At 34.9% G+C, this 72,089-nt stretch overlaps 5 protein-coding genes, 1 long non-coding RNA gene and 2 pseudogenes across 7 annotated transcripts in view; 5 read left to right on the top strand and 3 right to left on the bottom strand.

The window, feature by feature from the left end:
* Positions 1-9,878: 9,878 nt before the first annotated feature.
* On the bottom strand, positions 9,879-11,594 carry LOC143550812 (3-ketoacyl-CoA synthase 4 pseudogene; annotated as a pseudogene).
* Positions 11,595-21,885: 10,291 nt separating this feature from the next.
* LOC143550811 (protein RADIALIS-like 1 pseudogene) lies at positions 21,886-22,522 on the bottom strand (annotated as a pseudogene). Its single transcript, XR_013138389.1, has 2 exons — positions 22,194-22,522; positions 21,886-22,090 (listed from the first exon to the last, which is right to left on the bottom strand). The product of XR_013138389.1 is annotated as a protein RADIALIS-like 1 pseudogene (transcript).
* A 7,563-nt stretch (positions 22,523-30,085) lies between these two features.
* LOC143550838 (glycine-rich RNA-binding protein GRP1A-like) lies at positions 30,086-31,145 on the bottom strand. Its single transcript, XM_077041421.1, has 2 exons — positions 30,938-31,145; positions 30,086-30,659 (listed from the first exon to the last, which is right to left on the bottom strand). Exons 1-2 carry the CDS (start codon positions 31,049-31,051, stop codon positions 30,303-30,305), a joined length of 471 nt encoding a protein of 156 aa, XP_076897536.1. The 5' UTR covers positions 31,052-31,145; the 3' UTR covers positions 30,086-30,302.
* Positions 31,146-39,947: 8,802 nt separating this feature from the next.
* On the top strand, positions 39,948-43,921 carry LOC143550796 (uncharacterized). The gene is made up of 6 exons (XM_077041387.1): positions 39,948-40,186; positions 41,726-41,858; positions 41,956-42,038; positions 42,152-42,347; positions 43,708-43,776; positions 43,832-43,921. Exons 1-6 carry the CDS (start codon positions 39,948-39,950, stop codon positions 43,919-43,921), a joined length of 810 nt encoding a protein of 269 aa, XP_076897502.1.
* Positions 43,922-44,054: 133 nt separating this feature from the next.
* On the top strand, positions 44,055-49,340 carry LOC143550795 (TMV resistance protein N-like). The gene is made up of 3 exons (XM_077041386.1): positions 44,055-45,242; positions 47,717-48,007; positions 48,117-49,340. Exons 1-3 carry the CDS (start codon positions 44,106-44,108, stop codon positions 49,338-49,340), a joined length of 2,652 nt encoding a protein of 883 aa, XP_076897501.1. The 5' UTR covers positions 44,055-44,105.
* Positions 49,341-50,775: 1,435 nt separating this feature from the next.
* LOC143550810 (uncharacterized) lies at positions 50,776-51,573 on the top strand. Its single transcript, XR_013138388.1, has 2 exons — positions 50,776-50,890; positions 51,375-51,573. It is a non-coding gene; the product is annotated as an uncharacterized LOC143550810 (long non-coding RNA).
* Positions 51,574-70,939: 19,366 nt separating this feature from the next.
* LOC143550794 (uncharacterized) lies at positions 70,940-71,641 on the top strand. Its single transcript, XM_077041384.1, has one exon. It carries the CDS (start codon positions 70,940-70,942, stop codon positions 71,639-71,641), a length of 702 nt encoding a protein of 233 aa, XP_076897499.1.
* A 159-nt stretch (positions 71,642-71,800) lies between these two features.
* Positions 71,801-72,089, top strand: part of LOC143550835 (putative receptor-like serine/threonine-protein kinase At4g34500) — a 4,609-nt gene continuing 4,320 nt past the window's right edge. The window contains exon 1 of the mRNA XM_077041417.1: positions 71,801-72,089. This exon is cut by the window's right edge and continues 597 nt beyond it. Coding sequence (XP_076897532.1) covers positions 72,064-72,089 — 26 coding nt within the window. The 5' untranslated portion in view covers positions 71,801-72,063.

Genomic DNA, 72,089 nt, shown 5'->3' with positions numbered 1-72,089 from the left:
TTGATGTTTCTTTATGTGTCATAGTCTTCACTATTTGTTTGTCAATGGACTGAAACAAATAGTTTTGAGCCTTCAGATCCTTCAGGCGCATAGTATCCAGCGTTGCTTGCTGTGTTGCTGTGAGTTGTACCCCTTCGCGAGGTTCTTCATAACCGGGCTCGATCACAACCCAATATTCCTTTGATTTCAGCAAAGTCTTCATCAGCAAACTCCAGTGGTTGTAGTCTCCGTCAAACTTGGGAACACTTGGTACTTGAAAGTTTGAGTTTTCAGCCGCCATTTCTCTTAGGTTCGCTCTGATACCACTTGATCGGTATCACACACACTTTGCTACAATTTTCTGATACTTTCATTAAACTTCAAACTGCTAGTTATAGCTTACAAAGAAAAACAACTGCAACCTACGTGTACCCACAAACCAGGACACGTTTACCACTAACAAAACAACCTAAAGACTTGGTAAACTAGACTTGATCAACAAGCCATAACAGACTCAACCTTAAAATACGATAACTGAAATATAGACCTATTAATAAGCCCATGCAGACACAAACAAAACAAGTGGGCCATAGCCCATTATTACACACAAGACCCAAACACTAAGTAGAAACCCATTACACAAAAATCACATTTTAGTGTTAACTAACACACTTACACACACATACAAAATGTATGACCACACAGTAATCAGATCCAATATTGCCCCTTAGGGAATGATAATCACCCACATAAGAGCAATCACATTTAATCTCAAATCATCAAAGGTCCAATTTAGGTGGTTAGGTGTCGGGTCGCACAACTTTATGTATGTTGTCTAGCAAGGAGTATTACCATTTGATTTTATCATCATATTCATCAAAAATATACCTAAGGGATTAATTCTAATTAAAGAATTGACATGTTATTACTTTGTATGATGTAACTTGGAACAATTTGTAAATTACACGTAATTATAACAAAAGCCAGTTCGTTGTATATCATACATTTTCTTGACAAACGTATTACCTTGTATATATTCAACATAAGTAATCATATGAGATTTGTCTAATTACACATAAACTATAACATTATAATATTAGTATATCTAATTACACATGAACTACTATGTTGAAAATATATTTTAAAAAAATCATGTTACCATATTTCCAACCATGAATGTATGCAGCAGATCCAATGCCAGTTATTTCTTTATTCCTCTCAACTCATGTTATTTATAAAATATAAATCGTTAATAGTTTGCTATTATGTGTCATAGCTATGATAAGAGATTTTTATGTTGAAAAATACATTTAATACACATTATGTCACTTCATGTTTTAGTTTTATATTTAGGAGTTAATTTCATTTTAGTACATGTGGTTTGTCTAACTATACAACGTTAATATCGTTATTTGAATTTTTCACAACTAGCTACTCCATGTTTCAAAAACTGGCTATTTTAGTATTTTTTTTCTAACCTAGTTTAATTTGTCCGTTAAGTCAAGGGCATAATGATAACTTAAGTTATTTTATTTATTTTCATTTTTCTATTAAACTCCTAATAATAAACTCAACAAGTTGGTTCCTTAAATACGTTTTGTCATGTATCTAATAATAAATACTATTGAGTCTATGATCAAAAATAACAAACATAAAAAGAGAGAAAAACAAAAAAAAGAAAAAGAAACTTCACTGTTTTTAATTTGATTTATTTATAGAGAATCTGAAATGATAAAAATTTTAAGAATGGAGTATTATGTCAAACAAAAATATTAAAGAAGTATGTTTAGCCTAACCCAATATTACATAACCTCATCTTTTAGACACGCAAACACAATTAAAGGGCATGGATGAGCAAATGGTACCGAGTACTAGTACTAGTACCAAATTTTTAAGAAAATCAGGATTGGGTATCGGTATGGTACGTAGCTTATCCCTACTTAAGGGTAGATAATAGAGGAGTGCTGATCAAATAAAAAGTACGCTTTAATATAAAAACCAATAGGTTGGCGGTCCATTGGTCAAGGCAACGCCTTTAAAATATTTTGGGTTAAGAGGGCTTGAAAGGTCTTGAGTTTAAGTCTCACAAACAACAAAAGAAATTTAATTTATGATTGATTTGCAAATTATCAACGACATAGATATTTAAAAGAGAAAATTCATAGTTGCGTTATTTTATATAATTTCTTATATGCAACTGACTTTTATATACTTTTTTATGCTCAAAGGCAGAAAAATATATCGTAAACTTAACAATTTTATTCTCTTTTGAGTTTAAAATTCCGTGCCAAATAATTGTTGTAGTATGCTGTTTTCACCAAACAAAGGACATAATGGTGAAGGTGTGTTGATTCTTCAGTTATCTAAAGCTGCTTCAAAGCCACTGTAGTTTGGTGGTTTATGCAGGAGACATCTCATTGACTTGACATTTAAAAACCCATTTTGATTACCAAGCTATCTGCATTCATACATAGAAACCGTGATTTTCACATATTGCAACAAAACTTTAAACTCTATTAAATCCCATGTCTCTTTCTCGTACTTAATTATATCCCTCTTCCAGCTCCACTTGAATTCCACCATAGGTCCATTTTTCTTTTTCTTTCACTCACTTTGCAAAGTTTATTTGTTTATAATTTGAAAAGAGACAGGTATTTTTGCGTTACCGGTTTCGTTCCTACCCAGTAATCAATCAAAAAGCATGAGGTCATACACTTTCCCACCTCACTTGTCTCACCCGGCTTTATCAGCCTAAAAGTATGATAAATAGATGGTACCTTCTTTTTTTGAGTGATACGTTGCGAAAATATTGTTTATTTAAAACAATATTATATTGATTTAGATAGTACTTTATAAAATAAGAGACTTAAATACCCTTAATATGAAAACTGTTTAATATTTCTTTTAAAATTTACACATGGATTTCAAAATTGTCTAAGCCATCGTATTTGTCTATTGCCCGGGAGTCATTTGTCCATCTAAAGTCTATTCTTCCAATCATTCTACTCCTCATAACCTAACAATGGTTTTAAAAATACATCAACACAACATTGGTGAATGACGTTCTTGTAGACAAAATAATTTTATAAATATTTGAACATTTATACACATAATTTAATAGTTCTAAATCCCAATAGGAATATGCAATCCTAAAATTGTTATCTACCATTTGATCATGGCTCCCTCAATTCTTTTAAGTATACGTATAACCGGGCTTCTATATAACATTACAATTGAGTTTCTCTATAGCATTGTAATACATTAATTCTAGATCAAAGTTAATGTGTTCTAGTATCCTCGGTGTTTTTCAAATAAACTCCATGTGTCAAAATAATTTAAAGATTTATTTATCCTTTTTATAAGATAAAACGACATTTCAAACTTTTTGAAAAATTTCCCGACCTTTTGAAAGAGTTTAAAAAGGTAAACTTATTCACCTTCACCTTGTATAATATTACTATGAATTGACAGTCTTTTATGACAACCGTTTACGTTCTTTGACCTATTGATAAACCACTTGTTTGTATCAAATATCTAGATTATCGTAGGACCAAGCTCCGTGCCTTCACATGATTTGGTTTTCCAATTTCAAAACTTATTTAAAAACGACTCATTTAACGGGTTCGAAATCTCATAAGTATTAAAATGTTACTTTTTAGCTTTTAGAAAGGTTGTCACAATTACTAGATGGTTCATAAAATATCCATTGCCTATTTATAGAATTCACTGTAATAAATAAAACAAAAATAATAAGTCTATCACTCGACTCATTCAATCATTCTGAAATATAAAAATTCGTATACCAAGTTTGGTTTTGAAAAAGGATGTTTTGGGACTGAGCTCCATGCATGATTAGGTACTCTAGTGTTTCATTACTATATATAGAAACAATATCGATTTTATAAAGCCCTCATCCTTCCACCATATTAAAATTTGTCAAAATAATCTTATAACCACATAGTGACATCATATACAAATATATTCTGAAAAATTTGCACATTATTTATCTAAGAGATGTACACGTAACGTACACGAAATGATTAATAAGGTCATGAGTCATTGCGTTTGTTGGTGTATTAGGAACATCAGACGTATGATTTTTTTCTAATAGAAATGCAAACGTAACTTTTGTCAAATGTTTTGAAACAAGCTGCGGAAAATATGAAGAAATCTATGCCAAGTAATTTATGGATTCATATTGTTGACTCAAGTTCTCCTTTGTTCTTCATTAATGACGATAATATTTTTATAAGAGTGCACGGAGTGGGCTCGGGATGTGTTGGGGTGCGTTTGGTACCAAGTACCAACGAAAAAAAAACTCTGTCGGTCTAGGTACTGAACAAATTGTTCCCGATTGGGGTGGCCATGCCGAACACCCTGAAGTTAAGCAACGATCATATAGCCGTTGTGCACTTTAAAAAGAAAAATAATTAATCATTATTCTATTTTCCTTGTGTATATACCCAACCCAGATTAACATTATTTTAACCAAATACACCCTCTCTTTCTAAATCTCATCCTTTCTATCTCGAAGTTTAATTTTCACAAAACAAATAGCACTTAGAATAACATAAAGAATAAGGACCGATGACGAAGAAGTAGTCTTAGTAGCGGCTTGGATGAATGTCTCGGAAAACAACCCAGTTGTAAACAAAATTTTGGTAAAGCCAATTGCACGATACGCCAATCAATTTAAAGTGGAGGGATTTGAAATCCAAGGTTATCAAATTCTACCAACTCTACAATCATGCACTTGACGGACGAAAATTATTAAAAATAATAATAATGAAAAATTATGTATTAAAACTTTTAACTTAATATTTTGATATTCCTTTTATTTGTTTATTCTTATTCTTTTAATAATACCTTTTTTTTACGTTTGCATGTTGGGCTCAGAGTTGTTGTTCTTTGGTGGGCCTCATGCCCAATTCATTTTCAATTATTTACAAGCCCAAGGATAGTAGACAAATGCTTACGGCCGCTTCCTTTTTTGTGAACTCTCTCGGTTGAAGCTTTTGATTGGGTTTATCTTAAAACAAGCTTGGGCCACGTTTTCTAGCATAATTACTTAGTAATGGACAGTAAAACTTGGTGTGATATTAACTTGAAGGACCGAGTGATTATTACAAAAAGTATGAGGGTGGTACGAAAGATCCCAAGAGAGATATGGGAGGAGATCTACGGTTCAAGGGTTAATCTAGTTTTCTATCAATCAAAAGTTTATTTTATATTTATCATAGGAGCATAGCAACGCTAGACATCTACATTTCACAAATCGTCACATCAGATTCCAAACTTTTCTCAAAAACTCTCACTTTCTTTCACAACATCAAAGTTTCAAAACCTCATTAAAAAAATATTAAAACAATATATATACTGTGTGTATATGTATGAGAGACAGAGAGAATGGGGCCATCACTTCGTCAATGTACGTATCTGCCTTTGAAGACTTCATTTTGTGGACTATGCTTTGCAATGGTGAAAGTTTGTTGTTTTTGGTTTGCCCTCTCACGACATCATCTGGACCTTGGGTTTTGGAGCCTTTTGTAGATTTTCTAATGTTTGAGATAAGGATTGTTTATTATTTTATTTAATAATTAACTGTTTCATAGTTTGTGTATGATTAAGATTGTGGGTGTTATATAAACCAATCAATAACTTTCATTTAATTTGTATTTCATTATTGTTTATTCTTAATAAAAAGGAGTCGCATAAGGTGTTTGCAAATTCGGGTTCTGGTTTCTTGATTTACTTGATCGAATAAATTCAATATGGACGGTGGACACATGCCCACGCTAATGTCATAGTAAACCCGACAACCCACCACTGCTTGGATCGAGCTTTTAATGAGTTGATCTCAATTATCTCACAGACGTCTTGACTTGTTTACACCCCTTAATCGGACAAAACAATTTGTGAAACACCCCCACCCACCTCCTCAATGTTGAAACAAGGAAGAAGAGAAAATACTCTCTATGAGGAATAAGAATTTATAGATGAAAATAGTAACCAAATTCGAAAATTGCTTTGAATAATTTCTCAATCTCTTCCAAGTCTCACTTGATTGACATGCTATCAAGGGTTTGTTTCGATGTATTAATTTAAACCTACTTACATCAAAATAACAACAAACACGATTTTGATTGTGCAATCTACGGTAATTACCATATAGATATAAGGGTCCTTTGTTACGCATTTGTAAGTTGTACGCTACAATGAACTAATTATTAACTCGGGTTTAAGTACGCATTAATGGTTGATGTGGGTGTAGAATAATGTCTCTCCATTTTTATACAAAGACAGCAATGGCGTTGTAGCAATTGATCCTAGCATGTGACAAACACAACATTTTAGATAATGTGGCAATCAATTCTAGCCAGAGGAATGCATGTGATAATCTTTATACATGTGTTATTCGCTATGTCGTACATTTAATTTATTGAGAAAATTATTAGAAAATTAGGTCGGATTTTGTTATGGTGTTATTGTATATATTTTTCGACAATCAATAATGACATTTGGGGTTTTTTTTACATGATGTATGATTTCCTAAGTAATATTAGACATTTCTTCGAAGCAAATCAAGACACGTAATATGCATATAGCATAAAATAATCATTTTATTCGTAAGTCGCAATAGTAAGCAAATTTTGTAACTGCTCATGGTAATTTCCTTATTATTCTAAATCTCACTTTATTCATGTGTTTTCGAGGGTTAGGTTCAACATATTGACTTCGATATACTTGAAATAAGAGCAAACTGGATTTCAATTGTCTAATTAACCGTAGTTACTATATAGATATAAAACTCGCTTTGTTACGCGTTAGTAAGTTGTACGTTGCTACTAATTAATGATCAACTTGGTGGTTTAAGAAGTATTAATTGTTGATGTGAGTCTAGATGTCTCACCACTTATACAAAAAGACAACAATGGCATTGTGGCAATTTATTCAAACCAGAGGATACGAGTGACTAACACGACATTTAGACAACCAATTAATGTTACATGTGATGATCAAGCCTTAAGACAGCCACTATGAATTTATATCAGATTTTGACATTTTGTTCTAGTGTTACCCCTAGATCTTTTATTGCAATTTCAATTTATTTATGGAATGTGAGTTTTTCTTTTCTTTTTTACGTAATGTAAGATTTCCTTAGTAATGTTCTTATACACTTCGTCAAATAAAGCTATACATTGATCGATTCGTGGGTGACTTGTCAGTGACAACTGGCAAGTGTCCTACTAAGATTTTTTATTTTTTTTTTGTTTCTAGCCCGAAAATATCACCTACCTGGTAATCTCAATATGTATACGTGGCACATTTGTTTAAACTAACTAGCATATATTATGTATATAGTTTGACTCATCGTACCATAATATATGATTTGAGGTATAAGTAAAAATGTTTGTTAAGTTATCTTTCTAATTATTATATATAGAAGTGTGTTCCAGTACAAATAAAATTAACGTGCTAAACATAAAAATAACTAGAGTAATTATAATTTTGAAGTAGAGAAATTGTGATGTAAAAAATAAAATAATGTAATAATTATTACTCTAGTTCAAAAGTTGTAGAATAATAATTCTATTGATAACATAATTAGTCTAATTATTTGTACACTACTCATGATAAAGTCAATCATAATATAAGCTATAAAGCATATATTATACCACATAAACTTATTTATCAAAAATCACTGCTTATATTAAAAAAAATGAACTTAAAGTCACCAACATAACGTTAATGAAATAAAGTACGACATATCCACCAAGAACTGTTTGTTCAAACCTAGAAAAGAAACAAAACAATCGAAAGTTGACTCTAAATACAAACGAGATGCTTATATATTGATCTTCCCCACGAAGCAAGTTTGTTAATTAGGAGAGTACCGGAAATGATGGTAATTAAAGAGAGAAGTAGATTGACGAGGAAGTGCGATTTCAAATTTAAGAATGATTTATAAAACTAACCAGTCATACTATACACACTTAAGTCATTCGGCTAGGGGAACCCGGTTTAAGAACTGAATGATGAAGCCGACGACATAATGACTTGCCAAACGGAGGGTACCCTAGTTGGCGAGTGGCGCCCCTAACACCCAAATTTTTTTTATAAATCTACTTATGTGATAGCGGTTCTCTCACAAAATTATACCTTTATGTAAGGAATGATCACCGAAATAATTTTTCAATAAATTTTAATTAAAACACTAAACTTTTTCTTTGAACAAAGCCATCCAAGATTTGGATATTTCAAGATTATATGTTATGAGATGGGTAAAAGGGTTAATTTGAAAGCGAATTGAGACACGTAAGCGATAATGTAGCAAATGGGTTTTCACCTTTCACACTAACTTAAGAGCGTTATGGAAGATGTGAGTGAAAAGGGTAAAGTTATTATCATGAGAAGTGAGTTGGAGACGCGTTATTATTTTAATAACTAATTGAATATTAATAAAAAAAATAATAATTTAAAAAAAACACAATAAAAATGCATCACTCGTTACTGGTATAGCGATGAAGAGGGCATCACCCTTTCACTCAGACCAGGTGTAGTGGCACGTTGTGCCTAGCGTTTTGGGTGAAAATGCAGGGGGTACACCGCCCCCCTGCGTTATGTTGATTTTTTTTTGTGTGTTTTAGATACAACGCGGATATGGAGGCTTTATAACTCTGGAAACACCGCCCCCCCCCCCTTCAAGTTATGGAGGCTTTATACTCTGGAAACACCTGCCCCCCTCCAAGTTATGACTACACTTGTTTTTTGTACAAAACCATAACTCTGACTGGGCGCCACGTGGCGCATAACCCCTGGATGTGGAGCTTTACGACTACACATGGTCTCACATGGTGTTTGGCGGAGGGGTGATTCCACGTGTGTTTGACGCCTTGACGTATTTTTAGTTAAGGGTTCACATGGTATTCCTCGTATAGTAATTTTAGCATTAAAGTATAAGGTTTAATAATTTAAGTTTTTAAGTATTTATAAAATTAAGTGCTTTTAAAGAAAGTTTTAATAACTATCTTTTTCAAGAATCGAATAATAAAAGTTTCATAATTTTCTTAAAACTAACTTTTTATATATTTTATAAATTTAAGTCTAAATATTTTGTTCTAAAAATTTAATAAAAGTTAGGCCAAGTAGAATGAAGATAATCAAGTGAATCAATGTCTCTTAGTGATCCAAACTTAAAAAAATAAGTTTTTAAATTGTCTAAAACTAAGTTTTAAAAAAATTCAGTCTTTAAACTAGACGAAACTTTTATAGTATTTTTTAAAGTCTTTATTTTTTATAAAATAAGTTGGTTCAGTATTCACATAATCTAAAAGGAAATTGTTTTCTTTTTCTAAACTTCATGCAAGATTCATTCACCTTGTAATGGGGAAAAGACGTTTGCCAAATGGGTTTTAGGGTTAAAAATGTTAGGTAGGAACACCACCGCAACTTTCTCCATCATTCATGATAGGATCATTTATGGATCACTTTTAGTTTCACGAAGCCCCATCAGATGAGAGGAAAATAAGAAGCAAGGAGGGTTGATTTGTTGGGAAACGTCCGCAAATGGGGGGGGGGGGTTAAATGATGAAGCTAGAACACCGTCGCAAGTGGTTTGGATTCACACCGGTTGGGATAAGGTGATTACATCCCATTGAGTAGTTTCGTGTATTTAAGATTCACATTTAAACATCACATCCCCTGAATGACGTGACTGATGATTTCCCTTTTTGGACCCTTATTAGATGAACTTTCGTGTGAAAATTTGACTCAGTGAGTTGTCGTAGTTCTCTTACCGCCTTGTCGTGTTGGATTGGAAAGGAACGACAGGCTCATTTCAAGGACACTCAATTTCATGTTGTGATTTTCCCCATCTTATAACCTTATGATTGGAAACATGCTCAAACACACATCGAAATAGAGCAAATAACGTAAACTAAAATACAAAAGTAAACAATAGACCAGTTATTTTACTCTCAAAAGAGAATGCGTCAATACATGAATGCATAACTACATGAAATCTTTTCACGTACTTTATCGTCACATAAACAAAAGGTTTAATAAACTACCACCACAACTAATAAACACATCTAAAATTTTATTTCAACAGGGTACCTATCAATACAATCACCCCAAGGATTATGACCCGCGGGTTTAACCGCCCGAACCACCTCCCAAACCGCACTATTACACTTCAACCCGCTCCCAAACGCAATTTGCCAAACCCGATTCCCTTTCCTCATCCTCCCTTTCGCCTCGGTATAAGCCAACTCATACCAAATCGAACTCGACGACGTGTTCCCAAACCGGTGCAACGTCATCCGCGACGGCTCAACATGCCGTTCGGTCAACTGCAAATTCCTTCTCCATCTCATCAATAACAGCCCGACCACCCGCGTGGATACAAAAATGATCAAACGCGAGTTTAAAATCGGGTAAGTACGGTTTAATCTTCGGGTTAATCACCTTTCTCGCAACGAGATTAATAAAAAACAAAATCTGTTCACTAATCGGAAGCACTAACGGACCTAACGCTGTGATGTTTGACTTCAACGCCCCGGCGACTACCGTCATTAAATCTTTCGAAAGAGCCACGCCGGTGTTACCTCCGGCGTCTTGCTCTTGATACACGCATTAAACGCGGTGTCGTTGAAGCCGTAGTGTGTACGGACAACGTGTAGGAGTTTGTACTTTGAGCGCCCGAGATCCATTGATTTGTTTGATAATAATATTGCCGCGCCACCGACTCTGAATAGACAGTTTGGTATTAACATTGACTTTTTATTACCGAAGTACCAGTTTTGTGTAATGTTTTCGGTACTAATGACTACTGCATAAGTATTACGGTGAACTTGTAACATGTCTTTAGCTAAATCAACGGCGATTACACCCGCGCTGCATCCCATACCGGATAAGTTAAATGCTTTAATATTTGTTCTAAGCTTGTATTTGTTAACGATCATGGAGGATAACGAAGGTGTTGGATTAAACAAGCTACAATTCACCACCAATATTCCGATATCTTTCGGGTTAATATTCGTCGATGTGAAGAGATTATCCAGCGCTCCAAACATCACTTGTTCCGCTTCTTCTCTTGCTGCCTCCATCGACGGCACTGCGGGTATCGCGTGCAGTGCCGCGGGGAGGTACGTTTCCTCTCCAAGCCCGGAGCGTTCGAGAATCTTGCGTTGGAAGTCCAACGAGGATTCGTCGAACGCTCCGTGAAGTTTGGAGTGGTCCATGAATACTTGGTATGGGACTTTGAGTTGGTTTGGTGGACGGTAGCATGAAAAGTCAACTAGGTAAACAGGTCGGGGTCGGGTGGTTAGGTAGGTGGTGAACCCGATGATGGTTATGATAATAACGCCCGTGACAGTGATGAGGTGGTATTGGAGTTGGTTGTAGAGGTTGTAAACGTCGTTAGTGTTCAGTTGAGTGGCGTGGACCCCGGTGATGGTTATGAGAGGGAGGAGGCAAAGGGTTAAAAAATGTGATATTAAGTAATGGTAGCCTAATTTAACGTACTTTAGATTGATATTTGATTTAAAATCAGGAAGTGGTGGCGGTTTTTTGATCTCCATCGTGGTGGTGGAAGGGTGGGCGGTGGCGGCCATACGGCGGAGATGAAAAAGAGTTTGATGGAAGTAAAAGATTATAGCATGGAAGGCTTAAAAAGAGGTTTGATATGTAGGTACTTTACTTCATATTTGTGTCACCAAACATATAGTATTTCAGTATTAAATCATATGTGTGGCCAGATGGGTAAAAGGATTTAAGCACACAATGAGCCAACTTTTTATTATTTTATACTTTTTTTTTTAAATAGTATTTATGTGTTGGAAACGATCTGTTATAAACTTTTTAGATAACATGTTAGTTGGCTTTTAGTCATTTTTGCAAATTAAAAGAATCATTTTACAACTAAAAGGAATATTTTCATTTATTTTCTAGATAGTGAAAATAAATAAAATAGGTAGAATCCACTTGTGACAATAAATAAAATAGATGATCCATGTTCTTTTACATAAAGTAATTTATTCTCATCCATGCTTTATTGCTTTTAGAATAGAATTTAGTCCTTTTACATAAATTTTTCATACATATTTTATTTTAGTCAAACTACAAAGGTAGGTACCTCAGATTTAATTCACCTTTGAATTTTCAGCTGTGTTTGGTTTGAAGCCATAAAGTAAAGAGCATCAAACAGATAAAAAGTTAATGTCCGTCGATACTAAGTCAACTCTATACGTTTTACTACTACAGAAATTAAACCTATAAATTTACTAACGATATATTAAAGTTTTAATTTGTTCTGATTATGTAAATAATGATTTTTTTCATCAGGTAATTTTTAGTGAAGTCGTGTCTATATGTGAGCATCTTCTGTCATTCGCAGTTGTCCACTTGTCCACACTGCTGGACAGATCAATGTCTCTTTCTTTCTTTTTTTTCTCCACCAACAAAGCTTCATATCGGATTTCGGCAGAAGATAGATGGCCCATTGGAGAAGTTAACTGATCACATCCATCAACTATACTAATAAAAGAAAATAATTCTGGACACATGGCATTTTAAGATTAATTCTCATTATTAAATTCCCTTTAAAATCACTTCTCTTCTATTGATGGAAAAGAAAAGAAAAAAAAAATCTATGTTCTAAATACAATATTGATTATAAATTCAGCATATTGTATTAATTGGTCAATCTCCATTATTTAATTATTAATGTCATAAATTATATATTATAAACATACTTAATACAAAAAAATATTAATATAATAATTACGTGTCACAAATATATTTTCTTTAAAATTGAAAGAGTTTATGTTTAAAGAGTACATTAATATTTAATTTTTTGAGACATCTTCATATCGAATAAAACTATAATAATTCTTTTACAAATATACAGTCTTAAAAATCATAAACAAATTTTCTATTTTTTATATTTATTATAAGACAATTGTAATAGTTGAACAACTGCATTATAAGGACAACATGAAAGCTATTAAAAAAGGAAAATTTGGTGTTTTTTTGTCTATGGCCATGTATGGAATGTATAACATTTTTGTGAAAAACATTAGCTACATCTTTCACATCGAAAGACCTCATTGGTTTAAATGTTGTTTCCAGTGGCATTGTTTCATCATTGTATATCGATGGTAAAACAACTCATTCTCGATTTAAAACTCAAATATATTTGATGATATTAAACGACTATATTTGTAGTATATTTTTTTACATAATATAAAGAGACTTAATTATTATTTTTATTATTATTAAATTATTCATTGCAATTTATACATTAATTTATCACGTGTAATACACGGGTTTCTAAAGCTAGTTATATATATAACATAAAAGTTATAAGCTATTTACATATTATCATTTATGTATATTATAGTAACAAAATTTTGAAAATTAAGCATATAATAACAAAATTTAGATGGATGTAAAAAAGAAGCAACAAAAAACCAATGTCTCATATAGTCATTACTCATTGTAGAAACTAAAAGATCACTTGTTTATCACTAGTAAATTAACCAGCCGTCTCTGAAAATCCATAGAAAAAAATCGCATGTAAATAAAAACGTCATCGAAAAATATATGGTAGTTAAAAGTTATAACTATGAAAACTTTGTCATTAATCCTTTTTTTCACAACACATAAACATGTATTCAGTTTTAGTAAGTTTAGTCTAGATTTTCTTTATTTGGGATAAACTAATTTAAATTATTATAATAATAAGTATTTGTTCCGCAATACGTCATGGAACCCACCAATTATCTAGAAGAAGATTTAACTATTACTGAATAATAAGTATTTTCATATTACTTATTACCTTTTCTTTTTAAGTATTTAAAATGCTTACTTGTTTATTAACATGTGTATTCCACTTATACGGAAATATACGTTTAGACGGAATTATTATAGACCGAACAAAATAAATAAAATAAATTTTGATGATATATCAGTTTAATTAATTAAGATTATTGGATTTAGCTACATCGGTGTAAATGTGTAATTATAATAATCATTAACAAACAATAAAGATATTATTATATTTCATGTAGATTCACTTTGATATAAACCATGTTCAAGATCGATGCATTTTTAATAAACAATGTAAGTGCGTATTACATTGCAATAAATGCAACACTCACATAAACACATGTACATACGCATAAACTATTATTGTCAATGATAAAATTATCATCAGTTAAAAAACTAATATCGTGTTTAGTGTCAAGTACCAAAAGTGTTACCACTTGATAAAGTTAATAGGTGTACAAAAAAGGTAACATCTATAGAAAAATAAATAATGATGAACTAAAAAAGAATAAACATGTTGTAACGGTGAAAAACATAATTTATGAAGGAAACTTCAATCTAAACAAACATAAAAATATTCTCGTTGCTACGTATACTTGGAATTATATAAAAATATATAAAAACGTGATATAAATACACTCAATAGGAAACTACTAGAGACAAATTCCCTAATTGTTATACAGTGTAATAGATTATACGTATAAAAATGTGATTTCGTGATTTAATACTTGTTAGCTAAGGGTGAAGGGTGTCCCCTCTCCTTGTCATTCTTTGCAATTCTTATCACGAAACTCTCTTTCATCATATTCACTATCACATCAGATTTTTTCTATTCATCTTTTACGTTCCAAAACCACATAAGTATACATCTTTTTTTTTTGTCTCATTCATCTTTAAACCATGTTTCAACAATTTAATTCAGAAAAAAGCTTTTTGATAATGATAAAATATATTTCACCTTTTATTAATAATAAATAATAATTATTAAATCTTCGGAACAATCGCAACCTTGATCGTGATAGCCTGATAGGGATGAATATTTTCCGGTACCCGGCATGAGCGTCCAGTGTTCCCGTCAATGTCTGGCTAACACTTAATCCATCCAACTGTTTTGTTTTGTTTTTTTCTTTATTATTATTTTTTTACTATATTTTTTTGTGAAACCATGAGATAAAATACAAGTAAATGTGAAAATAAATTACTTAGCACGTTTTAGCTTTATGCACATGGGGTGTTTGCATATTCAATTATTCACGGCCTTTCAATAAATGGTTGATAACTTGATTGTATTCCAATCTAAACATTAATTACTAGGGAAAAGTCTTTATTTTATGTCTTCTAAATTATTGTAGCAAAACTCATTTTCATGGTAATGGGCCGCAAATTGCATTTTGGTGTTGATTAGAACTCAGAAGGATGCAAATCAAGTTACCTCTATTTTTTTTTAACCTTTGCACTTGACCAGACACAAGAACCCCACCCCACCCCACCCCACCCCACCCCACCCCACATACACACAATCTGCAGATAAATAGATACCAACAGAACATGTGGAATATAAATTTGAGAAAATAATAATGATCATAATAATAATAATAAATCCAAAAATCTTGCTGCCGCAACTTTAGTGTCGAGGATGAACGGAGTTGCATATGTGGGAATAATGTGACAATTGATTGAAGCAGACAGAACGGCAATTTGTGGCGATGAAAATGGAAAAGGTATGAATTGCATTGACAACCAATTAAAAATGTCTGTTCAAGAATATAATATTATTTCAGGCAAAAGTTGTGAAATTTATATATTCTTAAAACAATCCCCTAGTTGTGTGACCTAATAGTAGGAGGATTGGGTTATTCAATTAAAACTCAAGTTTAAATCTTACTTATGTCACTTTTGGTAGATATTGACAACGAAATATTTGAGATAGACTTCATCCAGCCGTGTGTTAGGTTAGAGAGTTCTGCTCTTGTGGTGACACAACGACTGTCAAGTGGCAGCCGACAGTATGGTTTCTCGGGGAACGCCCAAGCCAAACTCTCAAAGCCAACGTGAGCCCGGTTAAAACAACATAGTTTGGCTAGAGTTGTTGGCTCTCCAAATTTAAAGAGTGCGAGCCTAAATACAATAAAGTCGACGGTTCTAAAAAATAAAAACAAATAATATAAATATTCTTAAAACAAGTTATGAAATTATATATTCCTTCATTAAAATTTCCAACCTGTTAAAACATAGTGAAAATGTTGTTTATAATATTATAAATAAATAAGTCTAACCCGTCAATTCGAATAATGAAAATCTCGAAATTACTAACTCAATAATTAATTAATCTTATATAATGGATTGTTTATCACTCTTTCTGGTTTTGTAAAATTGAGGTCTTCATCCACTGACCCGCTCATATGGTCATCCGTCCATGAACTGTATGTCTATAACAATAACTTCCCTCTCAACAAATTACACGTTAATTTTTAGGGTTTCCAATGTAAGTCATATTAGGGGTGAGCAATAACCGAATCGTTAACCAAAACCGAACCGAAAACCGACAAAACAGAACCGATACCGAAAACCGAACCGAACTCTTTATTTTTTAGTATTTTCAATTTTTTTCCCCTCTATTTCATGTATTATATGTATTAATAGTTTAATACTATCATTTTCATGCATTTATATCATCTCCATTTCATGCACTAATATCTCAATTTCATATATTTATATATTCATTTTAAGTAGTCATGCATTCATTTCTTGTATTTTAAGCAAAATTTTAGCCAAAGTTTGATATGAGTTATTAACCAAAATTAACCGAACTGAACCGATAACCGACTGGTTAGGTTGGGTTAATGCTAATAACCGAACCAAACCGAACCGTTCACACCCCTATGTCATATTAAATCATTTATAGGCAAAGACTTAAAAGGGAGGTTTGAGTTTCCATAAAAAAATGGTTGATGATTAAACTATGAGGTTTTCTTCTAAAGATGGAATACAAATGATCAGATAATCCAAATAACTATTCAACTTTTTTATAACTAATGAGCTTCAGCTCAACTAGCATTGAAGGGAAGTGAAGGTTTGAGTCGAAGGTCTCAAGTTCGAATCCGATCACAATCGCGTTTTATTGCAGTGGGTATTTGAACGACGAGTTTTTCCCGGAACCAAAGATGTGGGCCCGGGCTACTTAACGCCGTCTGCGATCGCGAGCATACAGTGTCGCACCGTCACTTTTTACCATCGGGGCTACCCTGAGTAGCCGGGCTTTTATTCGTGAGAGTAGTTAAAAAAATCATTTACATGAAATATATTAGATAATGGGCCCGGCCCATCTCGGACCGATCACGCCACGTAGCTAAATTGAAACGCTGTCGTATAGAGGGCATGCTTCACCTTTTCGTGAACCAAAAGAAAAAACCTAACAAAACTGAAGACCGGGTTCATAGTACCAAACGTTGATTTAATTTTCTTGAATAAGGCGTGTAATTATCTAATCTCTCCTAACATATGAAGTAATTTGGTGTTTTCGGATCATATATTTGTAGGATTTCTAGAATTTGAAGTCAATTTTAATTTTTATTATTTTATATAACACAAACCGAGGCTACATCTGGATAATGATTAAGCGAGCAACAAGCTGCACCGCTATCCCCTTTTGAATCGCAAAGCCTATTCTACTAAATATTAATCCTTGGTTCCTCGGGCTCTGCGAGTTACTGTGGACCACCTTCTGTAGCTCAATCGATTAAAATAAGCTTGTTTAATAAACGAAATCAATCGATTCGATCTTAAAAGAGCTCAAGCCGGAGCCAATTATAAAAATAAGCTTGTTTAATAAACAAGTCCGAGATTCACTTATCTTGGATTGTTAGTCAAGGTTGAGCTAGCTTGCAAGCCTAAACGAACCTATTATTTATTTATATAACCAACCTATTATTTATTTATATAACCTTTACTTGTATATTTATACATATATAAGTAAATTATAATAAAGATAACTTAAAATATATTATACTATATATAAGCATTATAACTAATAGATTTATAATGATAACTGACAATGTATATGAATTCACCAATAAATAATAAACTAGAACAAAGCTCGAGCTTGAAAAGCAACTCACGAGTCGAACTTGAGCATTAGAAAAAGAGCTTGAAACGAGTTGGGCTCAAGCGTTCCTTGATTAAAATGTGCCTAGCTCAAGCCTAGTCGAGTTTGGGCTCAGCTCGTTTACACCTTTAGGATTCCAGAATGCATATGTTTAGCATCACCCTTTTAGGTTTCATAAGTCATAGAGTAGAATTTATAAATAACAGTGAATATGTATACAAATTGAAGTTTTGTACACCCTTTTTACATGAATTTTGTGTCTTTTTTTTTGGTGTATAGAAATTAAGGCAAAAACTGTGCATTTAGCATAAAGCCAACAATGGCAGCCGAAAAAAGTCAAGAATCTGTTCCTTCTGCTTCTGCTCCAGTCATGACTTCATGTAGAAGGAAGAAATCAGAAGATGCAATTTTCTTGCAGGATGTGAAAGATCACATTGACGAGTTCATACATGCTTCCATGGCCGAACATAAAACATGCTTCCAAAAGACCATTTCTAAGGTTTGTTCCTCAAATAAACCCTATGTTCAATGCTTAACTTGGTTTAAAATATCACGAGGCTCGTCTATGTACCACCAAATAAACTTTACTTACAACAATGTTTCATGTTTGCCCCCCCCCCCCCCCCCCTTATGTGTTTTGCTTAGCACCTTTTAAAACTAAGATGCTTAATATTTATACAATGATGTGTATTGTAGATGTTTGGAATGTCTAAGGTTGTTGTACAAAAGAGTGCTGATAACAAGGGAGTTGAGAGTTCATTGCCCCTACAAAGGGTGGTTTCTGATTAGCGAATTAGCGTAAGTTGTTGCAGCATGCACTTCGACCTGATGATTTTGTCACACATGTTTTATTAAAGGCTATGCGTAATAGTGATGTTCATATGGTATGATGTATGTGAGGGGATTTTGGACTAGTACCTGTTTCTACAGTTCGCAGTGAGTGACAACTTGTGGGAAGTTATGAGATTCTTGATTGACTTCATACAAACCTTGAACTCAAAAACTTGTATTTAACCTGTATTTACTGTTAACTATCAAAATTTATGCCAATCGCCTCTTGGCTTAGTGGCACATGGTGTTTATCTCCATCAAATTAGTGCTCGCACGAGTCCCACAAAGTGAAAATCAGGTGGATTTTACTATTTTAGGAGAAGATTTTGAGGGGGTGGCTGAGCAGGTGGGTGTGCGTTTGGCGTTCAAAAGTGGACAATATCTGGAAGTAATACTAGTTCTTGCAACTCCTCTATTTGTTTGAATCTGAAAGTGATAGCATGATTCGGTAATATTATTTAGAACACTACCTGCTATATAACCTGCAATAATATAAAAAGGAACGGGAGTGGGATTTTAAATAATTTCTGTTGGTGTGTTTAAAAGTATCATAAAATTAATAAACCTATACGGTTTTTTCATTTGAAAATTTCTTTTAATCTATGTCGTTTGTGGAACTTGAACCCAAGACCTCCCCCTCTCTCAAACCAGCTTTTAAAAGGCTTTGCCTCTAGTCCAAAAGTTCTACAAAACATTTTTGTAAGCCAACAGTGGGCTTGTGCTTAACTTTGGTGGACTTGCAACCAATTATTTGGATTTCTGTCCCAATAAATTTTTCATCATCAACCGGGTCTGACTCCTTTAACCTTTTTCGGATCTCATTTTGGACCAACGACCAATGTTTCGGATAGTTGCAAGTTAGTCAAACGATCCACATAACACCAAAATGGACATTGCTAGAGATGCAACACCGTATCTAGGTATGCAACGAGTGATTGTTGGCAATAATATGGCTCTAAGCATCTCTCATATCGGTTATCATGTGATTTCCATATCAACCCACACCTTATTGATCATCCATCCCAAAGTTTTTTCTCCTACTCTCGTTTGTCTATTCAGACTTGGATAGGTTATACCGGATATCGCACACTTGATAGGTAGCACCATATATACTCTTGTCACAATGCTATGCTACCATCAACTCGCATTTGCTTTGGCACTCCCTTCTTCGACATCCATCTCATTGTGCCTTTTCTCACATTTTGATAATGGTGGTAATCTTTTAAGTAAACCTTTGACAAAACAATGTATGCCTGCAGTAATTCCAAATCTAGTATGTTATCTTTGATTCGTAGCACTATTATTTTGCATATACACTGTAACATAATTTGGGGATCCTCTCCACCATTTCGGTTATAAGTATTTTACTACTTTGGTTTCAATTGCTTTGCTTAGCTATAACCCTTAACACATTGCTCTAAGACACTCACTTCTTTGCTCCACCGTCAAATACGTCCACTTAATTAGATGGTGCTCTTGAATTAATCCAAGATAAAATGCGTCTCTGTGTTTTTTATTCTTGTGTTACTTGTAAGATCTCTTGCCTACACACCCCAACAAACAGAGTAAAATCGCCACCTTGCGTTTCTTTCTTTCGATCATGTTCCAATAGGAGGATTTCATCGCCGTTACTTGAGTTAGTTTTTGCTTAATGCGGTCGCGCAAACATAAGCCTTTGAAGATAGTTTGTTTTTTATAATAAGCCATGAAAAATGCTTTTAAGGTCTTAAAAAATAAGCTAATATCCAACTTCTTCAAACTTTCTTCACGGGACCAACACCCATTGTCGTCCATCACCACCCACCGTCCGCCCCCACCACCCATTGTCTGCCACCACCACCCACCGTCCACTACCACCACCCATCATTCTCCACCACCTACCACCAATTGTCCACCACCCACCACCACAGTTCGTACACCACCTCCAATTATTTTAGTAGTTTACAAACGTTTAAAAACAAACAGTCTTCTTCTTGCAGACTACAGAGATTTGGTCCACATCTTCTACAGTATATATTCCCTTATTCTTCTATATGATATAAGACATTATTGCACCTATGGACCAAACCATTTTGTATTTTTTCCTTTTCAACTTTCTTTCTATTTTTACCAATCAGGCACCACCCTGAATTTTAAAGTATGAACAAATGGAGCAATGATATGCAAGAATTATGCGTCTACCTTGAATTTTAAAAACCGGAATAAAACTCAAACGCAAGCAAATGAATGATCCGAAGGAATGCAGATAATACAAAAGAATAGATATGAGATAATTACAAAGAAATCCTAATCCATATACAAGAATACCTACAACACGAACCTAATCAAATTTTATCTCCTCATTATGGTAGAAATAACTATAATATATGTGATTTAATACTCCCTCGCGGTCAGAATGGAAGAAAAACATACCATCATACCGAAGAGTAAAACAATGAAGGTATAAGAACAATTTTGATAAAAAGAATAGAAGAAAACAACGTTTTTTAAAGCATCGTCTGAGGTTCACCATCACTAATTGTGTTAAAGAATATCAAGCACTAGTCAGCTATCTTGTCATTACTTTCTCAACAACAAATCATCATCACATGCCTCTTATTTTTGATATACGGATCACATGCCTCTTATTTTTGATATACGGTTATATTACTAAGGTTGTGTTTGTTTTTTATAGGTAAAATGTATGCACTATGTAGACCAAACGGTTGCTCAGAACGCTCAGTTTAAGGGGTCGCATACTAACTGAGTTTAATTATCATCTACTATAGTTACTACCATTTGATTTATCACTTATATCCCTTATGTTTATTTGTTAGTTATTATTCCATCTCTGATATAGTAGTTGCTGACGTTTTATTATTATAATCTCATTATCTTTACACCGATCTATATTTAAACAAAAAAGTGAATCATGAATTCATGATAGATCAACATATGAAAAACTCCAAATTTATCGATTCTATTATAAATTGAGGTTACTAAAACTGTTTATGACTTATCATCAAGTTTTGTTGTAGTTTTTCAGTTCACTCGCGTGTCTTGACCATTCACACATGAACAAGTCAAATCACATATGAAGTAAACATTAATTTAATTGTTTTTAACTTATTTGAATTGTCAGATTCATCATCATATTATGATATTAGCAAATCAAATGGCAAATATTAAATTCCAGAAAATAAGAAAACATTTGCATTACATAAATTGCAAATAAAGCACACAATTGGTATGAATTCACTCCATTACATAAAGAACATCTAGTTACATCTGGCATGCATCCACGTGGATAACCGTTGCATCTTTATTATAGCTATTTGTTCACATCAATGCTTGAGATTTGTCACACTGCATTTTAGACAATGAGCCACATTTATAATATGATATATATCTTACACCAACCACTAATGTATGGTGTAAACACTCACATTGTATAGTATATTGTAATTACCTTATATATGATCATCCAGTGGTTCGGTAGTTGGGTTAAGGAACTCGACCGCTTTCAATGTTCTTCAGATCCTCCACAAGGACTTGATAATGCTGCTTCACTTCCTCTGCAGTTTTGCCACCAACCGCCTTGGCGACATTATGCCACCTGTCAGGAGTATCTTTGTCAAACACCGCCAGCGCCTTCTCAAACGCCTTGTTCTGAGTAGCAGTCCATGAACCCGACCCACGTGATGACATTGAGCTAGATGCCATATTCACAACACAAAAGTAGATAGCGAAAGGATAGGTAAACTATTAAGTGAACACTTAAAAGAGTTGATATGAGTCAATAGTTGGCAAATGTGGTCTTTTATAGGCTCCAAGAACATAGGGAGGGGAAAGTGGGCCCGTGCTAGTTGGCCGGTTAACATTGCCAACCAAGAAGAATTTCAAATGATTCGCCTCGATAAGCATCATAAAAGCGAGTAGGATTGAAAGTTTATCTTGTATGAAGAATTAGTATCAGGGCGGTTAAAGGGGGGCTCTAATCTATACTATTTAATAAATAAAGTTTTCTAAATGGCGCATGTCTATCACTATATTGATCCTTACAAAATTTTCCCTCATCTCTCTCATATTAATTACATTTCTCTTTTAATATTTCATTTTCAATTTTTAATTCCATCCTAACTTAAAAGAATTAATATCATCATAAATATGTTAGTTTGTTTAATATAAAATATATTGCATTATTTATAAGTATTAGATTTTTATAAGTAACCAATACGAAACGGGTGGGTTTCTTTAACCGGTTAAAGTATCAAACATTTTAATATCAAAACAATTTAATATTAGAATGAGTTTTGGTCCACGAGTTGGTTTAAAAAAGTAGTCATTTACAACTAAGTTTTGATCTAGAAACTAACAAAGAAATAATTTATGATTTATGAATTTTCTAACAACTTTTTATTTTCATATTGCGTAATGTGTAATTTTTTTTACCGTATAATATATCTTTATATATGTGATACATTTTTTTTTATATTTCACATTATGTTATTATTTAAAAAAATTACTTATTGTAACCCGTGTGCTACACGTGTACTAACCTAGTTTTTGTTTAAATATATGTAGGCAATTTAGACTATAGAATTGTTGGGAGTAAGGTTTGTGGTCTACAATTATGCATACACAAGAAATCATAGGATTGAAGAAATCATAGGATTGAAAGCACAATAAGTTTTAAGGGCTGTTTAGTGACCTCTTAATCTGAATCAGCCAGCATTAAGTGTGTTTGGTTCACAAGGACACCTCTGAATCGGTCAACAACCTTATTACCTATTAAGCTTCAACATGATGTTGAATTCAAATTTTACCTCCCTTCACATGTGTTCATCACCCGTAGTCTACCACTCACGCACCACCTCTTCGACCCACCACCTCCACTAATCACCACCACATTTGCATACTTAGCATTGACTCAGCATTTACTGGCTCAGAATCTCTTAACCATTCAGACCTCTTATTGTTTAGCACTGCAAAGGTTTCCAAGAGCCCCTTATGTTTTTTTTGTTATTTATTTGTTTTTTTAATGAAAAATGCATAGTTTATTATTCACTCTCCCCCCCCCCCTTTAAACAAAATAAAAAACAAATTTTTAACCGGACTTGATCCGTATCTCCATAAACCATTATTTGCCTACTTGCGAGTGACATCTTATCGGGTCGGTACAATATCCTTCTGTAGCATTTGCCTTGGAGGGTTATATGAAGAAAACTATTCTCTTCACACAGATAACGGGGGCCGGGGACCGGGTTCAAAATCAAATAAACATAACCTTAAAAGGGGTGTCTACACCCAATATTCCAGTCCTAGATCTCACTAGAAAAGAAATAGCCTCTCATGTGTTATCCTCATATGTACTTTGTCCTCAACAAATGTCAAAGGTTCTAGCTGGCTAGCTGTGTGTTTCTGTAGGATGATTTCTACAACCAACGCGTGTTGTTCGTGTGTACATACCCGTATGCTATACACTAGGATATCTGTGATGATACCATTGTTTGATTATAGGCCACAGGTTCCTTTCAATGCAGGTTGTGGAGCCAACATTGGCTGTCACTGGCCTAATTAGTTGGCTCTTTACTACATACAAGGATGCATACAAATCTTCTTATTTTTGTATTTGATTTCCTTCTGTTGGTATAGGAATCTTTTTGCTTTTGTACATTTAGTACTATATGCATCCTTCTGTTTTTTTATTGTCTGTTTTGGTGAAGGACTTGCATTAGAATATTATTATGAATCATCATCTATGATCAACCGATCATGTGGTCAATAATTCAGGTATATGGTCAAGGTCACGCGTATCCGATATGTATGTGGACTCGATGAACATGATAAATACTCGTTAAAGAAATGAGAGAATATGTGACTACTTTAATCCTTGTGACAGGTGAATAGAACCATATTCATTTCTAGTGGCAGAATGAATATCTGCATGGGGCTACCATAAATTCCATAATGCTTTCACAATCTTTTTATATTCAACCTAGGACAAAAATGTTTCAGCATATTACTTGGCTTAGAATAACTCGGTTGCATTGGATAAGCCTCCCAAACTGGGTGGCTCAGGTGGGAGACTGGTCACAAACAGGTTTTGGTCAATAGTGTCTGAGCAAATGAGTTCACGTCAAAACAGGCCGTTTTTAAAAGTAGCTATTTGTCTATGGTTAAAACGGGTGCGGACCAAAATATGTTAAGTTGAAATGAGTCTTGTTAGATAAAAGTATCAAAATAGGTTCATCAGCTATATTTTATGGTGATGTGGGCCCAAGTGTAGAAGACCGGGTCATTATGTTTCTGGAGGCCCAAGATCGCGCTTCAAAAAGGGCTGCACGAAAATGGGCTTAACTTGGGCTACGGGCCTCCATTTCAGACGTGCTACCAGTCAAAACGACCATTGGAACTTGGGCCACGTTTTGGTAACTAGCTGTAGGCAGGTTAACCCGTTTATTTTTCCGAAATAAGGCTTCTAAATACACTTTTGGGCCACTTTTGTGTTTTTCGTCTAGTTTTTGTGTTTTGTTTTGGGCTGTTGTTGGGCCTTTGATTGTTTGTTTCGGCCCAAACCTATTTTGGCTACTCTATTAATATGCTATGTATGTATTATGACCGATCATTGATCAATTTTCAAATTCTTGACTTTTGGGTCGAATTTGGGGGTTTGCGGAAGGATCTTCACGTGTATTCCAAGAATCAACGTACCTTCATTCTCTATTAGTACGCTGCATCATATGGCTAGCTAGTGGCAATGAGTGGGGTTGTGGAGGTGGCGGGGCGGTGGCTAGAGGTGCAAATCCTAACCGGTTAACCAATTTCGAACCGGTTTGTAACCGAACCAGGGACCCGTTAGGATTTTCACATAGGAACTGATTAGGAACCAATCAACCGAAAGCAGTTTGATGAATTAAAGTTGTTCCATTCTTAGTGTTTTTTCTTTAACCCTTTTAAAGGTAGAAGGTTTAATGTGTAATGGACGAAAATGCAAAACGTTTAGTTGTATGACGATTGGTGCTGTAAAGTCTTGTCCTACATTTAGAAAATTCCATGTAAGATTCGTATACTAACCTTTGTTACACACATAAGTAGCTCCAGAAATAACTCGAATAATAAAATTCAAGTCCTAGAATATTGCAACTTTGACGAAAAAGTATCATTATATCATTTACAAAAGTTGTGGTTTGTGGAATCCTAGGTCCATTCTCGCAAGTTGAATCACTAAACGTTAAATGATCCCCAATATCACATATCCGAAAATGACTGTTAATAAGTCTTTTCACGTAGTACTAATGATAAGGAGCCCCTCTCATCTAGTGTCAATAGAATAAGAATCAATGATGTTGAAGAATTGGTCCTGCAAAAGCTTGTAATATAGTATCAAATTATATATTTAAGTGAACACATTTCAAAGATTACACTTTGATATGATAGCATATCGACTTTTAGTATTGGTGGTGGAGTGAGTTGTGGCTGTTGTGTCGGTGGCAGTGGTGGTGTCGATGGTGGTGACGGCAAAAACGGTGGTGCTGGCAACGAGTAGGTGGTGGAAACAAACAATGGTCATAGGTGGTGGTAATTCATTTGGACCTGTTTTAAGTTTACAAGTTATAAGTTTAATAGATCCAATTAACCCACATACATATTTTTTTTGCTCTTTGGTGCATTTGGCGAGCAAAAGAAGACCTTACAAAATTGTGGACGAATTTGAAGTTTTAGGTTTCCTTTGGACTATTAATTGAGGCAGGACCATGTCTTATAGAGATTGGAATAGGTGGTGTCACTTTGACTTCTGTAATCTAATACATTTATCGGTTAATAGGTGTTTGGTGTATTCTTTGCGTGTAGCTACTTGCTAGCATTTGGTGATTAATAAAATTGTTGCGGTTCCAAAAGAAAAATTAATAATAATAACATAAAAGTTATGAGGTTTTATGAATTAATCAATTGAACATATAGCCGTTTCATTTTTTGGATTTTTTTAATTGAACCCGTTGACTGTAGTTTTAATGTGTGATGGATGGAAATGCTAAACTTTTAGTTGTATGTCGATTGGTGTTGTAAGCGTTGTCCTGGATATAGAAAATTCCATCTAAATATTCGTATACTAACCATATGGCTTTATCGCACATAAATAGCTTCAGATATAACTTGAATATTAAAATTCAAGTTGTAGAATTTTGTGAATTTTTAATCTTAAAAAGGCATTGTTATATCATTCATAATATCGAGGTCTGTGGATTCCTATGTCCATTCTCAGGGGCGGATCTACAATGAAAACGGGTGGTTCCGAGGAACCACCCGAGTTTTGAAATAATAGTGCATTTATATATAGAAAATAATTAAGGAACCACCTTATAAATTGGAAATGAACCATCTAAAAAACATTTGAAGCACCTCTCCAGATGGTAACATGTTGGTTTGTTAACTTAGAGGTCGCAGGTTCGATTCGGGTTTTTGGAACTTTTTTTTTTCTTTTACTAACTTACCCTAACATCAGTTAGGGTTCATAACACCACACAGCGCCTCTCCATGGTCTAGGTTGCCTGAAATCATTATTGTCTCAAAACAGATGTGTACTTCATAACTTCAAACTCCTATCAGTGTTTATTTAAATTTCTTTTTCGTCTTCTGTAAATTTAGTTATACTAAAATAAACTTGATAATACTAAAATGACTATTTGTCTCACAATTTCTAGTGCAATGTACATACACGAGTCATAACATACTTACAAACTCAGGTATAAATGAAAATATATTGAAGATTAACTTCCATCTTAGTCTATCACACATTCCTAATATTTGAATACAAGGGTGTCTGGTACAATTTAACACTTAATTGAGTACATGAAGGTAATGTGCATGTTAAGTTCTAAGTTCAATATGAAGAGAAATTTAAATAAACTCATCTCCGTCACTCCGTCGGCCACTCATCCCCGTCACTCCGACCCTCGCGGAATGCCGGCAGCCTCACTCTGTCAGCCACTCAGCCCGTCAACCGTCCCAGTCTTCCTGCCACTGCCTACTCTTACTCGAATCCTCTTATTCTCCCACTTTGAAGGTAAGTTTACATTCATAATTCATTGTTAAATGTTAATTGTTTTTGACTTCTTGTTAAATATTAATTGTTCTTAATTGTTAACTACTTAATTGTTAAGTTATTTGTTAAATTTAATTTTAGTTTGTTAGATTGTTGGTTTTAATTTGTTAGTTTGTAATTGTTAATTTGTAGGTATTATGAATTTGAAGAGATTTTTTCAAAGTGAACCATCAACCTTGGATCATCATCTTCAAGTAAACCGTCAAAAATAAATTTGAATGATCTACCATGGGATCCTTCCGAAAGGCAACCAATTTCATCTTATCACCCAAGTCAAAAAGGTAACATGCGGTATCTCTTTTATTTATATATTGTATTTTTATTATGTAATGAATTTTCTCCGAACCATCGAACCGACCAGGAATTTTTATACCCGAGTCTATGAAATTGAAACATCTAAAAGTAGTGCACCACCCAAAAAAAATTCCTGGATCCGCCACTGTCCATTCTCGCTATTTTAATCACTAGACTTTAAATGATCCCCAATATGACATATCTGAAAATAACTTATATCAAGCATTTTCACATAATACAAATAATAAGAAGTCCCTCTCACCTAGTGTCAATAGAATAAGAATCAACGATGTTGGAGAATTGGTCCTGTAAAAGCATAAAATCTAGTGTCGAATTATATATTTATGCGAACACATTTCAAATATTACACTTTGATGTGAACATATTTGTGGAACGTTTTTCTAAGCAATTGTAAATGGGTTTTGGGTTTGGGCATCAGGTGGGCCAATTATTGGATTGCAGCATATTGGGCTTTGGGTTTAGGGCTCATTTGCCTGTTCAACATTAGTTGACACTTATTTTCAACCTGCTCTGCTCTGCGTACCTTTGATAAACAAGCCCAATTCAGAACGTAATAAGTCAATTGTTCGGGTTATGACTTATGACTCATTCCAACTAGATGTGCATAGAATACCTGGTTCCGGACCTAATCGGGAACTGGTTTCGACCTGTACCCGACCCGCGGGACTACCTAGTAATGGATTTCTCCCCAAACTGTACTCGGAACCAATATCGACCCGGACCCGCCGAAACTGAATCCGGAAATACCCGGTCTAAACCCGACCCGACCCTATCTAAAACCCGGTCAAATACCCGACTATACCTGGAACCGGTTCCTACCCGACCCGGTTTTGACTTTTGTTGACCATACTCGGAACCAGTTCCTACCCAGTTTCGGTTCCTGAATATACCCGGTTTTGTGAACCTCTATTACCAATTGGGCGCAATATGACATCTGAAACAAACAAATGACTTCCGTAACGAACAAATGACATCTGAAACGAACGAATGCCATCCAAAACAAACAAGTGACCATAGTAACGAACAAATGGCATCCGAAACGAACAAATGCCATCCGGAAGTCATGGTTTTAAAGACTCACCCCAGTTCACTAACGTCATCCAATATATTTGTTAACTTTTATTAAAAAGACCAAAATATCCTTTCTTTTTATATAAAATCTTTATAAAAAACAATAAAACCTTTTTAATAAAAATAATAAAAAAAAATATAACATAAGTAAAACCTACCCCACCCAACCCACCTCACTCTTCCCCGGTTGTGGGGCTGAGAGGACCGAGGTTGTCAACATGTATACCTTTCAAAGCAAATATGACATATTTCATTTCTTTGTCTATTTCATTACCTCGTCCATTCAATTCTATCGTTCATATGAATTCTAACACCACATACCAAACAGACACCAGAATCTTAAACCTGCCTAAACAGGCGGTTTTTAAAACCGTCTCGTACCGGTATCTAAGGTGGTTTCAAATCACAAATACGTGTTTTCACCCACCAAACCAGTTGCCCACAGGATATTTTGTGTTTAAAATGTCAAGTTGCTGTAGGCATTTACTATGGCCCCGAAATCGAACACAGCAAATACGCATTCTATAATAAAATCAAGCGCCGTTCTAAAAGATATTTTATAAAATCACAGTGAGACATCATTTCATTATTTTATCGTAAGTTTCATGTGACGATGTTGTCCAATACCGTCAAGTCTCAAATCTCTCAATTTCTACCTAAATCCACAACTGAACAACCAATTTTATAAACTTCAAAACTCTTCAAAATATCCATGACCGAACATCCGGAAACACCCAAGTTAACAGTCAACAGAATTAAAGTTGAATTAGTCTACCGCCTAGATAAGAGTACTTGAATCTTCCCATCAAGTCAATTCGTACTTAATCCAATACAAATCACTATTATCATGAGATCAAAGCTAAAATTAATAAAAACGAACACACAAACGCTGACATTAAGATATACCGGAACCAATTCTTTTGATTAAAAACTACCAGCTTTCTAAAAGCATTCAACACGACGATAATAAGAGTAACCGAGAACAGGTCAAAAACAGAACGAGAACACCACAACACTTGCAAACAACCAACCAACCACCCACCCAAACAATACGATTACAGATCCCGATAACCTACAAACCCTAACCTACCACTTCCCCTCGGAATCACCGCCACCCCTAGAGTACCTAGATCCACCATCATTCCCACCGTATCCACTGTCACGTCCACCACCATAACCACCTCCACCACGTCTGTCACCACCATAACCGCCACCACCACCTCCTCCATATCCACCTTCACGACGTCCTCCACCGTATCCACCTTCACGACGTCCACCGCCACCGCCGCCTCCACTGCGTGACTGAGCCTCGTTCACGGTGATGCTACGGCCGTCCAAACTCTGGCCGTTCATTCCTTCGATTGCGTCCTTCAATGACTTCTCGTCCTTGAAGGTAACGAATCCGAATCCTCTAGATCTACCGGTTTCACGATCGTTGATGATCTGAATAACATAAAAACTTAATTAATTTGTGATTAATAATAATAAATTGTAATTAAATGAACATAAGGTGCTGAATCGTAAACTCAATCGATCGATCGTCTGTCTCTTATAATAATATATAAGAGAACAAGAGGATGAACGTACCGTTTTAGATATCAGTAAAAGTAACAGTAATAGTAACAGATAGTAACAGTAACAGTAACAGAAGAGCGTGTGATTATTCGTCAAACAAAGCCGAATCAGGATGGATCCGAATCCGAACTTTGCGACAAACGGACCTTCGATTCGAGAATCTCGCCGTAAGTAGAGAACGCTTCTTCAAGTGACCGGTCAGTCGTGGCCCAGGCAAGGCCACCAACGAAACACCTGTACTCAACATCAGCAGAAGCCATATTTGGTGAAGTGAAAGGAATACAACGGTGTTATAAGAAAGTTGCAGGTGTGAGTGATAATGGTTGGAAATGGTGTGGTTATATAGGCGGAGGTGGAGAATTGAAGTTAACCATGGTTTGCTAACTTGCGCTTGGTGCGCACACTTAACCGTGGTTTGGGTGGGGTAAGGGTATCTTTTTAATATAAACCTAATTAATTTCGGTATCACAGCAAATGGTTTAGATATTTTAGAGACATATCATCAATAATCAACCAAAAATATCTTTTATTGTATTGTGGTTATACACAACTAAATATTGGTGAAGGCAGGTATAATTTTTTTTTTCCTTTTCTAAGCGTTTCCAACACTATTTCTATCTTTCTTCTACATCTTATTTTTTTCAAACCTTGTTGTTTTGTTATTTTACTATTGACGAGATGTCTACTAAGTATGATTGATTATAATTTTACAGTGCTATTTCAATAAGTTTCAGCATATGTTATTTCAACCAATGATTTGCAATGAAGACGAACTTGACGAGTCAGGCAAAATCAAGTAATTAACTGCTAGACTACTGGATTGTGTAGATCGCATGAAGTAACTTTAGACTCTTTAGTCATTGTTGCAATGGCATTGAGTTTTTTCGGTACTAGAATGTCCATACATGAGATGACACTACTTCCAAACATGGCCTAGTGAATGCTAATATTGTTTGTACAACTTTGATTTAGCTGAAGTTATCTTTTTTGTGGATCTTTAAGTATCGGAAAATCCAGTTTCATTGCTACAACTTCTAAATTCATCTCTTAGGATATTTACGAAATTGACCTCTCATCTTTTATAACAAACCACAAAAACTTTGTTTCGATTGTAGTTGAAGGCCTCTATGAATTTATCACATACGATATGACACACTGAGTTTGATGTACAACAAATCTAACTATACTATTAACCAAAAAAGTTTAAGTCAACTTGGCATATTCCTATTGGTTGTTTGTTAAAGTTTCCGTGTATATCTAGCACTTCTCTAATTTACATATGAATAAAATAAATCAAAAATAAATTAAAATTATATACAATCAATTCTCTTTAATCTCTTTAATGATTAAAATTAATGATTCAAATGCAATTTATAATTATTAATATCAATTTCTATTATTTATATTATTTCTATTATTCTGTATACGCAAGTCATATTTTAACCTAAAAACCCAGATCAATTATCTTATATTTCTACCATCGATGAAGTTGTTCACCCGCTGGACGTTTTATCTGCAGCATATCGGCTTACCTATGACTGTCTTCACAATCCATCAACGTTACTACTAGTCAATTAAATCATCAGGTTTTATTTTTTGTATGTTAATTCAATTGAAACTATATTCTCTTTTTTTTTTATTTCATACCGGTCAACGTTACTACGAATTTAATTTTACTAAAATTATATTAATTTTAGATTTATGAAATTTGACTCATTGACTAATTAAAAATATAAACATTGAAGTATAAGTTGAGATCTATAATCAATTTTTGTATACTAGGAAAAAATCAACCATTTGATTAAGGATTACTTTAATTACGGAATTAAATTACTAACTTATTTTTGCACAACTTATATGAATTACTTAATTATTCAATTGCTTATTAATTATATTATATTGACTATTTTCATAAATTTCAACCATATGATTAAGGATTTTAATATATCATAAGTTATTATAATTTTAGATATACGGTAATTGATAATCAGTTTTAGATATACGGAATTAAAAACATTGATGATTAATTATATTAATGTTAATAAGTAAATTAGTAACTTATTTTTTTACATTAATAAGTTAATGTTGTAGGTTGAAATATGAAATAGATTTAAAGATATTAATTTTTAATTAGTTTGTCTTTATAATATAATTTAACAAGATTACATTCAAGTATTTCAAATTTTAAAAATCCCCTAATGCAACCTGCATATTTTCGTCCATAATTTTAGCTAATTCAAAATCCTTAATTTTATGTTTTTAATTATTTACATTAATACATTCCTTCTTTATGCAAGACTTCAAATTTGAATTCTTTACTACTTGTGTATAAATAGTATGACTTTTACACAATAATTCTTACACTATCACACATTCACACCATATTTAGCAAAAATCAATTTGTTTGTTTGTAAGGTTTATATTTCTGGTTGTTCTTATATAATTAATTTTGTTTTTTATTTTTTTGGTTAAAAGTGTTAGTGTTCATAAATTAATATCTTGTTTATTTTTAATTTTTCATCACCAGGAAAATAGAGCCAACAAACATCACAATGTTGAATCGATTGGATGTGCTTAACAGTGATTGTATCCTCGAGGTGTGTATTTTGAAACTATGGCGTCTCAAGGACAATTCAAAGCCCGGAGAAGATTGGTCGATAGAAATGATTTTGCAAGACGAAATGATATTGTTACACATTCATTAATTTTACTATATTATTCATACAATTTTTTACTAATGTTAATAATAATGTATCAGGGTAACAAAATTCAAGCTTATGCAAGGAAGGCTTGCATCCCCAAGCATGATGTGTGGCTTGGTGAGAATAGGTCATTGATTGTTATATTGATGTTTCATTTACGCACGCGAATATAAGTTTGGCTAGACGGGAACTTGGGTATAAGCCGACGACGAATTTGGCGACCGGGTTGAAGAAGTTTGTTAAGTGGTATCTTTGGTGTTATGGTCATGATCAAGGAAAAACTAAATCTGTGCATTCATAGTTTTGATTTGTGTTTTAGTTTTAGGATTTTTTTTATTTTATGAAAGAAGTAAAAGATCTTATGAGCATCATTCTTTGATTGAAACGAGGATGACTCAAAACAATATTCTCATTATGTTTTTCTAATTTACATTTGTAAGTTGTGAACACAAGTTCCCCTTGATTAATATAATTTAATTTTATTATGTTTTTATATATTTTTTTATACGAATGATCAACATGATTTAAGTTGTCTTAGTATATGTCAAATCTACACATTCATAGTTTTGATTTGTTTTTTTAATTTTAAGAATTTTTTGGACGACAAAAGAAGGAAAAAATCTCATAAGAATAATTTTTTGCTTTAAATCAGGATGGAAAATATGCCCATCCTTCTAATTTACAATTTTAGATTTATACACATTTAATATGGTAATATAGAAACCGATTATTACTCATTTATACTTAGTTTACAAAAAATTATTATTATATCTTAGACTAAAAATGTACAATTAAATATATATATATATATATATATATATATATCTTAGTCTAAGAATCTCATTATTACAATTATATAGTTTGACTTTTCTTATTTGTTAAAATAACCGGATTTGAATAACTTAAATAGCTCAAATTCAAACTAAATCCGTTTTAATGGAATATTTGTAACGAAAAACATTACAATGTTTTTTTTTGCATTCGTATTATATACTATACATATATTGTTCACAACATTATTATTATTCAATATTAATATAGATTTTTGTTGCATTATTATTCATTTAAGTTTTTATTCAATATTAATATAAATTATTTTCTCAAACTTTAATATGTTGACAAAGTCTCTATAGTCTCTATAAATATAGATTACAGTTTTCCAAAATACATAATGATATTTTCAATAACTATCTATAATACACATCTCCCACATTTAATACTATTAAATGTTAATCAATAATATTTATCAAAATATGCATCCAAATTAATGACACTTTAAATTTTAAAATAAAGGTGTATTATTTTTGTAAAACTATCTAACAATATAAATTTTAATATATAATAAACAAGTTAATTATTTATTATATTAACTTAATACATAATCCATAATTAAACATTTTTTTAAATTTAATTTTATGTAAGAGATTTTTAAATAAACGACTTATGATATTTCCATAATTCACAAATTAGATTTCTTTATTAATGTTATGTAATATTGTTTTAAAATAACTCACACGGTTTTTAAACTATATGAAGACAACGATTTTGAAAGAGTAACGTGTTTTAATATTGATAAGTTTGCTAATGATATATTGTTTCTGGAGTGTTTGAAACATAGGTTTAACAACGAAGTGGTATTAGTAATATTATAAATGTTATCATATTATTTGTTTTATATATTAAAATACTTGTTTATTTTTTTGTTACTTGAATGGTTGAAATGTCCGAATTAAACCACATTAGCAACGGTGATATCAAATCCTAAGACACCGTCAATGCAATATTGGAAACTTTTAATTTGTATGTTTAATATATGTGATATGAGACTATTACTTTTGTATTTTTAACTTCTCTTTTGTTATGAAGGAGAAGATATCCTTTGATAAGAAACGACCATTCATATTGAAACGAAGACAGTTTCCTGTTGCGGATTGTTTTGCAATGACCATTAATAAAAGTCAAGGCCAATCACTAGCAAGAGTTGACATATACCTGCGAGAACCGGTGTCTACACATGGTCAATTATATGTGGCTTTATCACCAGTGAAGAGTAGAGACGGTGTTAAAATACTTATATTAGACAAGGAATGTAAAGTTACAAATAAAACTACAAATGTGGTTTATAAGGAACTGTTTACTAATTTATAATTGTAAAATGGATGTTATTTTAGTTGAATGTTATTTTTATACATGATTTATATATTAGTTGATTCAAGAAACATGTGGATGTTACATGATTTCTATTTTTCCACCCGTGGCGTCCACGGGTCAATAACCTAGTGAACAATAAAGATAAATCGATTTGTTGATGGCCTTTTGTTTTATCATAGAGATTTTTTATTTGTTCACTAATTTTTATTTTTAACAATGGGTGAATATGTATCATCTTATATAAACTTCATCATTAGAATTGATTTTGCCAAATCGTTATGTCGTCCATTACTACATGTTATTTAGGAAAATACAATTAAACGTGATACGATTTAATTAATAAAAACTTTGAAAGTACCCAACATAACATTTTTTTATATTTAAAATTCGTTTACACATTTTTCAATCATATTATTAGAAAGAGTTGCATAAAATCAAATATAAATCTTTTTCTTTTCTCATTATATAGAAACAGAGATATTACATCAACATAGCAGATAGGCGGGCAACAAGCTGCGCCGCCACCCGTTTCTGAATTGCATAAAATATAATCTTTATTTACTTTATTTTTTTAATAATGTTTTAACAAGAAAATAATTAATTATATAAACAATAAATGCATTAAATCGGTGCTAAAGGCCACATACAGTGTATGGGGTTAGGTGAATCATGAAAAGAGGTTAAACCTAACCATGGTTAATTAAGATATTTTGCTTTTCTTCTGGTGGGGCCAGGCCACGTGACCGACGTTATTTACGATGAGAAGATATTTTCTCCCCAAATTGGCTTACGTCACTCCTTGATACACGACACCAGATATGCCAATAATTATGGCCAGTGTCACATTTTCTGTTTCATTTTAAACGGACACGATAAGGGGTTCGAGTCCCATCGGATTCATGTTATAGATTTAACTGATTTTTTAACCTTCTTAAAATCACATCCTAAAAGCAAATTATGTTTATTCAATTTTATTGGTCAAGAGAAGTTTAATTGGGTTTCGTTGATGCATAAGGGTATGGGTGTTTATCGAATCGAAATTCGTAATCCTTAAGTCAATTATATTGATCTGTTTGAAATTTTAAAGTTTAATTTGGATTCGAATTGTTTCTATTTGAAAAAGAATTACATTCAAATTCGAGTTAATATAATTTGAATTGAATTAATAACAAAACTATCATGAGCTTTAAATATGCTCAAAACTTTATATAAAGCCTATGGCTAGTTAATTTCGAATACCTAGGTCGACACATTATAAAGGTTTTTCCACAACTATTTAACATCTTAATTACAAGGGGTTTTCCACAACTTTTTAAAATCTTAATAACATATTAAGTGCGGAAAAAACCTTAAAATGATGTTATGATCATGATCTCTGTCGTAGAGTTAGGGTTGAGCTCGATATCATTCCGGCACTGATCACGGACTTCCTTATACCAATTTTTTTTATAAATTTGGCACCAGTACCGAAAATGCTATTTGTCCATCCCTACCTAGAGCCATTCGTACAAAATAATAATAAAACAAAGGAGGTTAACCAATACCTTGGGGTGTTAATTGATAATAGCACTTAGTCGGCTTGAAGTATCCACCACTGAACCTGTATTGCTAGATCACACATTGTACGCATGTAATACCTTGCTTGAACTCTTTTTGTTGCACCAATGATCAACATCCATTCCACAAACAATTTGACTCATTCTTAATCAAGACTTTTAAGAGAATAGCATACTTTACAAAGTTAACGTGTTGATCGGCTCTTCTTGGTGTTGGTGGGTTCCTTTACGGCGGCGAATCCAAGATTTTTGAAAACCTATAGTCGACGAAGAAGAAGAGGAGACAAGGGTAGGCGATAGACTGAGATTGGTAACCAGAAGACAACAGAGTTGTTCTTTTCCATTAACGATGATCGGGAGAACACGCAGTTTTATCTGGGAACCAAGTGGGGTTTTCCGGACCGCATTCCAAAAGGGGTTTTTGGTTATTTTCTTGTGCGTTGCGATTAAAAAACTTATAAAACTTTCGTAGGTGTTGGTCTTTCCAAGAAGCAAGAAAAGATAGTCTTCAAGGGGTTTGCCCCTGGTCTTCAAATAGTAACGAAAGAAAAATAATAAAACCTCACGTTGGTTATTAATAATAGGATATGTCACCACCACAAACAGTTGACTGGTGATGAATTAATTGTTAAACAAAACCTCGATCGTAGAATTAAAGAACTCGGTATTTAATCAACCTAGCTCTGATACCAATTGAAGTTTGTGGTGGTGACATATCATTTTATTAATAACCAACGTGAGGTTTTATTATTTTTCTTTCGTTACTATTTGAAGACCAGGGGCAAACCCCTTGAAGACTGTCTTTTCTTGCTTCTTAAAAAGATAACACCGAAGGAAGTTTTATAAGTTTTTCAAGATCGGCGCAAAGCAATTCAACACTTGGCAGATTTAATTATCAACTATAATCCGTATTCATCGACTCCCTAGAATGCACATATATGTTGGATAAGAAACAATGCCAATCAATAATAATTTAGTCTTACACAAAAGTAAAGTAAAGTTCATGGAATATCATCACGACTCACGAACTAACCAAGATAAAATTCTTAAATGTCTCACTTTTAAAGAGAGATTCCAAATATGTCCCTTTATTAACTCGTCTTCGGCTCTACGTTAGGAAATCGAGACGATATATTTCTTAACTCATCGCCCCCCCTTCATATTAGCTCATAACACGTCATATCCCCGCCATGTTAGCTCAAAACTCATCGCCTCCGCTCCATGTTAACTCAAAACTCATCGCATCCACCCTATGTTAGCTAAAAAATTAAATCTATTATATCTTGTTATTTAAAATATATATCTAAGAAATGTACATATAAAAAAATTTGATGGTACGTGCCGTATGCATCACTTTTCTAAATCATATTATTATTCAAAATTTAATATACAAGAACTTAAAAACCAATAAAATTTAGATCCATGTTTTTAGTAAAGATAAGATATATTTTTTAGTTAACATATGGTGGATGCGACTAGTTTTAAGCTAACATGGAGCGGAGGCGATGAGTTTTGAGCTAACATGGCGGGGAGGCGACGGATTATGAGCTAATATGGAGAGGAGACGGCGAGTTAAGAAATATATCATCTCGATTTCCAAACGTAGAGCTGAAAACGAGTTAATAAATGGACAAAAAAGAATTTGAATTTTGCAAGGATATATTTGGAATCTCTCTATGAAAATGGGATATTTTGAGAATTTTTTCAAGTATTTATAGAGAATGAGATGTGAATGTATTAAAAAGAACTTAAAAAAAAGAAGAAGAATTATCTTTAAATTTGTTTACAATATCCAGATCGTTATCTCCATCTCTATTATTATTATTATTATTATTATTATTATTATTATTATTATTATTATTATTATTTATTTTTCTTTATATTTTGAGTACAAAGTTAAATGCTTAATGTACAAATCAGAAAACTAGGTGGGCTACTTGGTGAGTGGGGGGTGGGGGGGGGGGGGGGGGTTAAATAAAAATGCTTTAGTTACTACATTCAATTTTGTGAGTGTGAATATAGAAATTCTATTACAAAATCTCTGTAATTTTATAATTTGAAAATGGAGATTAGAAGCATTGAACGATATAGACTCTAATGTAAGTGCTTATATATAAGAGTGAATTACAAGTTACGCCCTTTATGTTTGGGGTGACTACGAGATCTCACATTTTGATTCAATAAGTAAAATGAATGTCCCTAAAGTTCATATTTTGTCAGACTTTACGTCATTTCCACTAACGGACGTTAGATTTGTCCGTTAAATCCAGTCATGTGCATTGCACATGACGGTATTTTAAAGTTCAAGTGTGAAATCTAATGTCAGTTAGTTGAAAGGACGTAAAGAATGGCAATATATGAACTTTAGGGACGTCTAGTGTATTTAATAAAGTCAAAACGATGAGATCTTAAGTAACCCCGAACATGTGGAGCATGCTTTGTAATTTACTCTATGTACATTAATAAGTAGTCAATGGTTTCCGCGTTCCTTAAAGTCTTGTGTCTAGACTTTGATTCCCAGCTGCTTCAATGGCGTCTGCAAATTATCCACAAAAGATTTATGATGTATTCTTGAGTTACAGTGGCCTGGGTTCTCGTAACAATTTTGTAGACGACATCTTCTATGCATTAGGCAGAAAAGGATCCAGTACACGTTTGAGTTGATGGAACAGTCATCAATGGTGGTGATCCTCTGCTGCAAAGACTATGTTAGCACCTCAACGTCCTTGAACGAGCTGGTAAAGATCATGGAAATAAGTAAGGCAATTGAAGGAGGAGGCTTAACTGTTCTTCCGGTATTCTATGATGTTGATCCTTTGGAACTTCGCAACTCGGATCGGCCAGTTCTGGATATGGACTTGAGTTTGTGGTCTGGGAGAACAAGGTTTCGTGAATCCAAGGAAAGTGTGAAACTATGGAGGCAGGCTATAGTTGAATTGACTAATTTACAAGGATTGACGCTGAAACTGAAGAATTTGCCCAATTGGTAATTTCTTATTCTAAATTTTGAAATTAAATTGTGCATGGATAAAAAGTTATCAAAATTGGCTTGTTTAACTTACATAGAGCTCGAGCTCAAGATCGGTTCGTTTCAATCTCATTTCCTAAAGCTCGATCTTGGCTCGTGAGTAGTTTTTTAAGCTTGAGCTCGGCTTGGGCTGGGCTCGTTTACTATTTCTTAATTAATTTTTATATATATTTTTACAGTTATAATTTTATATATAATATAATATATATATATTATTTAGTTATTATTTCATAGCCTTATATAGAAAAGTAAATAATAAGTATTAAGTATATATAAATATATATTATAATAATTATAATAATGACAATCTCGTTTAGGCTCGCGAGCCAGCTTGAGCTCGATAAATGAAGCTCGGGTTCGTTTATTAAACGAGCTTACTTTTAGGCTCGAGCTTGGGTTCGTTTAAGCTTGGCTCAATTGAGCTTTTTTACGATCCGATCTTGAGTAGCTCGCGAGATGCTCAGCTCATTTGCACCCCTACTAACTAATCTAGCAGAATAGTTTTTGCTTAATTTATTTGCAGTGCATGATATAAATGAAGTGTCTTATGTTGGGTTTGTGGAGGCTTGGTCCCGGTTAGTTGAAGACGGGAGGTCTTTGGGCAGCCCTATATCTCTTTATTAGGGCATGTTATGCTTCCTTGTTACATAAACTAGAAACTAGAGTCTAGTCGAGTAGTCTCTGTATATTCATATCATCATCATTGTACTTGTAATCTCTCATCATATATTCATATCACTGTGCTATTAATCTCTCATTATTGAGTGTTGAGAGCATAAAGCAATAAGAAATTTCTAGTTGGCTGGTTGTGACCCGTGGACAAAAAGTCAGCTTAGGCCGAACCACATAAATCCTTGTCTCTCAATTCTCATGTCCGTTTAATTTCTTCAGTTGATTGTGTGTCTTTTGCACAACCGAGATCCTAACATCTTAACCTACTCAATTTTATTACCACAATCAATAGCATACACTTACCAACAAAGAGTTCATTTTCTGGATATAAAATGATGTCAATAGTGAAATTTTTCATTAGCTTATCTGCTGTCTAAAAGTAGCTGCAAACAGCCAAATAAATTTGAAACATATCATATATATAATAGCAAGTTTGCCTGTGCAACTTATGACAACTGCATCATTTTGCTGACATGACATTTTTGAGTAATACGCTTCTCTTTAGTAAACGTTACATTTTAGAGAAGTTGGGATGCAATAGCTCCAAAATATTCATCCCCAAAACTTTTCTCTTCGAAAGCGTTTAAAAGGTGCATCATTTATGAAAAATAGTTTTATCATCTCTTCGGTTTTCAGAAAGCAATATTGTTTCTTGTGAATTATTGAAGTCCCATGTCTGAAAGCAGTAGGAGGTCGTTGACTAGCTTCAGATTGTTATTGACATTAAAGGTTTAAACAGTCAAAAGATGTACAATAGTTTAAATTCTAATTTTTTTTTCTGTTGGGGGTGATTTTGAGCAAGCTAATGGTCATTTCCATATGCAGGGATTACCTGGATTTTGTTCAAGAGATTGTTGAAACCGTTATGAGGAATTTAGGTCTCATGCGTTTATCAAGTATTGATGAAAATGTTGTAGAACTAGTAAGGCCTTTCAAAAACAATGCAAAATCCTTGAAGGTTAAATCAGGTGATGCTCATATTCATGTTTAGTAGCTGCATATAATACTATATGATGATCTTTATATTGGCCAATTATATACCTGATCTGAAATAGGATTCTTTTGTTCAGAAGTACCCTCTAGAAAGTTCTCAATGGCCAACTCTTCAAGGATGCAGAACTTTGGGTGAACTTATGATGTATTCTTGAGTTTTAGAGGAGAAGACACCCGCAAGAACTTTGTTGACCATCTACGTGCTGGTCTCGAAGGGAATGGAATCTATACTTTTTATGATAATGAAACGCTTGATAGAGGAAAATCGATAGCCCAAGAACTCTTGAGGGCCATTGAAGAATCAGCTATTTATATTATTATTTTCTCAGAGAACTATGCTACTTCCTCTTGGTGCCTCGATGAACTTGTGAAGATAATGAGCTGTCATAAGATAAGGGGACGCGTAGTTTTGCCTGTGTTCTATGGCGTGAGTCCCTCAGATGTGCGGAAACAGGTAGGACATTTTGGTAAGGTTTTGCTCGAAACTACACGACAGATAAAATGAAAATATGGAGAGAGGCTCTTGTAGAAGCAGCTAATTTGTCTGGCTGGGACTTGAACACAGTTGCCAACGGGTAATTGCATGTTGACATTATGTTTTTATAATTCCTTTTATGTTTTTGTTGAGTCCACATTTATCCGAGTTATATTATCACTTATGTTGCAAATGTGTAGGTACAATCACTGTTTTAAAAACCGGTTCAAACTGGCTGGTTGAACCGGATTTCGCATAAAAGGCCAATATTTTGAGTCCGGTATTTTTGACCGGTTTGCTAGAACATCGTACCGACAATTTTTGTCTAAAATACCGGTTTTTACCGGCAAACCGGTTTGAAGTCCGAGAAATTTTTGAAATTTGCGGCCCATATTTTTAAAAAATTACTTTTAATTCACCAATTAACATTCAAACGTGTAAACTTAAGGACTATTTTTATAAAACTGAGTGCTTTTGCATTATTTTTTTAATATGGATTAAGTTTTGAATTATTTTATGTTGTAGAAATTATTTAGTTTTGGGTTATTTTTGGATTAAAGTTACATTTAATTTTTGGATTAAAGTTACATTTACATGAAATTATAAGGTAAACTATTCAACTGGTTGAACCTCCCGGTATAACTCGGTTCAACCGTTCGTACCATTTTTTAGCCCAATGCGGTACAAGTAAAATACCGGTTTTTAAAACATTGGGTACAATGATAAATGTATATATTATTTAGAAGACTTCGCAGATTAACTAAAATAGATCAAAAAGTTCGAGGCCTTAGTTTTTCCTACTCTTTTGATTGCCTTAGTGTGGTCTTGGCGTGTAGATCTGTTATGGGATCATATGGATACTTCAAAAGGGATTTGTGCTACTTTATTCATGTCTCTTTGCTCATTTATTTGTTACTACTTACTACCATAGTTTTCCCACCATTTTGTGATATCAACAGTTTGCTGCTATTTTTCTTTAGTACTATCTGTATTATAATTTGCATGTCAAGAAAATTTCATTGGAACCCGGGGTCTCACCTAGATAGAGGAAAGGTTTGCCCCATTAACCCACCCCAAACCCTACTAATAGCTTGCCATGAGTGAAATTTTACTTGGTACATACATTTGTTTGTTTGTTTGTTAGATCAAAGAGTTTGAAAGGAATCATACTCTTGATTGCAAGAGTATTACAGATATAATAAATGTGAAACGTAAACAACACTCGATAATATAGGGCGGTTCGGTTTTGGTCTCATGGGGTGGCTTGGAGGAGATCAAGATAATAATTAAATTAATTATTATCATTATCAGTTTATTTTTAATTGTTTTGTTTATCCAGTATCTTGTTTTTAAGTTTGAGTTATATTCTTATTTCAGTTTGAGTTTGAGTAGGAGACTAAATGTAAGGGTACTTATATATAAACCCATTAGTTATTTGTTTCAAGTTGTAGTCGTTGTTTCAGTTTAATAATAAGAAAGAAAGAGTCGAACAGTTTGTTCAAACCCTCGTGTTCAAGTCACCGATTGTTGCAGATTACCATCTTGAGATTTAACAATAAATTTGTCCATATGCAAGTATGTGCATAGAAAAAGGTACGAACTATACACTAGTGAAATAGAAATGCAATTATAATCTTAGCATTGATTGATCATTGCTAATAAGTCTATCATGATTAAAGGCGGCGAGAGTAAACTAAACGAAATGTTTAGATCAAACAATCAAATAGCCTCGCCTATATGATATTATTTCTTATTCTTTACTATATGAATTTCAGGTATGAAGCAACGTGTATCAAAGATATAGTTAAAACGATCCGGAGAGAACTAAATCAAGTAACTTCAGTTACTGTCGATGAGAATTTAATTGGAATAGAAGATCGCATAGAAGAGGTTATGTCGTTATTAGATGGACCAGATGATGTTTGTATGATAGGGATACAGGGCATGGGTGGTGCTGGTAAAACTACCCTTGCTAGAGCCCTTTTTGATGAGATTTCTTATCACTTTGAAGGCGCAAGCTTCCTTGAAAACATTAGAGAAGTTTCACAACAGTACGGTCTACAACATGTGCAAAAGTTGCTTCTTGAAGATGCTACAAAGGAAGAAAACTTGAGAGTACGTAGTGTTGTTGATGGAAAACGCATGTTAATAAAAAGATTAGGCCGTAAAAAGGTTCTTCTTGTTCTTGATGATGTGAATGCTCTGAGCCAACTGGAGGCTTTAGCTGGAGCATTTAGTTGGTTTGGTAAAGGAAGTAGAATTGTGATTACAACAAGAGATAAACATGTTCTAATTGGACATGGGGTAAAGGATAAGAACATCTATAATATAAGTTTGCTAAATGACAATGAAGCAAGTCAACTTTTCAAATGTTATGCTTTTAAGAGAAATTTACCCTCAAAAGAGTATGAAGAGGCCTCACAACAAGTGGTACACTATGCTACTGGCCTTCCTTTGACTCTCAAAGTTTTGGGCTCGTTTTTGTGTGGCAAAAGTTTGGCTGAGTGGACAAGTGCGCTAAATAATCTTAAAAAGATTCCAGAAAAGGAAACTATGGAAATCTTAAAAATAAGCTATGATAGTTTGGACCATGAGTACCAAGAAGCATTCCTTCACATTGCATGTTTTTTCAGAGGGTGGGAGAAAGATATTGTGTTCCGGATACTTGAAAGTTGTGAGTTCTACCCGCATATTGTTGTTCGAGTTCTTGAGCAGAAGTCCCTCTTAAATATCTCAAATGAACGTTTGTGGGTGCACGATCTTATTCAAGAAATGGGAAAAGATATTGTTTGTCGACGGCAACCCAGTGAGCTTGGTACACAAAGTAGATTGTGGGACCCTCAAGAAATTGCGGAAATTTTGAAAGGAAATAAGGTAAATTCAGCTGTCTTATGAAGGAATGTTCTTATAGTAATGAGCCGAGCTTAACTAGCTCGTTTAATTTAAGAGAGACTCAACTCAAGCTCAAGTTGTGATCAGTTTTACAGTCTCAAGCTCGGCTCGTCTGTCAAGATTAAATGGATAATAAACTAAGGGGTTGTTTAATTAAGAGGCCACCTAAGGTTACCTCTTAACCATTAAGATGCTATAACCAATAAGAGGTAGCCTCTTAATGAGCATTAAGAGGCTACCAAGTGCATAGTAAACTCTCACTTATTGTAAGCTATAGGTAGAATATAAGGAGGGTGAGATGGGGCCACACCTTTCCTCTACTCCCGCTAAGATACCCGACACCAAAAACCACCTTCTTAACATGTAATGTCTAGTATCTCGATAACATAAAGTGTGGCTCAAGGAATCAAAAAGTAGCAAAACAAAAAGCACTAATGATAGTAATAATAAGGGAAAATTCCCATAATAGCCCATTTAAAGAATGTGTTTCCAAGATTATCCCTAATAATTCAAGTTTCCAACTTTGTCCCTTTGTTATCTTGTCGCCGACGACATGATAGCGAACACCGAAGATGCGTTACTGAAACAAATTGGATAACGACACGTGGCCGGAATAGGTCGTCGACGATGCGTTAGCGGATAACGCGCCGCTAACGCATCGCTGCTACCCTACGATGCGTTATGTTGCTAACGTAGGGTAGCGGCGGTGCGTTATGTTTTTGCTACCTTGTTATGACAACACAAGGGTTCCACGATGCGTTAGTGATAACACATCGCCGCTACCCTACGTTAGCCACATAACACATCGCCGCTACCCTACGTTAGCAACATAACTCATCGTCAACACAGATTCCGGCCACGTGTCGTTATCCTATTTGTTTCGGTAACGCATCGTCGGTGTTCGCTATCATGTTGTCGGTGTTCGCTATCATGTCGTCGGCAATGAGATACCAAAGGGATAAAATTGGAAACTTGAATTATGGAGGGATAAACTTGTAAACACTAACTATAATTGGGCTATTTTGAGAATTTTATAACATACAAAAGGCGAGATAGACTATAATAGTAACATATAAAAGATCAAAGAGACAAAAAGAAGGTAGCACGAACCCCTTGAAAGTATACGCTCCCATACAAATCTATATATTAACACCTCACCAAGGCAACTAAAACTAAGACCCCCCAAGAAAAAGCTAATATATATATATATATATGTGTGTGTATACACTCCTCTAAAAGTCCATAACCAATATCTGCCGTCATCAAGAGCTTTTATCCCTGATTATTTCCTAAAAACATTCAAGTCTATCCAATCATGTGTAATCCGCTCATCTCATATCAATTTGGGCCCACATATTCTTCCATTCCCCTCCTTTTGTGAGGGTTTTGAGGGTTATTACTAGCGCTTCAAACTAGTTTCTCTTCACAAGCCCAAACCATTGAAATCTTCCTTCCCTTATCTTATGTGAGATACAAGTCATCTCTAGCATAGTTATTAAAAGCTCTCGCTTCTTGCGTCTAGTCTCATTTTCTAGGCGAATCCCAATGTATGTGCTTCGATCTAGTTCCTAGGCCCTCGCTTGACACCTCTATTAGACTATTAGTATTGATTATGGATCAAGAAAAATGATCATTTGAACAATTGAACCTTTACTATTTATTACTTTTTGAACTTTTGGTTTTAATGTTTAGAATATTTGGTACTTGAACTTTTGATACTTTACTTTAAAGATTTTGCTATTCAAGTGTTGAATTACATTTGAATGTTGACTCTTTTAGAGCTTTTGGTACTAATTAGATGATATTAAATGTTATATAATAGTTTTTGTTTATTTTATATAAAGAATAATATTATTTTTTTAATACACAATATATTTATTTATATATTTGCTTAGTCCCTTGCTTTTTTTGCGCCTTGCACCTAGCTCTGGCGAGGGATGTGCCTTTGATAACTATGAACTCAAGTTTAACCCGAAAAACTTCATTTCTTATCGAGTCCAACCTTGTATGCTCACACATCCACCTCAACATCCTCATCTCTACTACCCAGCAATCATGATATAACATGGCTAGGCGCACTGCCACCCTATAAAATTTCCCTTTAATCTTGTTGGGAACCTCTAGTCACACAATACTGTTGTGGCTACTCTCCACTTGTAACAGCGTGCCTGACAGTGAGCTACATATCTATCTATGTCTTCATGCGTTTGTATAAACAATCCTAAATACTTGGACTTCGTTGTGTGTGGGACAACTTGGCCTGCATTTAAGCCTAATTAAGTTCGGTTTCAAGCCCATTTATTAGATGAGCTCCATGTTAAGTTCAATCTTGCCTCACGGCTAGTTTAGCTTAATCCTTGTAAAGCTTTTCTCGGGTTAAGCCCAAAAGTAGCCTAGCTTACTTACACCCGTAGTTTCTAGGAGTGAATCTTTATGTTCTTATCTTTTCTTTGAAGGGTAAAGAAGACATCAAAGCTATTGTAGTTGGAGATCTGCATGAGGTGGATTCAATGAACATTTCAGAAGCTTTTAGAAACATGGAAAAACTTAGACTGCTTTATTTCCATGCCATGACCAAGGAAATGACTCCTCATGGACCTGAATATCTGCCTAACGAGTTACGGTGGCTTACTTGGAATCATTTCAATTTAGAATCTTTGCCTGAAAGCTTTCATGGAAATAAACTTGTTGGACTCGAAATGCCTCGTAGTAAAATCAAACAACTGTGGGACATGAGGGAACTAAAGGTACATATATATTATGGTTTGTTTAGATAATTTTCTGCAGTGTATCACAGATTACGCCCAATTGCCCTTTTTCTCAAAATAGCTATGTAAATATGTTAAATTGTAACAGGTTCTTCACAACTTGAAGTTTCTTGATTTAAGTTACTCGAAGTTAACCAAGACCCCAGATTTCAACCAGATTCCAAATCTCGAGAGACTAAATCTTGGGTTTTGTTTGCAATTGTTAGAGGTCGATACTTCTATTAAGATTTTACAGAGGCTTGTTTACTTGAATTTGTCTGGGTGTTCAAATCTGAAACACTTACCAGAATCATTAGGGAATTTGGTTCGTCTGGCAGAGCTTAATGTTTCTCACTGTATGATTGAAGAACTACCTCTTACAATTGGTGATCTCTCCAATCTGGTGTGGTTAAACCTCACTTATTGCCAAAATTTGACGTCTTTGCCAAATACCATCAATAAATTATACAATCTGGAAACACTTGATCTCCACCATTGCTTAAATCTTGAGGAATTTCCTGAAAACTTGGAAGGCTTAGAACGCCTAGAGAATCTTATTGCATCTAGCACCGGTGTTAGACGTCTTCCTGATGCCATTTCCAGGTTAAAATGTTTAAACACTCTTCAGCTCCATCATTGCTTGAGCATTGAAATGCCTCTTAACCTGAGTGCAATTGGACTTCAACAAAATCTTACCTACTTACACCTCTCTTGTTGCATACAATTGAAAGAGTTCCCAGAATCCATAGGGAATTTGGAGAACTTGACAAAACTTGATTTGTCTCATAATATGATACAAGAACTACCCTCGTCAATTGGAAATCTAACCAAGCTTATTCGTTTGAATCTTACTTATTGCCAAAATCTTAACACGCTTCCTGCCACAACTGTAAGATTGAAATATTTGAAAACTTTTCAACTCCATGGCTGTATTAAACTTGAAAGTTTGCCTGAGAACCTTGGTCAATTAGAATCTTTAGAGGACCTTATTGTATCAAGCACCAATATTAGATCTATTCCAAACAGCGTTAGGAGATGCAAACATCTAAAAACCCTGGATGTCCATGATTGCAAGAGTCTTACATACTTACCTCCAGCATTGGGTGATATAGAATCATTAGAGGTACTGCGTGCCGCTAGGTCTGCAATCATGGTCATCCCAGACAGCATTTGCAGCTCGAAGTCCCTCAAAATACTTGATCTTCGGGGTTGTTTTAATCTGCATGAACTTCCTACTTATCTAAGCAACATTGAAAGGTTGGAGGAAATATATATATCCGGTTCACGTGTTTCAGAGTTTCCTCCCCCCATTGATGAATTCAAAGCGACTTAAGGATTCTTGATCAAGAAACTGACATCTCGAGACAACACATTAACCTTTCTTTATTTTTGTGTAACACTAAAATAATACTGGTTGGCATTGTTTCTTATCCAAAATAGATGTGCAATCAAGAGAGTCGATGAACGGGTTATAGTCAAGCATGATATCTGCCAAGAAGAGCTCAACATATTAACTTGGAAAGTATGTTATTTTCTAGAAATCTGGATTATGAGTGGGTCAAATAGCTTGTGGAATGCCAGTTTATCATAAGGGATTTAAAGAGGACAGAGATGCAAGGCTAAGTGCACATTATTTGTACAAGAAGAGTTCAGGCAGGGATTGCAAGGTGTGAACTAGCTATAGTTTCAGTGGTGGATACTTGTGTGCTACTTATAGTTTCAGGTGTGAACTAGCAAGGATAAGTCACACTCAAAGGTACTGCTTGACCTCCTTTGTGTAGTTATTATTGTTGCAACCTATTCGGTGTTTACTTTGATTGCGGCCAACAAAACCAAGCAAGATCTTTAGGCCCATACTTAAATAAGACATCCGATAAGAAAAACATAAGTATAGATATATAATAATGAACAGAGTAAAATAAATATACTTAGTTCGGGACCGGTTCTAAGTGTTTTTCTTAATTCATGATTGTCATGAAAGAGCCACAAAATCTCATTTTGATTGAAATCGTTAAGCCGGCCCTTATACTCAAGGACAAGCCAATTATAAAGGTTAAAACTTTGTTGTGGTGTTCCCGTGTTACAAACCACAACTATTTACTATTTACGGTTCGCACAAAACGGTTAAGTTGGATCCAGTGACAAATCCAGGAATTTATACTGGGGGGATCATACATGTGAAGAGTGCAGAGAAAGTGACCTCCCCTCAGAAGAAATGATAGAGGATACACGTGAATTAGACTCTACGCATAGGTACATCGATTAAAGAAAAACAAGCATGTGAATAAAACAGGCTAAGCGACAAAAACACAATAAATTCTATTGAAACAGCAGAATAATTACCAATGGACTTTTGGATATGTGTAATCATTTTTAACAAAATCAACGTAAAAGTAAATGATCATCAACTCTAGGGACCGTGATGTAATTTCAGCTACTCAAATGTACAACAAATAATGCTTGAAGTACACATCATACAACTCTCCTACAAGGGTTCAAGTTAGGGTTTACACAACACCACCGGGTGAAACAAACAATGGCATCAGCAACGAGATCATCGATGGCCTCTGCTGCAAGAACAATCGCATCTACATCAAATCTCATTTCACGAACCCTAACCCCCAAATCCGTACACGTTCCTCCGTTTCATTCGTCAACAAGATCACTCCCTCGCGCAGCTTCAAGTTTAATATTTCACCATTCACGTACACTTTCAAACAATTGAATTTTAATTTAATCAGCTTTTATCTTCTGTGTTGTTCAGGTTTGCTGTGGCGTTAGAAACGGTTGAGTCAATGGTGCCTCTTCACAGTGCCATTGCATCTGCTCGTCTTATTTCCAGTATTGGCGTTGAGTCCACCTGTTGGAGCTGGTTATCTCAAGGTATATGTTTTCCATTGTTTTCTGATTTTATTTTATTTTTGTTTAGATACTCATGTTAAAATTAATTATAAAAGCAGTTAGTAGTTAATGTAATGGTAATTAATTAATGATATTAAGTTAATCGATAGCTGTTGCTTAGAAACCGGAGATGTTAATTCTGATGCGTGTTTGGGGATTGCTTATTTCAACTCAGTAATAATCTAATCAGGCAGTTATTATTCGTGTCTGCAAATAGTTCAGTGTTAAGAACTCTGAAGTTTGCTAGTAAATGCCTTTTATGAAGATGGTTGTTATGTTTTATCATTGTCACACAAAGTTAGAAATGACTTAACGTCTACTCTTGAAGATACAATGCTTATGGCACGTTTAAGAGTTAAGACGTTTTAAGTGTGTAACTTTTGCCTATTGATTTTTTGGGTTGTATTGATGAATAAAGAAGTGAAAATATATGATCTTTGACTAGTTCTTCTGCTTACTGCTATAGGTTTTGCATCGTCGTTGTGACAGCGGGAGTGATCAAGGCAATTAACGCATATGAGAATTTGCATATTGTTTTTAATCTTTTATTTTGGAAGTTTGCTTTGGGTTTTAAATTAAGCTTGCAGCTATTTCAAATGTTAAAACTTTGTGTTCAAATTAATAAACTTTTTCTATGATTTTGGCAATTTCTTCATTTTGGGGACTTATTTATCCTGTTTGGCTGTGCAGTCGCTCTGCTTTATTTGTCTTGTTCAAACCTGTGTAAACAGTAAAAGTAGGATAATCTGGTTGCTAACATTAGTATGTCCATTTATGCTGCCTTCGACACCGCTTGTGCGCATGCTTCATAGGGGTCATGACGTCATGTATGTGAACGATTTTTTTAAGAGTTTAGGTAAGATCCTATTTTCTGAGTTCATCTTCTGTGGCCCGCTCATATAAGATGCTATTATGGGTACCGTTGATTTGGTGTCACATGACCCACAAATCTTTATCCAGATTTTGTGTTTTTTGGTGATCTATGTGTTGCTAGAGCATTTACTTGAGACTTCTCGGGACTAATTTTTTTTTTCATTTTCGGGTTTTCCCTAGACTTTGGACTTCCTCGGTGACAAGGGCTTCAACACATTGTATCTCGGTTTTTCTTCAACTCTTGTTTGTTCATTATTAGATGGTTTCCATCAAGCTTGGTGTTTTTAAACCATAAATTGCATAATCTCATACAATTTTTCCTGGTAGAACTGGAAATAATGAAAGTTTATATTTGAACCTCTATATTCTATAGCACTATTAATTTATTTGTATCATCTTTAATTTGAGATATTACTGTTGTGGGAAGTTTATGATCTGATCTGGGCAAGATTTTGAGTTGGAACCAGATAGGCACGTCTAGTTCTAGTTAGAACTAATAGTCTTTGATCACACCTGACGTTGATTGCGTATCTCAATAATTGTTGTGGAAGTTTATGATCTGGACTGGGCAAAGGTCCGGGTCTGTCTTGCCTTGCCTTGGGCTAAGCCTGGCAAAACGAGTGTGCCGTGCAGGGTAACATATCAAATTGGGATCGGATTGAAATAGTTATCTGCAAAATTTGCTCAAGTCAAAACGAGTCTTTTTAAAAAGGAGTCAATTCGGTTGAGGCTCTCACCAAAATGGGTTTGTGTTGAAATAAATTTGTTTTAGAAACAAACATGAATTTTATATATTTTTGTTTTGTAGTTTTTTTTCTAAGACCCGAGCCTTTTGAACCCTTTTATAAACTCAGTTTTATTAGCTCTTTCATTTACCGCTATTTTTTGATTAAGATTGGATTAGACCACCTATTTTTGGGTTAAAACCGATTATTGGATCGGACATGGGTTTTTCAAGCTAATACTTGTTGAGCACTTGAGTAGTTGAGTGTATCATCTACAATCGTCAAATAATAAATCGTCAAATAATAAACTTCTACATATTGTAGGTAGTGAAGACGTAACATTTATGATTTAACCAAGACATATAGTTGAAGAAAATCGTCTTATTGCATCTTGGTTCTATCTTTTTTATGAAATAATTAGATAAACAATATCAAATAAGCAAACCATAATTCACAAGTGTTAATTCGTTATTGTTTCAGAACTTTGTAAATACATGAAGTAAAATTAGTAGAAATTAAAGAATCCATGCATCTTCAGTGTATTCTTAAGAAATTTTGTTTATTTTGTTATTCTTTTTGTTGTAGCATACTGCCAGTTATTGAATCAAAAAATCAATTTAATTGGGTTAACTTTGTTCATATTTTACTCAGTTGAGTTTTTATTCTACTTTTAAAAATGTTATATTACAAATAAAAGACGGTTGAGGTTACGCTAAGACTATGCATTATAGTTCATTCTTCATCAATCTAGACCATTTGTCACATCAGCGACACATTACCTTGTCCTTCACCCTTCAACCTATGTTTCATTCTCTAACATTTCATTTATTTATATTATTTAAAAATAAAAATAAGAAAAAAAATACTTTATTATGGTTTCCATGGAGGCTCATGGAAACCCCACCACTAGTTGTCTGGGGTGAGGACGCAATACGGTGCAACCTCAGCCCCACCAATAATGCACATCCTAATGTTTAGGACATAGGAATGTCCATCAAGCATCTTGTGAGAAAAGATAGGATGCTCGTATAACATGGCCCTCGATGATAATACATGACAAAATGTCTTGATTGCAATTATACATATATCCATCTCTTGGATATAACAGGTATCCAAGAATTATGAATTTGAAACGATTACGGCATTACGCAACAAATTGCAATCCACGTGTTATATAAAGAAGTAACAAGTGTATGCATGGTATACATCAAAGTCATTTAATTTCATATATTCTTTTTATCCATTTTTTACACCATTTTTTGTACCAAATGCGATTATATGGCGTGGAGACTGCCAGGTAGCATTCCCACTCTTTGATTTGCTGCTGATTCATGTATTACGAATAGCGATGGTGATAAGTTAGTTACATAATGTGGAGCTCACTTATTTAAATATTAAAGCTATTACATTATTGAAACATGTATTAACTTTCATTTGTGCTGAAATTAGGGGTGTTCATCGAATCGAATAACGAATTTTCAAGTTAATCGAATCAAATAATTTATTTTTTTATGGTATTCGTATTCGATTTGTATTCGTTTAAAAAATTGGATTATTCGATTCGTATTACATCCCATATTCGAAATTCGATTCTATTCATATTTGAAACTCGAATTCGAATAAATTTGAATTGATTCAAGTTCACGTATGTCAAAAACTTCAAAAATCATAATCATTAAAGTATTGGCAAAATGAAGAAATATTAGTATGATTATTAGGATTTATTACTATGTTTTCACATTTACTATTTAAGGATTTGACCCAAATTAATAAATTAAATATATATTAATATATTATATAATTTGAATTCGAATTTCGAAAATCGAATAAAAAATCATGAATTCGTATTCGATTACCATACTCGAATACGAATCGTATCGAATTCGAATATTTTGAAATCGAATTCGAATCTTCATATTCGAATTCGAATCGAGTCGAATTTCGAATGTTTCGAATTCGAATCAAATTTTGAACACCCCTAGCTGAAATTAGAGCATACGCAGTTTTTATGGCAATTACAACGAGTAATAAAATTTCCTTTGGTTTTTTATGTTTTTGAGATAATTTTCTAGTTGTGAAATAGAACAAAGTGTCTTTTATCTGGTGGTATCAAAGGGTTGGATAAGACTTTGTCTTTATATGGATTATGGGTTTGACTACAATGGTTATAAAAATATGGGTCTAATTTAAGAGTAAGGTAGAGAGGGTGTCACTTATAAAGAAGATGTGCAATAGAAAATTCCATCAATGCTATTTTCTTTTATGTCTAAAAACCCGTTTAGATTTTCTTTTATACATAAAAACAAAGTTGTAATTGTGTCTAAAACAATTCAAATTATTTCCTTTATATAGCGGTTGAACTTTCACACTGACTGAGATGAAATTGTTGCAACTCTTTGTAAAAATGCACAACAAATGATGATTATAATTGACTGCAGTTACTTGTTAATTGTTATATTAGTGGAAGGGCTCTGTATAAACATGTTTTTTGCTTGGTTTGCCACTGAGCTAAGTTATTACTACTTACAACTTACCGTTGATGACATAACTTGTCACTAATAACATTTTGTTGTAGATACACAAATGCTACTGATGATCAAGTGACACTTAGAACTTGTTAACCAATTCCTTGACCCCATAGTTGCCCTTAGAACTCTTGACTTCTTGAGGTTCCATAGTGCCCATAATCATAATAGATTTGATTATGTATTTCACAACTTTTAACTCTAGTTAATATTATTCTAGCTTCTCGTTTATTTTAAACAAAACCAATTATTCTAAAATGTTACTTAGAATAATGAAAGTTTACCTGATAAAAATGAAAGTTTAATGAAAGTTTCATTAAAAATGAAAGTTTACCTGAAAAAACAAAACCAACTCATTTTTATTCTAATCCTAGATATTTTACCTGATAAAAATGAAAGTTTAATTACCTGTTTGGAACAAAAGTTTTTATCAGTGACCTGATTGAAACAACTTTCAAAGTTGGTTACTATTTTATGGAGTAATCCCTATAATTTATTAAATGTGTAAAATACCTTTGTGTTTTTAACAAATGATTCTTGTAGAATTAGCTGGTTGATCTTATATTTATAAGGGCAACAATTAATATTTCATAGTACAACATATTAAAAATGTGTTGATTTGTATATGTAGGGACAGAGAACTTATATCTGTGTCCTATTTTTTTTTCTTTTTTTGCCTTTGTTTCCATTCATGACTAAAGGTATGGATGAGTCAAGTGGTTTGTGAGTTGGTTTAGATTGATTCATTAAAAGTTTGAATCAAGTCAAACTTTAACAAGCTTAATAAACAAACTCGATACCGAGCATCATATCAAGCTTGACTAGGTTCGCAAGCCAAATATTTATATAGTTTTTTATTAATATAATAAGTACATATTCACATGTCATTACAACTAGGTTTATTGGATTTTAATAACCCATATTGACTTATTGACCAATAATAATCCACATTCATTTTATCGCCACTTATGGTCTCAAATTTTAAAAAGTTGGCCACCAGTGGTCTTCCTTTAAAAATGACTTAACGACGTTATACTTTTTTTTCCGAATTTCAAACCAATGTTTTAGGGCTTTTGATCGAAAGGAGGATACAAGTTGATTGATATAAAACTTAGCTCGAAACGGTAATCCAAACGACTTGATTTTTGTTAATTGAAAGTTCAAACACCGGGATTATAGCATTGTTTCGTCTTTTTGGAGCACCATTTTGAACTACGTTTTATATCAATCGACTTGTATTTTTCTTCTGATCAAAAGTCCTAAAACATTTGTTTAAAATTCAGGTAAAAATATAACGTAGTTAAGTCCTTTTTAATGGGAAACCACTAGGGGCCAACTTTTTTAAATTTGGGACCGCCAATGACGATAAAATGAATAAGGATTATTATCGACCAATATCGGTCAATAGAGATTGTTAAAGTTTAATAAACCTTATAACTATATATAAGCCTATAATAAAAATAAGTACATATAGCATGTAACATTAAAATTATAGATATAAATATAAACATAAACAGATAATTACGAACATGCACAATTATAATAATTAATAAATAACCAAACTTAAGCTTGACTCGTTTATACAATCAAAGCTGAGCTCAAACTTGAAAAGTTATTTATAACTAAACTTAAGCTCGACTTGCTTATACAATTATACCTGTATAACAGGCTTATGCACTCATAATTCTACGTAAAAGTGGGGGCACCCTTCATGAAAGTGATCCTCTACCAAGTACCGACATCATCCTCCATTCCTCCGTCTCTCTTTATTCTTACTTTTGAGACTTATACTTGTAGATATTAAGCCATAGGAAAATCATATATTTGTTTTTGGGATGGTTGTCTGAGAAACAAAGTCTTTTAAACTCTTAAATATCGTGGATTCAAGTCTAGAAAATAATGATAGTTATAATATATTTTTTTTCAAATGTCAATATTATAAAAAATCAAAAAAGAACCTCTCACAAGAAACAGTGGGTCCAAGATTACAAGAAAAGAAATGGAATATTTGTAGAATATTAACTAAGTTTTAAAAATGTCCATCACTCATTCGATTTTTCTTTAAGTCGGGTCACTAAATCTTCAAATCGAGACTCATCGGATTTTTTGTGCGTCAAAAAACAATGGAGGAGAGCATGTGAGGGTCGGGTTTGCAATATACATAGTTATATTCAAAAATTAAAAAAAAGTTAATTATACTAAAAATCGAATATAAAAAATAAAATCCACGTTACCGCTCCACATTAACATCAAAAATAGATATAAAGATTGCCTCATTGAAACAAAAATAACATATGATAAAAAAACATGTTAAAACCTATAATTTAATAAAACATGAAAGTTTTGTGACTTAATCTGAACACTTTTTAAACTTGAATGACTTAATTTTTTTTTAAATGAGAAAATTCTTTTTATTAACATTTAACACAAACCAAACTACATCTGGATAATGGGTAAACGAGCAACAAGCTGCGCCGCTATCCCCTTTTGGATCGCAAAGCCTATTCTACTAAATATAAACCCTTGGTTCCTCGGGCTCTGCGAGTCACTGTGGACCACCTTCTGCACCCGTTCCAAGAAGAGAACTGCCTCGGGGGCTAGAGATCCAAAGGTGTCGAAGGCAAATGGAATGAACACGTGCTGATTCTCCAAAGACGCTGCCTCATGCTTAGCAACCTTCCTAGATTCCGCCCTCAAAACCGCCTGTCTCGGAACGAAACCACTCTCTCAGCCCACCAATGGTGACACCCCAGTGAGGTCGACACATGCATGCTTACCCTCTGCCCATCCAAACACAAGAAAGTCCGCAGGACGCAGTGTAGATCTTCCCTCTCTCGGATCAGTCAGAAAGTTAACAAGTGCCTCTTTTTTGGCTGAGATCCCGGCACGCCTAAGCACATCCCATAGAACATCTCTAACCCAGTCGTAACGATACTTGAACCCTGGCAATTCCTTACAGTGGAGACATGCTCACCAAATTTATCCAAAAAGTTTTTGGATAAATTTGAACACTATAAAACTTGATTACTATTTTACAAAATTACTTCAAAAAGAAATTTTATATAGGTAAATTGACAAAGTTGAAATGACTTCATTTCTCTCACTCTAGCACAAATCTGTTGTTCCGTTTGACTCAGAGAAAAGGGATAGTCTTAGAACTCTTGACATCGTTGCTCCAATATGAAAATGAACCTGATACATTAATTTTAGTGTTATAAAAGGTATGTAATGATTATAAACGAATTTGACAATAGTTACTCTCCATTAATTACTCATTACTTGTTTTTTAATAATGATTTAATAATCATCAAAAGAGAAAAAGGAAAAAAAACATAGTTAATTTTAATTTTTTTTAGCGCCGCCTAGCTCCACCTCCTCCACCGCCGGCGGCCTCTCCGTCGACGCCGCCAAGCCTCTCTCTCTCTATCTCCACCGCCAAGCCTATCTCCGTCTCTGCCGCTGTCTCTCTTCCTCTCCAACAGAGATCCGTCTTTCTCTCCGACAGGTCACGAATGGACCACCGGAAACCTATTCCGGAGGCCATCCAACGTCGATTAACGAAGCTTTTTGTTACCAACCTACCGGAGGGTTGTAGCGGGAATGATCTTGCAAGTCATGTTCGAGTGTTTGGGCAGATTTTTGATATTTACATTGCAAGGAAGAAAGATAAAGTGGGTAATCGTTTTGGTTTCATCTCTTTGTTAGATGTTCGAGATCGTACAGATTTGTTAAAAAACTTGAGAAATATCCGTATTGGGGAGAACAAACTATGGTTCAATATTGCACGTTTCGTTTTGGAAGATGGAGAAATCAACGTCCCTAGAGAAGACATGAAATCGATGAAGGCAGGTCAACCGAATGGGATGGATCAAACAGGGACAAAGTTTGACAAGGGAGATAGATCGTTTAGAGACATGCTTGCTGGGATGGGAAAACTATTAAAATTGACGATAAGGTGAATGGCTTCTCCACGTTGCATGGGAAAGCTGCTATAGTTGGTAGAATGAAGGATGTGGAAGCCTTAAAGAGCATTTTCGCTTTTCTGAACAAGATTTGCCCTGCCCTGGTTATGGTAAGGTCCAGTATCTAGATCTTCTGATTTCGTTTGAAGATCCAGATATGGCATCTTGAGGCTGCAAATAATGATACTGACAAGTTTATAGCTACTTGTTTATGGAATGGTCAATCCTTAAGCTTTGAAAGATTAGCCTGGGTTAAGGTGCAAGGTATCCCTTTTTACTCATGATGTGATCAATCTTGTTGGAGGTTCGTTTGGAAAAGTCTCGGACTTGTCGTATGATTATGTTGGTATACTCGTAGGCGATGGTAAAAGATTGTCTGAAGAAATCGTTCTGGAATGGAAGAGTCGTAAGTTTAGGGTTTGGATTAACGAAGAGTTGGGTGATTGGATCCCAGAGTACTATCCGATTAAGGAGAGTACAGAAATCCCAGCTCCGAACAATGAACCGATTAAACTGAACACTGCTCCGGTTATAGTTGAAGATCGTAATGTTGTCGTCGATGACGTTGAGATGCCGAAATTACAACCGGAGGAAATTGCAGTTGAAACGGACAAGACAAGGGAAAGGAATGTAGATTTGGAAAGTAATGAATGCTGCAATGATGAGGCCATTGATTGCCAATCAACCCCTATTAATGTCCAAGGTTTGAATAAGGAGACTGTTTCGGAATTTGAAAAGCTTATTACGGAAGATGCTATGGAAGATATTCACCCGAAAATTAGCAAAAGGAAAAAAGGAAAGAAAAACGAAATGGGCCGGCCCAGCAATTCATATGTGAGTAGTAATGAAAGTTTACGGACCGGTAAAAAGCCTAGACAAAAAAATAGTGACATTTTTGGGCTCAATAGTCTTTTGGGCATTAGTGACAGTCCATCAATTGATTCAGAGGTTTCGGATACTGAAGAAGACGAGTCGATTGATCTTAATAGTAATCCTGTTGATCCTTCTCATGATGATAGAACGGGTGATGAACATCTTGACTCCGAAGCCGATGTTATTGTTCATATGCAGACTCAAGAGGTGGCGGCTACCAAAGCTTTGGGGTCTAAATTGGGGGGTTAATTTGGAGGTGCAAGAAAAGCTCATTATGGACTCGATTGTCACAGAAGGGTTACAAACAGGTAATAAATGAATTGTTTGTCCATTAATGTGAAGGGTTTGGGAGGTGATAGTAAAGCAGGCTGGATTCATAGTTTAAAGTCCGATTTGGGTGTCTCTTTCATTGGGTTATAAGAGACTATGTCTAGCAACATAGACTCTGGGGTGGTTTCCAGAATTTGGGGTGGTAATGGTTTTGAATTTGAGAAGGTTGATTCTAATGGAAATTCAGGGGGTTTACTAAGTATTTGGGATCCAAAAATTTTTACGAAGGATAAGGTAGTGAAAGATGATAATTTCTTGCTTGTCTCCGGTTTAATTAAGGATGGTTTGAATCGCCTTAATATGATTAATGTTTACGCTCCTCAAACTAACGGGGGTAAAAGGGATCTCTGGGCTAAAATTGATAAGTGTTTCAAGAGGGTCAAGGTTGGTGGATTGTTCTTGGGGATTTTTACGCGGTTAGGGAATCAAATGAAAGAAAAAATGTCACACCCCGACTTAGGACCTAGGCGTGTGACCACAAGTTGGTACCTGTTTTGTAAATATATCAGAGTTTATGGGTTAATTTTAGCGGAAGACTTTAGGTTTGAATATAATATTAATTTACATTGAAAATCTACTCGGGAATTAAACACCCGAGTATTAGTTTACAAAATATATGTTCATATTACAAGGATTATTATTTTATAAAAAACGGAGCCATCCGGTACGCATTTCTATCTTTATAAGACTCCAATCCTTGCTAATGCTACTTATGCTTAATTACCTGCAATGGGTTGGAAAAATACGTCAGCTATATGCTGGTGAACACGTATGACTCAATAAAACATTTTGAATGACATTACAATACAAATGTAGTTTTCTCTACAAGCTCAGCAGAAGCATTTCTACTTCTGGTCTATGTACCACTGCCCTACACACACAATTGTTCCCGAGCCACGTAGCCCTTACCGGGAGACTAGTTATGACCATTAGCCCACGACCACGTAGCCTTAGAATGATTTAGGCTGAATGGTTATGTTTGGATCCAGACACATGTGTATTCGGTCTGAGTTGACTTTATTTTCTACTTTGTATTATAAAGTTTTAGAGATTACTCGATCTCATGTAGACAATTGATTGACTCGTTAAGACAAACACCCGTTTGTCTTATTGAGTATCAATATGTTTTGACTGATAAAAGGTTAACGTATTCACCTGTACCGTCGGTGTTGGAAAACCTTGACTGTTTGATTGATTGACTGTGAATGATATTAACCTATACATAAATAGGTTTGTATGAATGCTTTTGAATGGTGTTTCTTGATTAAGCTATGATTGCTAAGCTTAACATTGAAATCGTTTATCTTTGATTGTAATTGAAAACTCTTGGTTTTATGTGACGTTTGATATAACATGCTTTGGCCTAACAGGTTCTAACACGTTGGTAATTTTCTCCAGGTAAGTAAATGGGTCCCTCGGTTGATTGGGATTTGTACGAATTACTTTTCCTTAGGCAAGAAACTTACTACTAGTGATATTCCCCTTTCAGTTACTACATGCCCGTCAAAATACATCTTTCGTTTAACATCACTTCATCATGAAGTAACGTTTATGAAAACATGATTGTGAATGAATGTTTGTAAAATACGATCAAGGTTAAAGGCCATAGCCTCGATTGATAGTCTAAGCTATGATTCAAATAACTTAAATATAACTCCTACCTTAGTTTGGATGCTTAGATTGATAACAAGATAAGGCAGGACTTGATCTACTCGCTTATGTGATTGCTAGCTTGATTATAACTTCGTTTCTTGCACGGACTTCGAGAAAACAGCATGTCGGCTTGCTACGCCAACGGGGCACGCTTTCCAATGCTATGTGTGTGTAAAGATAAGTGTGTTTGGGATGAATGGGGTTCATGCCCATCACCCCCCTTTTATATCAATTTTAGGACCTCCTCACGGTACGCGACCGGTTCCTTTGGGACCCGTCGCGTACCGCGGCGCCGCAATATTGCGCCGCCTTATGCGGTTGTGACACGTGGCTTGTCATATTACGCCACGTGTCGACACGGTGTTCAACACGTGTCCCCTGACTTAGCAACCCCATCGCGCTACGCGATGGGACAAGATTTTCAGAATTTACAGTTTCAGTCCCTATACTTTCTAAGTTAGTACATTTGGGCTTAAATTAAGGAGGGTAAAAGACGCGGTGTTACATCCTCCCCACCTTTTGAATAATCTCGTCCTCGAGATTTATTGGAATAGATAAGGATACTTCTTTTTCATTTCTGACTCGAGTTCCCACGTATACTCGGGTCCTCGTCTTGAATCCTATTTTATTTTCACGAGCTTGAGTCGTTTGTGCTTGAGGAACTTGATCATGCTATCTTCTATATGAATTGGCTGTTCTACAAACTTAAGTTTCTCGTTGATCTTGACATCTTTCAATGGCATTGCAAGGGTTTAGTCGGCTAAACATTTGCGTAGGTTGGATATGTGAAACACATCGTGAATACCCTTCATTTCTTCGGGTAACTCTAGGCGGTAAGCAACCGGTCCTATTCGTTCGAGTATTTTGAATGGTCCGACAAATCGTGGACTCAGTTTTCCTTTCTTTCCAAATCTTACTACACCTTTCCAAGGCGATACTTTTAATAACACTTTGTCGCCTTCTTTGAATTCCAAAGGCTTGCGGCGAATGTCCGCATAGCTCTTTTGTCTATCTTTTGCCGTCTTTAATCGTTCACGGATCTGTATTATTTGGTCAGTAGTTCTTTGAACTATCTCGGGCCCTGACAACTGACTCTCACCTGTTTCTGACCAACATACAGGCGTCCCACACTTACGACCATACAATGCTTCAAACGGTGCTGCTTGGATACTCGTATGATAACTTTTGTTATACGAGAATTCCATCAGTGCGAGATGAGTGTCCCAACTTCCTCCTAAGTCGATGACACAAGCATGAAGCATATCTTCTAATGTTTGAATTGTGCGTTCACTTTGGCCATCAGTTTGGGGATGGTAAGCAGTACTTAGATTTAATCGAGTCCCCATAGCCTTTTGAAAACTTGACCAAACGTTTGAAGTAAAACGACTATCTCTATCGGATATGATGGATAGTGGCACACCATGTAAGGATATAATGTTTTCGACATATAAGTGTGCTAACTTATCCATACTAAATGTTTCTTGTATTGGAATGAAATGAGCAGACTTCGTAAGTCTATCTACAATAACCCAGATTGCATCATTTTGGCGTGAAGTTTTCGGTAAATTCATAATGAAGTCCATAGTTATCATATCCCATTTCCAGATCGGTATTTCCGGTTGTTGAAGTAATCCTAACGGCTTTTGGTGCTCGGCTTTCACTTTGGAACACGTCAGGCATTTGGCTACATATAATGCAACATCTTTCTTCATACCGATCCACCAGTAATCATCCTTTAAATTGTGATACATCTTATCACTACCTGGATGCATCGAGTATTTTGACTTGTGTGCTTTTTCGAGAATCTTATCTCTTAGATTTCCGACCATTGGTACCCAAATCCTTGTACCAAGTCTAAGAATTCATCACTTCCTTCAATCAATTGATCAATTGTGCCGTTTTCTTTTTCGGCCTTGATGTTTCCTTCTTCCAGTGCCAATTTTTGAGCTTCTTTGATTTGACTAGCTAAATCAACTTTAAGTTCCAATCTAAGAGCTCGTACTCTCTTTGGCTTCTCATGTTCTTTTCTACTTAAGGCGTCAGCCACTACGTTGGCTTTTCCTTCATGATATACGATCTCACAGTCGTAATCATTAAGTGTTTCCATCCAACGCCTTTGTCACATATTCAACTCCTTTTGATCAAATATATGCTTCAAGCTTTTGTGGTCAGTGTATACTGTGAACCTTACACCATACAAGTAATGTCGCCATAATTTCAACGCAAAAATTATATCACCTAATTCAAGATCGTGCGTAGTGTAATTCTTTTCATGAATTTTTAATTGTCTCGAAGCATAAGCAATCACTTTCTTTCCTTGCATCAAAACACATCTCATTCCCGTGTGCGAAGCATCACAGTAAATGTTAAAGTTTTCCAATCCTTTTGGTAAGGCCAGAATAGGTGCGTTGGTTAACTTTTGTTTGAGTGTTTCGAATGCTTCTTCTTGTTTCGGTCCCCATTCAAACTTAATTGCCTTGTGAGTGAAGTTAGTGGCACAGCTATTCGAGAGAAGTCTTGAATGAATCTTTGGTAATAACCGGCTAAGCCTAGAAAACTTTGAACTTGAGTCGGGGTCTTTGGTTTCTCCCATTTAGTTATAGCCTCAATCTTTGCTGGGTCTACTTGAATACCCTTCTCATTTATAACATGACCAAGAATTTGTACTTCGGATAACCAAAATTCACATTTCGAGAATTTGGCGTATAATTTCTCGTTCCTTAGGGTTTCAAGTATGATCCTAAGATGAACTTGATGATCGTCTTTGGATTTTGAGTAAACAAGAATGTCATCAATGAAAACGATAACAAACTTGTCCAAGTATGGCTTGCAAATTCGATTCATCATGTCCATAAAAGCTGCTGGAGCATTAGTGAGTCCGAAAGGCATAACGGTGAACTCATAATGTCCATATCGGGTTCTAAATGCTGTTTTAGGTATATCTTCTTCTTGTACCTTCAACTGATGGTAACCCGATCTTAGGTCAATCTTTGAAAAACAACTTGCTCCTTGGAGTTGATCAAACAAGTCGTCGATTCTTGGCAGTGGGTACTTATTCTTAATCGTGACCTTGTTTAGCTCTCGGTAGTCTATACACATTCTCATCGATCTATCCTTCTTCTTTATATACAGAATTGGAGCTCCCCACGGTGACGAACTTGGTCGTATAAATCTTTTTTCTAATAACTCGTCCAACTGTTTCTTCAGCTCTTTCATTTCCGTAGGTGCTAGAAGATAAGGTGATTTAGCAATTGGTGAAGTTCCTGGCATAAGGTCGATTTTAAATTCTACTTCTCTATCAGGCGGGGCTCCTGGTAGCTCATCAGGGAATACATCTTGAAATTCGGATACTATTGGTACTTCCTTCATCTTCTTTGGTTCGGGTTCCTTGGTTACATAGGCCATGAATGCAAGGCATCCTTTACCTATGCAATGACTTGCTTTGATCTTCGAAATGATTCCTACCTTTCCTCCTTCTTTGTCTCCAGTTATACGAATGGTTTTATTGTTAGACGTTCGGATATCAATGGCTCTATCGTTACATAAGGTACGGGCCTGATTAAACGATAACCAGTCCATACCTAATACTACATCAAAACCTGCTAATGTCATGGGTAACAATCGTACAGGTATGACGTGATTGGCTAAAGAAATTGTGGCGTTCTCTAAAGCCTTGGTTATTCTACTTACATTCCCATCAGTAGTTTCTACATCATAATGTTTATCTAGTTTAACTAAGGGCTCATTTAATAGAATACAAAATTTATAATCTATAAAACTTTGGTTTGCACCCGAGTCAAATAATCTGCTAGCATAAATATTATTTACAGGAAACGTACCGGTGATCACGTCCGGTATCTCTGCTGCTTTCTGGGTGTCTAGCATAAAGACACGAGCATTTCCTTTCTTGGCATCGGTCTTCGTACCGCTACCACTTGCACCAACTGTCACTATCGTTGGTTTCTTCTTTGAACACTCGTTGCTATAATGCCCCTTTTCACCACATATAAAACATTCTATTTTTTTTCTTGTGCAGTCGGCTTCAACATGACCAGGTCTCTTACAAAAATTACATGTGATCGGGTTGTTTGGTCGAAGACATCTCCCGAAGTGTCTCCTTCCACATGACTTGCAAATGGGACGATTATACTCAAACGGCCCTTACCTTTTCTTCTCTGTCTTTTTCACCGTTCCACCCACACTCACCTTTCCATCGTCCTTCTTTCTCTCATCTCGGTTCCTCAACATCCCATCCATTAAATACCCGGCCAACTCCATGGCTGATTCCGTCGAAGACGGCATGTGTGAACGTACTAAATCACGGATTTCTATTGGTAACCCTTAGATATAGCGCGTCACTTTATTAATTTCAGGAGTAACCAAATGTGGGACAATTCTACAATATTCAAGGAATTTAGTGTTATATTCCTTGAGATTGGTTCCCACAACCTTGTGGTTCCACAGCTTGGTTTGAATCTGATCCATTTCGTTGATCAGACAGAATTTCTTCAATACCATAGCCTTGAACGTTGCCCAGTCTAAGTTGTATAGGTTATCTCTACCCTTAACTTCAATTAGGGTATTCCACCACTCTAATGCCTCCCCTTTGAACATCTGGGAGGTATACATAAGAACTTTCTCTCTTTCAGTACACTTGCTTATCAATACAATTGATTCCATTTCCTCCAACCATCGGAGGGTATGAATTTCTCCTTTATCCCCGTGAAACTCTTTGGGGTTGTAGACTTTAAACACTTTGAAATCACAGCCTTCGTTTATTTTGATTTTCTTAGTTTTCTCACGAAGGTCATTTTCAGCAGTGGAGCTTGCATCACTCGTTTCTTTCTTTTTCGGTTCTTTCTCTTTCTTGCTTTCTTTCTTTTCTGATTCTTTCTTTGATTCTTTCTTAGATTCTCTTTTTGAAGTAGCAGTTTCACTTCTACTTTGACTTGTTCTTTTATTAGAATGTGAAGAAGTACGGCTTGGATCATTTTTCAATATTTCATAGATTGGGTTTACTGCTTCTTTAATTAGATCGCGAATACCGAGTACATAGTCCTTCGGTATCGCTTGAATGTTTTCCTTGATAGCTTTTTCTTGTAAAATTTCTTCGATTGTCTTTTCTTTATTATTTACTTGCATTTCTGGATTGGTGTTTGCTTTAGACATGCTGTTACATGAATAAAACAAGATTTAGGAAGGGCACACTTTATATTACATTATTTATTTTACAAGAAAAAGGATTACTACAACAGTACACAACTATGATTTCTAATCCTTAATCCATTTAGTAACAAGATTCTTCATCTTGTCACATTTCTTGGCTATTTTCCTTCCCATTTTCTTCTTATCCACAACCTCATTTCTCAGCTCGTCCATCACCGAGTTAGGCGGGTTTGGATATCCCGTTGGTGCAGATGCATCTGGAAAGAGATAAACATTTTCCTTTGGATAAAGATTCGGATTAGCCACGTATGCATGCATTTCTTCATCGGGGATGTTATTGGTGTAAAACTCTTCGATGAGATTTGCCTCCTCGCGAATCTCTTTTGCTTGTTGTGAAATTGAAGGTCTTGATCCTAAATATGAAGGGAAGTAAGGATATTGTTTTCCTCTTCTTCCTCGAGATTCTCCTTTTCTTCAGGATCTTCCTCCGATTCATAAGAGTTCTTGATTGGTGAATTAAACCTCTTTTTATAGGGTATGCTAACCCTCATTTTTGGTTTGTGACTGGGTTCTGCAGATGCTGGTGGGGTCTCGTATTGATAGTTTAATGGTGGTGATCCAAATTGCCATATCCTTTGATCAGAATGACAATTCATCCAGCTTGATGATTCCGATTTAGTTTCCTGTTTGATCTTGCTTTGCACTTCCTGTTCCTCGGAAGGATGGTAGGTTGGAATGTCGGAAGGATAGTACTGAGGAATGTTGTCAGTGGTGTCGTCAGAAATCTCTATTAGCATTTGCTGACTCCCTGGGAGATACACGGGTTGGCTCCCATATGGTAACACCGTATTGATTGGTTGATTGTGACTGAAAAAGCTAGTATAATAACTATTGCTACTTTCCATATCGGATGGATCGTAATTGATTGTCGGTTTTGATCGAATGGCTACTCGGTGTCTACGACCAAAGTAGTTGGTATAAGACATCTGCATTTTAGTTAAATTAGGGATATGAGGTTTATCAATCCTATTTTATCCCTACGAATAATAGTGATAATGGTTAAAGCTTAGGTACTAATGTTTAAATACCTAATTCGCTGAAACCGATGGCTCTGATACCAACCTGTCACACCCCGACTTAGGGCCTAGGCGTGTGACCACAAGTTGGTACCTGTTTTGTAAATATATAAGAGTTTATGGGTTAATTTTAGCGGAACACTTTAGGTTTGAATATAATATTAATATATTTTGTAAACTAATACTCGGTGTTTAATTCCCGAGTAGATTTTCAATGTAAATTAATATTATATTCAAACCTAAAGTCTTCCGCTAAAATTAACCCATAAACTCTGATATATTTACAAAACAGGTACCAACTTGTGGTCACACGCCTAGGTCCTAAGTCGGGGTGTGACAAAAAATTCCTGTTTGATCACGTCTGTGCTAGAGACTTTAATGATTTTCTGGACAACACAGGTCTTCGTGAGTATAGCTTAAAGGGCTCGAAGTTTACTTATTTGGTTAATAGACAGGGAGTTTGCAGATGAGCAGAATTGACAGGATTTTTGTATGTGATGGTATCTTCAACAAATGGCCTAGCGCTTGTGTGAGAACGCTCAGAAAAGTACACTCTGATCATGCTCCATTAGTTTTTAACTTTGATTGATACCAATTTTGGGCCAAAGCATTTAGGTGGTTTGACTCTTGGTTGGACAGAACAGGTTGTGATGAGTTGATCAACTCGGTCTTGCTTGAATGGTCTGATATGGATCCGCCCGATGTGAACTTGATAAAAAATTTAGAAAGGCTTTGGACTAAATTAAAAGGGTGGATTACGAATTGTAGAAACAAAGAAAAAGAAGATGAAAACCGGTTGATTAAAGAAAAGGAAGACATGGAAAGACTTATGGAAGAGAAAGAGCTGGATGAGACAGAGCTATGGGTTTGGGCAGAATGTAAAAAAAGTATTCAAGAGATTGAGAATTTTAGAAATCGTGATATGAGACAAAAGTCACGAGTGAAATGGGCTGCTCTTGGAGACGAAAACACAAGTTTTTTCCATAGTGTTGTAAATGGCCGCAAAGCTAGAAATGCGATACATGGGTTGGAGATTAGAGGTGAATGGATTTCCAAGCCGGCTTTAGTGAAGAAGGAGATGTTAAAATTCTTTCGATCTCATTTTCGGGAGAATATACCGGTTCGGCCTACCATTGATTGTGACGGGATGCAAAGTCTGAGCGCACAAGATGGGAATGATCTGACTGCCATTTTTTCCCTACAGGAAATCAAAGAAGCAGTCTTTGGTTGTGGCTCCAATAAGGCCCCTGGGCCTGACGGTTTCAATTTCAGCCTTTTTAAACATTTTTGGGGATGTTTTTTGCAGGAGATTTCCACCACATTTTGTCGTATTTTCATGCCACAGGATCTCTAAACGTGGGTTGCGGGTCGGCTTTCATTACTTTGATTCCAAAGGTTAAATCGCCTGTAGGTCTTAGAGACTACAGACCTATTACTTTGATTGGGGTTGTTAGTAAGGTTGTCTCCAAAGTCCTTGCTAACCGTCTTAAGAAGGTTATGGGTAAGTTAATCTCGGTGAATCAATCGGCTTTCCTTTCTGATCGCTTTATTTTGGATGGTCCGTTGGTAGTCAATGAAGTGGTGGAGTGGTTAAAAAGAAAGAAGAAAAAGGCGTTTATCCTAAAGATTGATTTTGAGAAGGCATACGACAACGTTAATTGGCGATTTTTTTTTGTCTTTGATGGCTCAAATGGGATTTCCTGAGTTATGGTGCAAGTGGATTAAAGGCGTCCTCGAGTCGGCCTTTGCCTCGGTGCTTGTCAATGGCTCACCCACTTTCCAATTCAAAAGTGAAAAAGGTCTTCGTCAAGGTGACCCGATTTCCCCATTTTTATTTCTTATCGTTATGGAGTGCCTTTCTTGGATGTTGAAAAAGGCAAGTTATATGGGTATTCTTAAAGGTATTATTTTTTCGGATGACAATGTGGGTTTTAAACCATCTTTTCTTTGCGGACGATGCCTTAATTATTGGGGAATGGTCCAAAGAGAATCTCCAAAACATGGCTCATGTCCTTAGAATTTTCTATCTCTGCTCAGGCCTCCGTATCAATATTCATAAGTCTAACTTATTCGGGATTAGTACGGAAGATGGGGAAGTGGATAGCATGCTGGATGTTTTGGGCTGTCAAAGAGGGGTTGTTTCTTTTGTGTATTTGGGGATTAAAGTCGGAGCAAAAATGACTAGAATCAACAATTGGAGTTTGGTGTTGGATGTCATCAAGAGCCGTTTAACCGGTTGGCAAGCGAAACACCTTTCTATGGGTGATCGTTTGATTCTTATTAAGTCTGTTTTAGAGAACTTACCCATTTATTACCTTTCTCTCTATAAAGCCCCTAAGGCGATCATAGAGAGTATTGAGGCGATTATGAGACGTTTTCTTGGGCGGGGTTGTAGTGTGGATAAAAAGATCAATTGGGTGGCTTGGGACATTATAACAACATCTAAGAAAACGGGCGGTCTTGGCTTATCAAAATTGGAAGACGTTAATGATGCGCTCCTCCTTAAATGGGCGTGGCGATTTAAGTCGGGAGGGAATTGTTTATGGAAGAAAGTTATTATTGGATGTCATGGTCTTGGTAGATCTTGGTTTTCGCTTCCTTGTACCACTTCTGCTAGTGGGTGCTGGAAACAAATAACTAAAATTTGTGGGAAAAATATTTGGAATGGTAATACTTTGGAGAGTTATTTCGAAGGTTTGTGGGAGATGGTTCTTCGATCAGATTTTGGGTTGATTCGTGGCTTTTTAAAGACCCTCTTCGATCTTTGTACCCACAGTTATATAGACTTGAGAAGCATAAGTGGGTTCTGATTGCGGATAGACTGAAGGTTGTGGATGGCGTTAAAAATATGCATTGGCAGTGGCGTTCGAACCCAACAACCGCTGCAGAAGTTGCAGAATTATTCAATCTTATGGAGGCCATTTATGAGTTCGAATGGAAAGGTGGTATAGATAAATGGAAATGGAAAGCTTGTTCAACCGGTGAGTTCTCTGTATCCAGCGTTAAAAAGCTGCTCGCTGCTGCCCCTAGTCCTATCAGTCAGGTTAAGATGCATTGGAAGGTTTGGACTCCTATGAAATGTAAGCTGTTGGTGTGTAGATCTATTATTAATCGGTTGCCGACCAAATATGAGTTGTCTAAATGCGGGGTGATCTTGCAAAACCATTTATGCGAGCTGTGTGATATGGATGTTGAAACGAATACGCACTTATTCACAGGGTGCTTTTTTACCGTTGAGGTTTGGAACCGGGTGGAGGCTTGGTGTCGTTTGCAACCTCTGGTTATCTTTGATGTTGCTGATTTGTTGCAGATCACAAGCTCCCAGCCTTTCTCTAAAACAGCCAAATATATTCTTCGTGGCATTATCTATGCTGTTATGTGGGCCATTTGGATTGAGCGTAACGATCGTATTTTCAAAGGCAAACGGCGGCGGCCGATTGAAGTGGTTGAGAGTATCAAGATGTCATCGTATTTTTGGTTTAAACATAGATCTAAGTTGAAAAGTTTACTTTGGGTTGATTGGTGTAAATATCTGTTAGACATGGTGTAATTTTCGGTTTGTGGCCCGGGGTCCTTTCTTTGAGGACGCTCGTGGTTGTTTTTAATGAAATTTACCTTGAAAAAAAATTTTTAATTTTTTTTAATCGTCGGAAAGCTAATTATCCCCACTTTAAAGCAGATCCAAACACAAAACACTGGTCAAAAGCGTCAAACACCGACTCAAGTATTCAGCATTTATTTATGTTCTTCTCACTTTCACTCACAGTGGCATTTTCGTAATACTTTGAAACCCCAGACCCAGTTCCTTCACAGGTAATAACTTGACTCTCGCCACGCTTTAACTTTTGTCATTACACTCTCCCTTTGAATGCTCCCCTTTCAACATTCATTCATTATTATTATTATTATTATTATTATTATTATTTCAAAATTTTACTTCCGATTCCGATCTCGCCGGAAAATCCAACAACAATGCCGGTTTCCGGCGAAACCACCGC

Source organism: Bidens hawaiensis, unplaced genomic scaffold, assembly GCF_021521415.1.
Source record: "Bidens hawaiensis isolate Kalapana, Puna unplaced genomic scaffold, B.hawaiensis_p1.1 tig00016189_1, whole genome shotgun sequence".
In the NCBI taxonomy this organism is placed as follows: domain Eukaryota; kingdom Viridiplantae; phylum Streptophyta; class Magnoliopsida; order Asterales; family Asteraceae; genus Bidens; species Bidens hawaiensis.
Note: the sequence above shows the minus strand (reverse complement) of the source record. Positions and strands in the feature narration are given on the sequence as shown.

Coding starts and splice junctions, on each gene's coding strand:
- LOC143550838 (XM_077041421.1), bottom strand. CDS start 31,051: ATGGCTTCTGCTGATGTTGAGTACAGGTGTTTCGTTGGTGGCCTTGCC. Junction 30,660..30,937: donor GCGAGATTCTCGAATCGAAG/GTCCGTTTGTCG, acceptor TATGTTATTCAG/ATCATCAACGATCGTGAAAC.
- LOC143550796 (XM_077041387.1), top strand. CDS start 39,948: ATGGAAATAAGTAAGGCAATTGAAGGAGGAGGCTTAACTGTTCTTCCG. Junction 40,187..41,725: donor CTGAAGAATTTGCCCAATTG/GTAATTTCTTAT, acceptor TTCCATATGCAG/GGATTACCTGGATTTTGTTC. Junction 42,039..42,151: donor ACTTTGGGTGAACTTATGAT/GTATTCTTGAGT, acceptor AACGCTTGATAG/AGGAAAATCGATAGCCCAAG.
- LOC143550794 (XM_077041384.1), top strand. CDS start 70,940: ATGCATTGGCAGTGGCGTTCGAACCCAACAACCGCTGCAGAAGTTGCA.
- LOC143550795 (XM_077041386.1), top strand. CDS start 44,106: ATGATATTATTTCTTATTCTTTACTATATGAATTTCAGGTATGAAGCA. Junction 45,243..47,716: donor AAATTTTGAAAGGAAATAAG/GTAAATTCAGCT, acceptor TTTTCTTTGAAG/GGTAAAGAAGACATCAAAGC. Junction 48,008..48,116: donor GGGACATGAGGGAACTAAAG/GTACATATATAT, acceptor AAATTGTAACAG/GTTCTTCACAACTTGAAGTT.